This window comes from Lactuca sativa, chromosome 6, assembly GCF_002870075.4.
Source record: "Lactuca sativa cultivar Salinas chromosome 6, Lsat_Salinas_v11, whole genome shotgun sequence".
Classification (NCBI taxonomy): Eukaryota; Viridiplantae; Streptophyta; class Magnoliopsida; order Asterales; family Asteraceae; genus Lactuca; species Lactuca sativa.
In genome coordinates, this window is record NC_056628.2 from 187,851,722 (window position 1) to 187,923,810 (window position 72,089).

The 72,089-nt window shown below is 38.2% G+C and overlaps 3 protein-coding genes across 3 annotated transcripts; 2 read left to right on the forward strand and 1 right to left on the reverse strand.

Moving 5' to 3' along the window:
* The first annotated feature begins 4,141 nt into the window (after positions 1-4,141).
* On the forward strand, positions 4,142-8,118 carry LOC111898854 (serine hydroxymethyltransferase 2, mitochondrial). The gene is made up of 15 exons (XM_023894750.2): positions 4,142-4,390; positions 4,471-4,521; positions 4,635-4,721; positions 5,093-5,214; positions 5,304-5,380; positions 5,590-5,714; positions 5,813-5,905; positions 5,996-6,088; positions 6,210-6,407; positions 6,585-6,689; positions 6,787-6,852; positions 6,939-7,016; positions 7,216-7,327; positions 7,425-7,535; positions 7,730-8,118. Exons 1-15 carry the CDS (start codon positions 4,295-4,297, stop codon positions 7,876-7,878), a joined length of 1,563 nt encoding a protein of 520 aa, XP_023750518.1. The 5' UTR covers positions 4,142-4,294; the 3' UTR covers positions 7,879-8,118.
* Positions 8,119-10,022: 1,904 nt separating this feature from the next.
* Positions 10,023-12,623, forward strand: LOC111898855 (putative pentatricopeptide repeat-containing protein At5g52630). Its single transcript, XM_023894751.3, has 2 exons — positions 10,023-10,294; positions 10,450-12,623. Exons 1-2 carry the CDS (start codon positions 10,202-10,204, stop codon positions 12,538-12,540), a joined length of 2,184 nt encoding a protein of 727 aa, XP_023750519.1. The 5' UTR covers positions 10,023-10,201; the 3' UTR covers positions 12,541-12,623.
* Positions 12,624-13,319: 696 nt separating this feature from the next.
* LOC111898856 (uncharacterized) lies at positions 13,320-15,231 on the reverse strand. The gene has a single exon (XM_023894752.3). The coding sequence runs from the start codon at positions 14,927-14,929 to the stop codon at positions 13,517-13,519; it is 1,413 nt and encodes a 470-aa protein (XP_023750520.1). The 5' UTR covers positions 14,930-15,231; the 3' UTR covers positions 13,320-13,516.
* Positions 15,232-72,089: the final 56,858 nt, after the last annotated feature.

Consider the following 72,089-nt stretch of genomic DNA (forward strand, 5'->3'; position numbering starts at 1 on the left):
TTTCGATCCTATGTCGGGGCGGTACCCGATGAATGTTTGTATGTTTGATGTCTTTATGATTCTTGCATGTGTTTGTATCTGTATGTTTATGGACTACGGTCCGATACCGGTGCGGTTCCTGAGGAATGTTTGTATGATTTCTGAATCTCGGTCCGATGTCCGCCCGAGGAATGTTTATATGTCCATGATTAGGTGATTATGCTTATGTTTATGTGTATTAGTAGTTATGCTCATACGTATGCTGAGCTTTTCTCGATGTCGGGCGGGGCCTGATGTCGGATGCGGTCTGATGCTAGGCGGGGCCCGATGTAGTAGGGCGAGGCCCACGATATGTTTTTATGTGATTATATGATATGTGTATGGTATGTGATATTTTGGGGAGCTCACTAAGTTTTGTGCTTACGATTTTCAGTTTTGGTTTCAGGTACTTCTGGTAGCAAGGGGAAGAGCTCGGGATGACTACATGACACATACCATTTATGTTTAGCTTGTGATGTTTTACTCTTATTTATTTGACATGTGATTGATATGGATATACTATTTTGATACTAGGGATGTTATGGTTCATGTTTTGATAAATGATTTTTATTAATTCTAGTTTAATTAATGATTTAAAAATGAAATTTTTGGACCGTATTCTTGGGATGTTTCAGCAGGCTTTGGCCTTCCTGCTAGCCAACAACCTCACGCCTCGCAACTTCCATCCTCAATGTATACACATCAACCTCCAACCTTGGTCCCCTTCCTCGACAGTCACACATAATCCACTCCTCAACAGTTCATGGATTTGACTTATGTCTTTCAAGCTATGTCGGTTCAACCACCATCTGACAACAACTATCACATGGATTGCGGGGCTAGCTCGCACATTTCATTTAATTTAGGTAACATGCTTTCCCTAACTCCATGCAATTCTAAATCTATTATGGTTGGTAATGGTGTTATATTACCTGTCACTCATATTGGTCATACTTTTTTCTCCGCACTCACACAACCATCTTGCTTTAAATAATGTACCTGTCTAAAAAAAATTGTTAGAAACCTTGTTTCTGTGCGAAACTTCATTATTGATAACTCGGTCTCCATTACGTTTGACCATTTAGTTTTCACTGCGAAAGATTTTAAAACATGTGCGTTTATTTAGCGATGTGATAGTATTGGAGATCTTTACCCTATACTTCCCTTCACCAGTCAATCTCCATCTACTATTGTTTGTGTCGTAGTTACTCTTCCTACCTGGCATCGTCGTCTTGGTCATCCTGGCTCTTATGTTTTACATTTTTTACACTCTCTTCATTTTATAACTAGTTCCACTAATAAGTTTCCCATCTGTCATGCCTTTCAACTTGAGAAGCACGTCCAAACTTCAGATCCATGAATAAAATACTCTTAGGAGTCATGAAGTCTCCAACTTTATAACCTAGCATATCCAATAAGTTCTTAACACAATGTCTTATTCCTTTAAGACCTTCTGGAACCCGTTTTTATGACTTAAGACCCCTCCTAGGATCTAAAGGACAAATCAAGGTCAAGAACATACCATATTCAAGATCTAGCATTTTGGGACCAAAAAGCTCCATAAAGACATCCAAATCTAGATCTATATGCTAGAGGGATAAAATTTCAAGATTTATACCTTAGAATGGTTGCAAATGATGTAGAAATCCCAAATCTAAGTGTTCCACTCCTTCAAGATGAGCTTGACTTCCTTCCTTCTTCTTCTAAGGCACCAAAAGCATACTTCAAAGATTGAAAAGGCTCCTCAAGGTGAAACTATGGTTACACAAACATTTAAGAGAGATGGAGGCAGTTAAGGTGAATGAAATGAGGCCATACGAGTGTTTAAATATGAGACACACCCTAAAAATTAGGATTTCCTTAACTTGCAAGTACGCCCAGCATACTAGGGCGTGCTTTAGTACACTCCGCATACACCACGTACGCATGGCGTACTCCGAAGGCCAAATTACGCGAAAATGCCACTAGGGCTCCCTTAACACATTTTATTGAACTTAGGGACCAAAATGCAATACATCTTCAATATAAGGATCAATAATGGAAGTACTTCAAAACCAGATGTTACATAACCAATTATATGAAATATACTATGTTACATAAAAATATATTTTAAATAACAATTAAAATAAAAAGTCAAAAACTAAATGAAAAGGCATAACTAAAGCTAGTAAACCACATCGAAGTCCCCTAACTCTCCCGATCTATTATATTTTGACATAAAATATATTTAAAAAAATATAATTAAAAAGTATTCTTTTCAGATATCATATATCCGAAATATTAAAAAATTTAGAAATGTGGTATCTGTATTCGAATATGAAAAACCGGATATTCGATTTTACAATATCTGATATTTCAGAGGATTTCACATCGAATTTTCGGATACATATATTTTTGAACACCCCTAGTTTCAAGTAGTAATAAGATAAGAAAAATATTTATTTATCAAATCTATAGAGTTTGTGTGATTTAAGTAAAGGATAAAATCAAGATACTTGGATGCTAAAGGGGTCTGTAGGACATATGTCCTTCGGAGGTCGATGATTAAAGCGACCCACCTCCTTAAACATCTTATGGAGAAATATATATAGAAAAATATGGATCTACATATGGTGTTTATTGACCTGGAGAAGACTTATGTGATAGTTGAATTTGAGGAGATATAGAGGGCCTTGAAGGTTAGAACAATCCTTAGGACATATGCCAGGCCTATTCACGATTTGCACTGTCAATCTACGAATGGTGTTCGGATCCCATCATAGACATATATCCACTTCAGGATTGAAATCGGGTTTCATCAAGGTTTGCATCTTAGCCTATACATATTCTCCTTGATCTTGGACGAGATGTCTTATAAGATCCAGGGGAAGTGCTTTGGTGTATTATTTTTTCCACTAACATTGTGTTGGTAGTCGAGTCTAGGGTTGAGAATTATCGACTCAATACATGGAAGGCGAGTTTAAAAGATAAAAGGTTGTAAATCAATACTAGTAAAACACAATATATTTCGGGTAATTTTAGGGAGGGGGGGGGGGGGGGTACCAAAGGAGTATATGTTAGTTTAAGGGACCAAAATCTTAACTATAATGATAGTTTCAAGTATTTAGGGTCCATGATACATAAGGAATGCGGAGTGGAGGTAGATAGCCACCCAATACATAAAGACAACATAAAATGAAGAACGACACCGAGAATCTTATGTGATAAGAGGGAACCGTTGAAACTTAAAGGGAAATTTTATAGGGTAGTAGTTAGGTTTTCCATGTTGTATGCATTCAATTGTTGGTCGGCATAGAAGTACCACGATAGAAAGATGAAAATTGTAGAAACTAGGATGATGGGATGGACTTGCGATGAAACTTTACTCGTTAAGATTCTAAATATGGCTATAATAAACTCGTTAGGAGTAAGTACGACTATAAGAAACTCAATAAGAGTAGTGCAAAATCACAAAAAAATAAGGGAATAACTATTGAGGTGATATAGACATGTACCACAACGACTTCCATCGACGATGGTAACGAGGGTAGAATCAATGGTGATTAAGGGTAAGAGGTAGATATGACACTCTAGAAGAAAATGGAGGATAGTATGAGGCTAGACTTGGAGGAGCAGGGAGCTTGGTCTTTTTGATGACATGCCATCATATAGGAAGACGCAGAAACTACTCATCAGGATAGATGGATAACATTGCCTCTTCTATGTTTTGTTTGTTGTTATGTACCGTTAATACATACTTCTTGAACATATGTTTGTGACTTATCCATGTACTATTTCACAATTCACATAAACTTAATCTCCTTTGTTGTGCCTCATTTTGATAGGTTCTCGGATCTATATGCTCCAATTTGATTCGTTCATGTTTTTTTCTTTATTTTTACTTTCACTTGTTCTATTATTCCATAGTTACCGGTTGCACATGCTAGATATTTCTACTCCTTATGAAAACATAATGGTTGATATCTATCTCTCCTTCCCTCATTTCAATCTATCCACAATTGTCTGGTTGTTGCTGTTGTATAAAATTAAGATACTATTTAAAAAAAAAGTGCGAGTAAAAATTTATTTTAATTTGGATATATATGATCATTTTGATACTTATTAATGACGAATATGATAAAGGAGACGACAATCGCTTTCTTATTTTAGGTGAGGTTACCTCGTCATCCACCAACCCACTCACGAACTCACTATCTTCACCAAGTCCTCCAAAAGAAACCAATTGAGGGTAGATCCAATCCATTTATCCAATACCCATAATCACATCCAAGTGAAAATGGTCATGGCAATCGCACTTCGAAGGCTCTGTTCTTCACACATCAAGCGTCACTATCTCCGTCGTCCCTCCAATGGATCTTCCCTCGCTTGCATGGTCTGTTTCTCCACCCATTCTTGTAATTCATGGGGTTTTGGTTCTCTTTTCAATCTAATGTATTCATGTGTTTTGTCCAGTCTTCTTTGCCGAATCCAGCAGCTCATGATATCGAAGTATCACGTGTTAATGTCAGTACTCATCATTTACTCAATTGGATTCATTTTTGCGGTGTTACTAGATCTCGATTTTGTCATCTAGGGTTTGATATTCTTTTTGTGATGTTGTGAATTTCTATCGACAGTGGACGAAGCAATTGAATGCTCCACTTGAAGAAATTGATCCTGAAATTGCCGACATTATTGAGCTCGAAAAAGCTAGGCAATGGAAGGTAACTTTAAACTTCCATTAATCTTTTCTGTTTATTTGAGTTACAGTTGAAACGATTTCTTATTAATTCGCCTCCTTTTGACTTTGAGCGTCAAACTTTATATTTAAGAAAGAAAGCTTACCTTTTGTTTTTCAGTAATTCATCACCGATCTCTTATTGGATCTTCTGCTCAATCGATTGACAGTTAGTAATCATTAATCAAGTTGAATGTTAAGATCGAAAGTAATCTGTTTCACATCCAAAATGACATAAATTATATAGCTATTATGAGCAATAGTTTGATATGAAAACCACAATAAGCAGCATGGATAGCATAAAATCCGTGTTAAATTTCTTATATGGTTGAACTTGATTACTCTGTGTCTATATAGGGATTCGAACTCATACCTTCAGAGAATTTCACCTCATTGTCAGTAATGCAAGCTGTTGGATCAGTGATGACCAACAAATACAGTGAAGGTTATCCTGGTGCTAGATACTATGGAGGAAACGAGTATGAAAAGTCCACTTAAAATTCTTGATTTTTCCCTATAATTAAGTGGCATTTATATTCATTCTTGTGTTACACTTTATTTTTTAAAGGTACATTGATATGGCTGAAAGATTGTGTCAGAAGCGTGCATTAGAAGCTTTCAATTTGGATCCTTCAAAATGGGGAGGTAATACATTGAATCCCAAGCGATTGACTTTTTTGACCATTTAAATTTCTATAAAATTTGTCCAAAATTACTCAATCTTGCAAACTAAAAATGTTTCTGGCATCTTTACAAAGCCTGTAGTTAGGTTTTAGGGGTTTAGGGATGAATCAGAATAAGATCATTAGATAATTTTACATTTTGTGCTTAAAACGCTTCCATCTTTTTTGCAGTTAATGTGCAATCATTATCTGGATCACCTGCTAACTTTCAAGTTTATACTGCACTTTTGAAACCTCATGAGAGAATCATGGCCCTAGATCTCCCTCATGGTGGACATCTTTCACATGGTTATCAGGTGAAATGTAAAGTTCATAAATAAAATGAGCTAAATTTGGTCACATATTGTATGAGATATATTTAAAAAGCATCTCATTTTGATTTTTTTTTATGTAGACTGACACAAAGAAGATTTCAGCTGTCTCAATATTTTTTGAGACAATGCCATACAGATTGGATGAAAGCACAGGTTATATTGATTATGATCAAGTAAGTTAATAAGAGTTAGTATGATATTTTGTATTCCTGTGAAGATTATTTTTTTTTTTCCTTATGAAAAAAGTTTATTGTATGTTGTAGATGGAGAAAAGTGCTGTGCTTTTTAGGCCAAAATTAATCGTAGCTGGTGCAAGTGCCTATGCTCGAGTTTATGACTATGCCCGTATGCGAAAGGTAAATCTTTTCATGTAAAATGACCAATTTACCCTTAAAGATATCATATTTCCGTTTAGGCCCTCACAAGAACATAACAAAATAAAATAATATTTCAAATCCCTCTTTTTTATTTTGACAGGTTTGTGACAAACAAAAAGCTATTTTATTAGCTGACATGGCACATATCAGTGGATTGGTTGCTGCTGGTGTCTTGCCATCACCTTTTGAATATGCAGATATTGTGACAACCACAACACACAAGTCACTACGTGGGCCCCGTGGAGCAATGATCTTTTTCAGGAAGGGACTAAAAGAGATAAATAAAAAAGGCCAAGAAGTAAGTTTATTATAGCAATGTTAATCCAAATACAAAACAATTTTCATTGCTATAATTGGATAGATTTTTCAGAGTATAATGTTTTATAAGAAAAAAAATTAAAAAATACAATGCCTTAATAAGAAAAGTAATGAAAGTAGGTTGTTATTTAGCTTTTACATATGTGTCGATGTGTAGGTGATGTATGAGTTTGAAGATAAAATCAATCAAGCAGTGTTTCCAGGACTTCAAGGGGGTCCACACAATCATACAATTACTGGTTTAGCTGTTGCATTAAAACAGGTTTATTTTTATTCATTAATAATTGAACATTACTTGTCTCTTCTATTAACCCAATTGAATTTACTCTCATTTACTATATTTGTTGTTTAATTTATAGGCTACAACTCCAGAGTACAAAGCATATCAAGAACAAGTTCTTGCCAATTGCAAGAAATTTTCACAGGTTTTACTAAATACATTAACTTTTTCTTTCATTCCAATTTCCATCTAATTTATATTTTATAATAAGAAATTAAAATGTGATTGCAGAGTTTGATAGAGAAGGGATATGATCTTGTATCCGGTGGAACCGATAATCATTTGGTCTTGGTAAATTTAAGAAACAAGGTAATTTCACCTTAAAATTAAATTAAAAATTGCATTATTTCTACAAAAAAAGGTTATCATTCCAACAACACCTGACATGGCCCACACTGTCCTTGCCCCATAAAAAATCAGGTACACAGTGTGGCCCACTGTGATATTATCTATTTGCCCATATTTGTCATTCTTCATGGGCAATTTAGTAATTTCTTTGTGGATACAGGGTATTGACGGGTCAAGAGTTGAAAAGGTTATGGAGTTGGTGCATATTGCCGCCAACAAAAACACTGTTCCCGGTGACGTGTCAGCCATGGTACCTGGCGGCATTCGTATGGGTAAATAAATTTCACCATCTTCAAATCATGCTTTTATATCGTTAGATATTTACAAATTTTGAATCTTTTATTGAATTAGAAGAAATATTTTGTTCAGGAACTCCTGCTCTAACATCTAGAGGATTTCTTGAGGATGATTTTGTTAAAGTTGCAGAGTTATTTGATGCTTCTGTCAAATTGGCCTTGAAAATTAAGGCTGCTTCCACAGGTTTGACTTTTAGCCTAGGCCCCATTTGTTACACTAGACATCAGTGACAGTGACAGTGACAATGATAGAACATGACAGTTTTATACTGCATTTGACATTAAGACAGAGATCCCTCGTCTGTGCAAAAGACTTTATTTTTTTTTAATTTATATTAAGTGAACAAAAAGATTCTGAAAATATGAAATTGATACCAGGAACAAAGTTGAAGGACTTTGTTGCAACTATGAACGGGGATGAGAAATTTCAAACAGAAATTATAAAGATTCGGGGGGAGGTCGAGGAGTATGCTAAACAATTCCCAACAATTGGTTTTGAGAAGGAAACAATGAAGTACAAAAATTAACAAATCCAAACATAGTAAAAACCATCGGTTGGATTCTGGTTTTGGAGTATTTAAGGTTGTTTGTCAAACCTGTTTGTGGTTTAAAGTTGTGCACATGGAACCTCGGGAGATGCTAAGATTCGTTTTGGAGGTTTGGCCGTAATCGAAGTTCATGTTTTTGTTGTCGTCAGTTTGTGTAAAATGGATGGTGGTTCGGTTCTTTATTTTTATAAGAAATAGATTTTGTTTGTTATGAGTTTATTACAAGTTGTTATTGTTATTATCGATAATCACACGTATAGTAATAAGTGCACACTACAGAAAAATTGAAATTTATTAAACTATTGTAGTTCTTGCTAGGATTATTATTATATTTTGTTATTTGTTAACTTTGTGTTGTTTATAATCTAGGAAATGTACTAGGTTTTTTAGGTGACATACATTTTTATAGGAAAAATACATGGTTTTTGAATATACATTTTTATCCGATTCAAATATTGTTGAGGGGAATTCTGAATTCACCTAGGTATAGTGATAATGAAACTTGGATTTAGGTCGTTATCTTTCACCCTGCAGTTCTTCATGTCATGATCAAACTAAGCTTATACAAGTATACAATTTGCATCTTGTTATTTGTATTTAAGCATAGGTGGTGTCATTTTCGTAAATATTTTTGTGAACATCTGTATATTTTGACCAAATGTTTTTTATATAAAAATATTGAGTTTAAGGATATATAGGAAGAAAAGGTAGGAGGATATTTAATTTATATATATATATATATATATATATATATATATATATATATATATATATATATATATATATATATATATATATATATATATATATATATATATATATATATATATATAGCATTTTTATTGTCCATTTTTATCTCTTATAGAGCTTTATTTCCTAAAACCAAAATGGTTTTCATGAAATTAAGCAAGAACATTGGTTCACATTTACTCAATTTGTTTCTTGTTTGTTGAGCATTTTCTTGTGTACCTTTTTGTGTATTATCATTTTCACCAACATCAATATCATCATGGAACAATTTCTTGTTGCATGATGACGCTCCTCCCCTAGACATTGTCCCTCAAAGCCTCATTAATTCATGGCTGGCAATTGGCCGTATATCATCCCTCAACACTATGGTATATTGTCCTACTTGGTCCCTCTCCTCAACCACCATCTCATTGTCATCCTCTACTTCATGTGTCCCTTGAAGAGGCACTCACTCTCATCTAAGTCTCTAATGATCACATGATGAGAGTTATTAGGAGACATGAAATAGGTTAGTATGAAGATCCTCTGATGCTCTGTATACACTTTTATAAGCTTATTTGGAGCAACATAATTAGATAGGATACACACATCATCATCACTACCTAGTTCTCGCAAGTGGGATACTTGATAACCTAGTTCTTCCATTATATTGTCCATTTCATGGACAAAAAATTCATCGACGTCCAATATGTCAATGATGCGAATTCATCCTTCTTGTACCTTCTTTAAGGGAATCAAGTGAGCTTACCTTCGTGATGATGTTCCATGGAGAACATTGTGGATGATCCTCTATAAAAAAAATAAAAAGAAAATGGTTTCAAAAGCTTGTCATATATGTTACTTTCTAACCCTAGAAATCATGAATATAAACAAAAAACAACAGAGGCATTACCATATATGTTCTCAACCTCAATGTATGGATTTAGAGGTCTTAAATTCCACACTGTCACGACCATTATCCTTCCAAAAAGTTTGTTGGAAAGCTTCAATTCCAACTAGTTCGAAAAGTAGAAAACAGAAACTAGGGTTAAAAAATGAAAAAGATGAGGATGAAATTTTGAGTCCCAACTTGGGTGATAAATCCTAAGAGGTATGAGAGTGATGGTTTCCTAATAATGCTAATAGAGTAGAAGAGATATAAGATGTCATAAATATCCTCACATAAGTGACACATGTTTTAACTAACAACTGAAATTAAAAAGAAATTAATACAAAGACTCGTACAAATATTATATATAAATTTTAGATGACAGACCCTAAATTTTGACAAACAAATGGAACAAATTTAAAGTTTTCTCTGATTTTTTTTTTTAATTATCTAGTTGGTCGGTGGACCCCATGCAAAATAATGAGGATTGGGCATTTGGACTCGCTCATTCCCCTCTCCTTCTATCCCTCCCCTGTTTCCCGAAATCCATTTTCATCCAAACACACATAGATGAAGATAACGTGAAATTCGCACATCCAATTCAACATAACTCTGAATGTAAAAAAGATCGCACAAATAAAACCATGAAAATTCCTTCATAGATAAGTAGAATCTTTAGCTTTCATGGCATCTCTACCTTCAGTAGTAATCGGCAACACGATCAAACTCGAATCAGAGTTCAAGAGACGCACCGCCAACTTCCCTTCGATTGAAAAGGTAAAGCTTTCTTATAATTCATTTATCACAATTGTGGTTAATTTACATTTATAACAGTAGGTTAGTTCGTTAGCAGGACGATGAAAGTACAGTGGTTTGATTTTCGAATTGCATCAAACCATGTTTGCTAAGTTCATTATCTTTCTTGTTAGCAGAGGAATTTTAGCTCAAGCTATCCGGATAAAGCTTTTGACGCATTAACTTTGGACTTCAGAGAAGTCGAATCTTCAACTTACGTTCCACTTCTACAACAATGCGTCGAAAAGAACTCACTTCAAGAAACCCAGATGATTCATGCTCACATTATCAAATCCGGTACACAAGAAGATTTATTCGTGATGACATCGCTAGTGAACGTTTATGGAAAATGCGGTGCCATGGAAGCCGCACACAAGGTGTTCGATAAATTGTCTAAAAGAAACGTTGTAACTTGGACTTCTTTAATGTCAGGCTACGTTCACAACTCCCAACCCGAAACAGCCATCCGAGTGTTTTCACAGATGTTGGAAACCGGATCTTATCCCACAAATTATACACTCGGAGTTATCTTAAACGCTTGTTCTGCGTTATTAGATCTTAAATTGGGAAAACAAGTTCATGGGTATGTCATTAAATACGGCCTGGAAGATGAAACAAGCATCGGGAATACACTCTGTAACTTTTACTCCAAATGCATCGGAAACCTGGATTCCGCCATGACAGCATTTTGGAGGATCCGGGAACGGAATGTGATCTCATGGACAACAATCGTTTCCGCTTGTGGCGACAATCGGAATCCTGATTCCGGTTTGTATCTATTCGCTCGAATGCTTGAAGATGGAATTGAACCAAATGAGTTCATTTTAACAAGCGTCTTAAGCTTGTGTTCTACAATCCAAGCTAAAGATTTCGGTTTGCAAATCCATTCATTATCCATCAAGATCGGATATGAATCCAACACTCCTGTTACCAATTCCATCATGTATTTATACTTAAAAGCCGGATCATTTACCGAAGCCAAGAAGCTATTTGAAGGATTGGAAACCGTAAGCTTAGTAACATGGAACGCGATGATTGCGGGCCACGCCCAGATGATGGAAGTTTCCGAAAATACCCTTCTGGCAACCCGAAACGGGTTTGAAGCACTTGACACCTTCTTGAAACTACAAAAATCTGGATTAAAACCCGATCTTTTCACCTTTTCTAGCATCTTAACAGTTTGCAGCAATCTTTTAGCTCTAGAACAAGGTCAACAAGTCCATTGTCAAGCCATAAAAACTGGGTTTTTATCCGATGTGGTTGTGGGGACAGCTTTAGTCAACATGTATAACAAATGTGGGACAATTGAAGGTGCATGTAAAGCGTTTGTTGAAATGCCTACAAGAACTTTGATTTCATGGACTTCAATGATCACTGCATTTGCTCAACATGGTCTTTCACGACACGCGTTGGATCTTTTTAACGACATGCGAATCTCAGGTGACAGACCGAATAAAGTTACATTTGTTGGTGTTCTTGCAGCATGTAGTCATGCGGGAATGGTTGACCAGGGTTTGACTTTTTTTGAAATGATGAAACACGAATACAAAATTGACCCGATTATGGATCATTACGGGTGCATAATCGATATGTATGTGAGATTAGGGAAGTTAGATGAAGCTTTTGAGTTTGTTAACAAGATGGAATTTGAACCAAATGAGTTCATTTGGTCATTACTTGTTGCTGGTTGTAGAAGTCATGGGAATCTTGAAATGGGTTTTTATGCTGCTGAAAAGTTGCTTGATTTAAACCCTAAAGATCCCGAGTTGTATGTTATGCTTTTGAACATGTACGTTTCAGCGGGAAGATGGAAAGATGTATCGAGGTTAAGGAAGTTGATGAAAGATGAAAAAGTTATGAAATTGAAAGATTGGAGTTGGGTTAGCATTAAAGATAAGGTTTTTTCGTTTAGATGTGACGATAAATGTGAAGAGGTTCAAGATTTGTTGAAGGATTTGGTTGAGAAATCGAGAAATCTTGGATATGAATGGAAGGAAAATGAAGAGCATCATAGTGAAAAGTTTGCTGTGGTGTTTGGTTTGTTGAAGATGGAAAAAAGAGCAGTGATACGTGTGGTTAAGAGTACGAGTATGTGTAGAGAGTGTCATAATTTTGTTAAGATTGTTTCCATGTTGACTGAGAGGGAAATTGTAGTGAGAGATAGTAAAAGACTTCATAGATTTGTTAAGGGGAAGTGTTCATGTGGGGATTTTGGTAGTCTTTTGTGATTTGGGATTGTGGTGTATGGAATATAGAATGTTCACGATTTGTATGTTTGTTTAGTTCAATTTTAAGACACAAAATTAAGACATACCCACTAAAATCACCATATTTGTATGGCCATTATTTCATCTGGCTATCATACAACAACCAAAAACTTCGCTTTACCAATCCAATCAAGTGACTTCACTAAATTTTGTCATATTTTGTGATGAAGTTGCTATATGTCTAATCTGCTGATAAACTATCTATAAAACTGTATAAATTAGCTAAATGACATCATTCATGAATTTTTTGTAACAGTTGATTCTTTACTAGGTGGTGGATAAGTCTGTGTTTTCATTGTCTATTACGTGTTTCCACTGCATGTTTGTGTTTCAGACGCTTGTTTAGTTAGTTAATGTAACATTTTATTTTCTTATATATTTATGATATAACTTTAACAAAGGTACAAACTATCATAATAAAGAAATTTCAAAGTAATCATAATAGTAACCATTTTCTATCTTAATTTATACAACAAAACGCTATAAAATTTAATGTCTCAATCTTGCAGAAAAAGATGGAATAACGTTGGAACTACTCATACACATGTCTGTACAAAAGACAGCCTTAAAGCTCAAAAAAGGGGTCCAGGAAGAACTAGAAAAGCTCAAAAGGAAAATTACTGGACATGTCTTGCTTCTAAAAAGAACATCAATTTTCATATTAGAGTTGAATCTACAAACAAAGGACAACATTTATACAGTGGTTGTGCCTTTCTAAAAAGATGCATGCAATTAATTCATCGGGCAAAGAGTAAACTCTCAAAGTTAAATAGATAAAAAAAAAAGTATATACAACAAAGAAAGTGCAAAACAAAGAACATATAGGCACACCCAACAGGCACATACACCTATTATATATTAGTTATTAACCGTGAATCCATGATCATGATAAGATCAAGTAAATTAAAAACAAGGAATGAATCAGGTACTTCGGGTTCTAGGGAGCCTTATTAGGGTTCACAACCATCTTACCCTCTTGATTAACGGCCAAACCAGGGCCGGCAACCACCGGTTGGTAAGAGGTGGGCATTCCTCCCTGCGATGTTGTATAATAAACCTGCCGGCCGGTGGCGTCAATACCTACCTGACCATACCCCATCTCAGCCTGTGGTCTCACCATTCCGATTGCTTCTTGATATGTTCCGATCTTTTGTTGTTGAACTGGAGTTTGTGTCATTGTGCTGTACATCGGCTGTTCCCGGTAGAATTCAGGTTGATTAACCATCCTCTGCATCCCATAGTACGCCTGACCTTGATTCACCTGAACTGTTGCCGGTCGGAGTGTCTGACCCGCAGGCGCCGCCGGTGCCGGGGATGGAGCTTGAGACGAATAAACACCATTCGACGATGGAATTAGGTAAACTGGAGAGTCGGTTCCCGCCACCGACATAGTGTAACCACCTGTTGTCATATGTCGTTGTTCTTGCCAGTACCGCGGTTGACCTGTCGCCGGTGCCGGTTGAATTTTCTGAGTGTAATAGTCTCCGTAATAAGCCCTGGGGTCGATATTCATAGCTTGTTCGTGACTAGCGGCAATCTGCATCCTTTGAGATTCCTGAATCTGTCTCTGGATTTCTACCGTCGGTGACACAACCGGATCGGAGATCACGAGACGGTTGCTATTACTATCCTCGGAACCGCACTCCGATTCCGGACGAGCGCCTTCTGAAACGTTCGCCTGTGGCACGACAACGGCCGCGACATCCTGCACCTTTGACGGAGCCTGTACCGGCGCATTCCCTTTATCGAATCCAAACAGAAAATCAGGATTTTCCGACGCCGGAGATGAAGCCTGCGCAGACGAGATCTGCACGGCGTTCAACGCATCGACAAACCACTGCTGCTCCGTCTTACTTTCGCCGCCGCTACCGTAACTCGACGGAGATAAAGGAAATAAAAACAACCGAAGCCTCACCGGCTTAACAGAAGATCGGAATATCCTATCGTATTCGGTCATCATATGTTCCAAATCCTCATCGTTCGTAACCGAGATCAACGCATCAAGATCTTCCCCGGGCAATTGGTACTTAAAACAGATATCGGTTGAATCGGAAAGCGAACCAAGTTTTTGTAAAATCAAAGCGTACCTAATGTTACGATCCACGGTGAGGATTTTGGTATCTCCGCCGATATAAGTGAGTTGATTATCATGTGGCCGTGGCAGTATCTTACCTCCATAACTGCACATAAGCTTGACCTTGTAATTGGAAGCATTATTGTTAGGGTTAGGGTTAGGGTTGTTGTTGGCGAGCTGTTCGTCGTATGAGGCGGTTTCGCAATCGACTTCCCGGGAGCGAGGAGTGGAGGTGTTGGAGTCTGGATATGAAGAATATGAGTAATTATTCTCCATTTTTTGTATGATCTTGACGGAATCTTAATGGCGGAGGGTGGTGGTGGTCGCCTCCTAACGGTTATACGGAGAGAAATTAACGTAATTGGCTGCCATTGGAGGTGGAGGTGGTGGAGATCAGGAGGAGGATAGGATCAAGCCAAGGCGATAGGTGTATCTTTTTTCATAGTGCATAATTATAATTTATAATTATAGCTTTTATTGTGGAACCCACCTGCGGAAGTTCAGGGACTGAAAGTGTAACTTTTTCAATCTGTGGGCTTTTGCTATTTGATTACTTTAGCTGTTTAGGATAGGGATCTTTATAAGGATCGGCGTGTTGCATGTTCGGTGAGTAGCTTTTGAAAGATTTTGTTGGCTCTCACTTTTAGTTTTTAGAATTAGGCTCTTTGTCAGGATTTGAACTTTTAGGCTTTGAATTTTTAAAAGGTCTGAATTTTTAAGATGGTCTGAATTTTAAAGATCTGAATTTTTAATATGCTGTTTGGTTGGAACCTCTGAATTGCTATGCTAAATTACAAAAATGATCATTTTACATTTTCTATTATTTTTTGTTGAATTCAATGTTTATGTTTACAAAAATGACTATTTTTTCTTATATTTAACACCATACAAAATTCAAATTAAACACAAATCCAAAATACAACATAAATTCTTTCAAATCCATGAAAACATACAAATATCTTGGTGTGATCAACAAATCTATTAGAAAAAAAATGATCAGCAAAAACAACAACAACAAATGTTCAAGCTAAACAAATACATCCATACTTTTTCTCCAGCATTACAACAAATGTCCCAGCAGAATGTTGGACAAAAATACCCCTCTATTGTTTTTTCTTGATCTCTCTTTCCCCTATTCTTCTTTCAATTGATCAATAATTTCCAACCCCTAAATCGACCTATAATAGCAAATCAAGACTAGAGGGGCAACATGGGGGACAACTTTGTTGTTAAAATCACTACAAAAAACAAACATGATCCAACACATCAAATGCACAACTGATAGCATAACAATTTCAGTTTTTTATGTTCAAGTTTGAGGGCAAAGAAGGAAGAAATAAAAGAAGAAACAGTGTGCTATCAATTTCAGTTTTTTATGTTCAAGTATGAGGGCAAAGAAGGAAGAAATAGAAGAAGAAACAGTGAATTCGAGGGAAATAATGAAGAAACAAAAGAAGAAACTGAAGAAGACCTTTTTGTTGGCTGCTGCGGTTGGCAGAAGAACGACACGTAGATGGAGGCGGCGGAGGAAGGCGACGTTGCTGTAGCGTCGTCGGGGATTAGGGTGGGCGGCGTCTAGCATCGTCCGATGATGAGGAGAAATACGCGAAGCAAGCAGATGCAAGGGAAGAAAAGAAGAGGGGTCAATTGTTTAGGGCAAAAAAGGAATCCTTAAACGCGCGTCTCTTTTTTTTTTTTTTTTTTCAGACTTGGTTTACTCTCTGAAAAAATAAGAGGTATTATTAATTTTAAGAAGCGAAAAATAATACACAAACAAACGGTCTGAATCTGAAAGTTTAAGACATTACCTCTTAAATCTTAATTATGAAATTAAAAGATAAACAAACAGCCCTTAGTTCTATAAAACAGAAAAGTTTGGTTCCAAAAAATAAATTACTTTAGTTTATTTTAGATTTTAGCTTTTTTGATTTTTATCTAAATTTATATATTTAATAACAAACAATTATTTCTATCAAATGTTTTCTTACAAAAAAAAATTATAGCTTCTAACTATAGATTAATTTTACAAAACATATTCAAAAGGGAAATCTACATAAAAATCTTTATATTTTAGCTTTGTTAACAAAATATCACATTTGTTTTATTATTATTATTATTTTTTAATTTAACCATTGAAACCGATGAGCATTTGTAAAAGAATCCCTATACACGGCTAATGTTTGTTTTTAGGGTTAAAATGCAAAAGAAAAAAAATTATGGACGACTTTTTCATTAATAAAGTTAAAGTTTACGTATTTTTCAGGAGATTTTGTCTCTCTCTCTCTCTCTCTATATATATATATATATATATATATATGCTTAGGTTATTTTGTTTTTACTAACTATTATGTGCCAGAATGCACAGATCTAGACCAATGGATGAAGTTAATCAATGAACATAATTGTGGGTGTTGTTGGATTAGTGTCTAAGGCTGTAACTATATTTGGTAATTACTTGACCCGGTTGTGGATGGTCCTTTTGGGTTGCCTTCACCATAGCAACTTGACATGATGATTTGTTAAGAAAGAAGAGATATTATGTTTTATATATTATTAGAATAATATATTAAAGGAATAATATTGTTATTTGATTAATATAAGTCATATATTAATTAAGAATTAATTTGGTGACATAAAGAGGTTAATTGAATAAAGGGGCATAAACAGTCAAATGTGTGATAGTTGTGTTTTGGGCTATGTGTCCTTATGGATAAGAGGGTGGACGAAATTTAGGGTTTAGGAACCTTGAATTCGTCCAAGCCTAGTATCTAGGAGGATCTTGGATTGCTTAGGGCCTAAGTTATTCAATTAGGGTTAAAGGTGAAACCCTAGTAGCTCATAGTATAAATAGGACCCTAGGGTGAGGGAAATCGGCACTCATGCAAGGCAAGAAACTCTAGGGCCGATTTCTCACCCTCCTCCCTCTCTCTCAAATCATCTTCTTGCTAGTTGGTTTTTGTAAGCCATTAGAGGAGTGACAATTGTGACTCTAAGCTCCAAGAAGAAGAAGTATCAAGCAAGTAATCCAAGGTATTGTTCTAGATCCGATTTCATATGATTAGAATCACTTGTTTACATTAGATCTAGTATTGTAAGTCTTGGATTCAATGCATGTTCAATTAGAGAAACCTAGATCCAAGCAATTAGGGTTTGCATGTGCACATAGGAAAGTTCTTGTTGCTCAAACCCAACAGTGGTATCAGAGCTTTGATTGATTTCTATTGAATTGATGCATTGATTGATTGCTTGTTACTTGAAAAATTCGATTTTTGGTCCTCTGCCTAATGAACTCGACGAGTTCCACTGTGGACTTGGCGAGTAGCTCCAACTCGGCGAGTCCATAGTGGGAACTCGGCGAGTTCAAGCGTCAGAAAGAGGGAGTTTCGGGATTTCTTGCTGTTTTACTTGAGGAAACTTGCCTTAACTGTTTTGGGTCATTAAAATCCGATTTTAACCATATATATGAGTATATTCTTGACCAAACAAAAGATAATTACCAATTAGTTGAATAATAATTTCCTTATGTGATAATAATTGATTATTTGAATTGAATTGGTGAATTGTTTTGCAAGTAATATTGAATAAGATCAAATTGAGATAATCTAATTGTTGATTTACATTATTTGCTATTTGATCCTTATGTTTTGAAAAGTTTAAAACTTGTCCTCAAGTTTTGAAATTTAGATTTGTGATTAAAAGTTTAAATAATTTAAATTTCAAACCCTAGAATTTTACAAGTTTAAAATTCAACCTATACTAATATATTATTACAAGATTAATATATATATATATATATATATATATATATATATATATATATATATATATGATTAAAGATGCTAGTCTTACCGTTAGTAGGCCTCATTCACGAAGTCAGTCTATAAGGTGGGTATAAGGTTGCTGCCTATAAAATGACGCTTAAAGGGTGTACACTCACACCCACCGCTTGCTTGACTGGTGGAGGGTCGTTAGCCGAACGGGTAGGATAGGGCAAAACTCTTCTCATTAATAAGTATAATGAAACTATAAAGTAACTAAACTATTTTATAAAATTCCCAATCTTAGTTACTTTAGGAAAAGTGAATTGATGCAATCCCATGAAATTACACTTTGCACCCTTGTTTAGATATTAGTGGAACGTGTGTGGTTAACTGGCACACTAATTGGTTATAAGAAAAGGTGGCAAAGGGTGATTCATTGTTTGTCATAGTTTGATGGAGCGTGTGTGGTTTACCAGCACATCGAATAGGTGATTGTAACAATGAAGGCACCATGTAGATTTGCATGGTTATTCACACCCGCTCTATGATCCTCGGTATCCCAGTCACAAACTAGAGGGGCATATCGAGATTTAAACATGCCATTGAAAAGTTCAATAAATCTTAAAATCTAGGAATTCTCAATACATTTAAAACTTAAAGATTATGTTTTTCGTGGTGAAGAATTAGTGAATCGTCATTCACTTACCTCCAAAATTATTTGCATGTTGGATTACGATATCCCTTTTCTAATATGTAAATAATGTTGTTGGGTCCTAGCCCTAAATTTCCATTTTGGGTGTTAATTAGGGACTTAACTCTAATCAACTTTGTTCCTTTCTATTTGTATATGTCTAACGCAAACAACGCTGCTGCGAGCTCATTCACGCTAATGAGCCTTTGTCAAAAAGTGACTTTCGATGGATCGAACTTTAGCGAATGGATAATATACATTCGCATGATCGCTCGTTACGAGGACAAGGAGTATGTTCTTGATGAGAAGCTCGAAAAGATCAATCCTGAAACTGCTACTCCCGAAGAAATGGCTGTGTTTGAGACACATGAGCGTGATGCAACGAAATTCCATTGCATCATGACAGCCACTATGAACTCCGAATTCCAAAAGTCCTATGAGGACATGTATCCTTATGAGATGCATATAGACTTGATGGAGCGATACCACCAAAGCATGAGGCAAGAACGCTATGAGATCATAACGCATATGATAACTGCTAAAATGGGAAGTGGAGAATCTCTTACCGTGCACTTGCAAAAGATGCATAGGTATGTCAATCGTCTTCGCAAGTTGAATGTCAACTTTGGGGAAGATTTGGCTATCAACATTGTTCTTCACTCCTTGCCCTCATGCTACAATCAATTTAGGATGACCTACCACATGAACAAGGAAGAGGTCACCCTAAGCAAACTCCAAGGTCTCTTAAGGACAGCTGAGAGCAACCTTAAGGACAAGTCTGTTGCACCATCTCTCAATCTGTCTGCTGCTCCTGTTTTGGCTATTGGGCGGGGAAGGGGCAAGAAGAGGAAGGCTTCTTCAAAGAACCACCGCAAGGGAAAGTCCCAAGATGGTTCCTCTTCTAGTGGGACCTAGGTTGATCCTGCTAAGCCCAAACCTAACCCAAAAGAGGCAGAGTGTCATCATTGCCACAAAATAGGGCATTGGAAGAGAAGCTGTCTGGAATATCTGCAAGCCATCAAGGATGGAAAGATCAAGCCATCTTTTGCAGGTATATACACAATTAAATCTAATGATTCATCCCATGCTATTTCTTGGGTTCTTGATACAGGGTGTGGTTACCACATTTGTTATGATTTGTAGGGAATAGGAAGAAATAGGGATGTGGAGCTTAGAAGAATAAATCTAATCATGGGGAACAGAAGATCGTCGCCTGTTACCAAGATTGGAGTGTATTCTTTAGTGCTTAGTAATGGATTGAATTTAGATTTAAATAATTGTTGCTACTCGCCAGATATGGCAAGAAACATCATTTCTTTTCATGGTTTGTTTAAACAAGGATTTAGATATTCGTTTAATAATGAGAATGGTTTGATTTATGCTTATCTAAATAGTGTTTTATATTTTGAAGCAATGCCTTGTAATGGAATTTATGAAACTATTATGGTTGTAGATAACCTAGGAAATGATGTGTTGTGTATGGATTCTTCCAATAGTATGGATAAGGAATCCTTGTGGCATTGTCATCTTGGACATGTCAACAAGAAGCGCATATCCAAACTCCAAAAGGATGGAGTGTTGGAGTCATTCGACCTTAGGGAAGATGACATGTGCGAATCTTGTTTACTTGGAAAGATGACCAAGTCACCCTTCACTGGCACTTGTGAGAGGGGTGAGGGTTTATTGGATCTCATACATACCGATGTATGTGGGCCCTTTAGATCCACCACAAAGGATGGGAACCACTTCTATGTGACTTTCACCGATGATTATAGTAGATATGGGTATATATACTTAATCAAACACAAGTCAGAAACATTTGAAAAGTTCAAAGAATTCAAACATGAAGTGGAGAATCAATTGGGCAGGAAAATCAAGATGCTTCGATCCGATCGAGGAGGAGAGTACCTAAGTCTTGAATTCCACAACTATCTCAAGGAATGCAGAATAGTTTTGCAATTGACGCCACCTAGGACACCGCAGTTGAATGGTGTGGCAGAAAGGCGTAATCGAACCCTGTTAGACATGGTTCGTTCTATGATGAGTCGTGCTTCACTACCTATCTCATTCTGGGGGTATGCCTTAGAGACTGCCGCCCATATCCTTAATCGAGTCCCTACAAAGAAGGTTGCCAAAACACCTCACGAGATGTGGACAGGGAAAGCTCCCTCGTTATCACATATAAAGGTTTGGGGCTGTGAGGTTTTCGTAAGATGAGAAACTCACGACAAGCTCGAACCTCGTAATGAGCGATGTATTTTCATCGGCTACCCGCAGAAATCCTTTGGATATCTCTTCTATAGACCGAGTGACAATGTTGTCTTCGTTGCGAGGAGAGGGGTTTTCCGAGAGCGAGAACTCATAAGCCAAGGAGACAGTGGGAGGAAAATCGATCTTGAAGAGATTCAAGAATCAAGCGATAAAGGAACCTCTAACGCTGGCGCTCAACCCGAGGAGGAAACTCCGGTTGAACCAATTGACGAATCCTTACCTCTTAGACGTTCCGAAAGAATTAGAGTTCAACCCCAGTTTTATGGTTTTCATATTACTACCGAAGGGGATACGTATATTAGTGATGGTACACTAATAAATATGGATGAACCTAATAGCTATAAGGAAGCCATGGCAGGCCCAAAGTCTGTAAAATGGAAAGAGGCGACGGACAACGAGATTCAGTCCATGTATGACAACCAAGTTTGGAATTTGGTTTACAATGTACCCAGACGTAAGACGGTTGGGTGCAAATGGATCTTCAAGAAGAAGACCGACGTGGATGGGAATGTGCACACGTATAAAGCACGACTAGTGGCGAAGGGCTTTACTCAAACTCCCGGAGTTGACTATGATGAGACCTTCTCACTAGTTGCTAAGATAAAATCTATTAGAGTGATGCCAGCCATTGCTGCATTTCATGATTATGAGATATGGCAGATGGATGTCAAGACCGCTTTCCTTAATGGGAAGTTGGCTGAGGATGTTTACATGGCTCAACCAGAGGGTTTCGTCGATCCGAAGCATCCTAATAGAGTGTGCAAGCTTGAGAAGTCCATTTATGGACTTAAGCAAGCGTCTCGCAGATGGAATCTTTGCTTCGATGAGAAAGTCAAAGACTTTGGATTTGTACGAAGTGAAGATGAATCATGTGTATATGTCAAGGCTAGTGGGAGTATAGTTAGCTTCCTCGTTTTGTATGTCGATGACATACTGCTCATAGGAAACGACGTCCCGAATTTGCAGGAGGTTAAGTCCTGGCTTGGGAAGTGCTTCGCTATGAAGGATCTCGGAGAGGCTTCCTATATTTTGGGAATAAGGATAGTGAGAGAAAGAAGTAAGAGACTAATAGGACTTAGTCAGAATACTTATTTGGATAAGGTACTAAAACATTTTAGTATGGAAAACTCGAAGAAGGGAGAACTACCGATACAAAGTAATGCTAAGTTGAGTAAGACTCAAAGTCTGAGTACCGAAGCCGAGATAGCTGAGATGAGCCGAGTACCCTACGCTTCCGCAGTTGGCTCAATCATGTACGCTATGACTTGTACTCGCCCTGATGTAGCTTTTGCTTTGAGCATGGTCAGTAGATATCAAGGGAACCCGGGCAAAGCTCATTGGATTGCGGTCAAGAATATACTTAAGTACGTTCGGAGGACCAAAGAATGGTTCTTGGTCCTTGGAGGGAGTGATGACTTAAAGGTGTGAGGGTATAGTGACGCCAGCTTCCAGACCGACAGGGACAACTATCGTTCGCAGTCGGGCTGGGTCTTTACCCTGAATGGAGGAGCAGTGACATGGAAAAGTTCCAAACAAGAAACGGTAGCTGATTCAACATGTGAATCAGAGTACATTGTAGCGAGCTAAGCGTCAAAGGAGGCGATGTGGTTGAAGAACTTCATTGGTGACCTCGGAGTTGTGCCTGCTATAAAAGAGCCTTTGGAAATTTTATGTGACAATGAGGGAGCAGTTTCCTTGACCAACGAACCGAGGGATCATGGTAGATCTCGGCATATCGACAGAAAATATCACTTTATTAGACATCGAGTAGAAGAAGGACACCTCGTAGTGAAGAGGGTATCGTCAGAGGATAACCCAGCAGATCCAGTTACGGAGGGACTGAGTAGGGTTAAGCATTTGCAGCACACTAGGAGCATTGGGCTGAAAGACTATATTAGTTTAGATTAGATAGTTTTGAAACATGTAATAGATAAATGGAATTGACATTTGATGATTAAATAAAAGAGTATTATTTATGAGTAAAGATACTGTCTTATGTTAATTGTTTAACTATTGTTTCATTTTGCATGTTTTGACTTCCTGAATAATTAAGTTATTAAGAATAATTGAATTATTCGAATGGTCCACAATCGTTCATATGTTAGAAGTAGGTATGAATGAAGATTGTCATGAATTGGTGTGTAGATTGTCTAAAAGGGTATTAGATATAGCAAAGGTTTGCTACAACGTTCATGAGTGCTTATGAACAAGTTTTGAGCATTGGAATAAACCCGCGCTTGCTGGAATCACTTTTTGGAATGTGACACAAGTGATCGCAAGACGATAATATCATATTGTGCATTGATGATGCGTAACCGCATCAGTAAATTGATGTCATAAAACACATTGTTGTGTATAGGTTATTAGTAAATAATGAATGCATATAAGTCGAAGTTAATCTGTTACTTTTATTCTAAGAGAATAAAAGTGATATCACGGCCGCTCGATGATTTGATTTGACTTATGTGCCGGGCCCGGTCAGGACTGAATTGATGTGTTCAATAAAGTTCTATGTCAAATGAATCTGAGATCGAGAAACCAAAATGCTGGATAATAATTCCATAAGATTGTCCGCATAATATCTAAACAGAGGACTGTACGATCCCTTATCTAAAGGACAGAAGATTGATAAGATCAGAGTTGACAACGTCTTTGAGAGCTACGATTGCTAATCGGTTTGTATTTGCATATATAGTTACTAGACTTATCCAAGTGGGAGACTATTGGATTAGTGTCTAAGGCTGTAACTATATTTGGTAATTACTTGACCCGGTTGTGCATGGTCCTTTTGGGTTGCCTTCACCATAGCAACTTGACAGGATGATTTGTTAAGAAAGAAGAGATATTATGTTTTATATATTATTAGAATAATATATTAAAGGAATAATATTGTTATTTGATTAATATAAGTCATATATTAATTAAGAATTAATTTGGTGACATAAAGAGGTTAATTGAATAAAGGGGCATAAACAGTCAAATGTGTGATAGTTGTGTTTTGGGCTATGTGTCCTTATGGATAAGAGGGTGGACGAAATTTAGGGTTTAGGAACCTTGAATTCGTCCAAGCCTAGTATCTAGGAGGATATTGGATTGCTTAGGGCCTAAGTTATTCAATTAGGGTTAAAGGTGAAACCCTAGTAGCTCATAGTATAAATAGGACCCTAGGGTGAGGGAAATCGGCACTCATGCAAGGCAAGAAACCCTAGGGCCGATTTCTCACCCTCCTCCCTCTCTCTCAAATCATCTTCTTGCTAGTTGGTGTTTGTAAGCCATTAGAGGAGTGACAATTGTGACTCTAAGCTCCAAGAAGAAGAAGTATCAAGCAAGTAATCCAAGGGATCCGATTTCATATGATTAGAATCACTTGTTTACATTAGATCTAGTATTGTAAGTCTTGGATTCAATGCATGTTCAATTAGAGAAACCTAGATCCAAGCAATTAGGGTTTGCATGTGCACATAGGAAAGTTCTTGTTGCTCAAACCCAACAGGTGTATGATATTACAATGGCATAACATGTACCATATAATGACACAAATTTTAGCAAAAGAGTATTTTGGACAATTAATTACATTTATAAAATGAAATTTTCGGATTTTTTGGGATAATTAATTCTCCTAATTTTAAAAATCTACATTTTTTAATTAATTCAATTTTAATTCTAACGTAATTTGTATACATAACCGATTTTATTCTGTTAGAATATTTTTTGTTAGAATGATGTTCTTTCAGAATTTTATTTTATTAGAATATTATTGAAGAATAACAACATTATTGAATCCAAAGTTGAAAAATAACAACATTCTAATATATTCCTATACATCTGAACTTAAACACAAATTCATACATATTCTTACAGATTAAAAGTCTTATACATTTTAATATAATTATACATATTCTAAAAGAATATCAACAAAAATGAATAAAATTCTTAAAAAAATAACAACATTCTAAAATTGGGAGTATGATCAAACTTTAGTTATTCTTCAAGTTATTCCTATTAGGTCTTCAACGCATTCTTTAACCATTTCCTATCACAAATACAACAAAAACTAATAATGGTTAAAAATATGTTACTTGCAATTAACTATCATTTTATATATTCTAGCAGAATACATAGAATATGACATAATACATAGAATACATTATGACAAAATACATATATTTTATTCTTGCGGAATAATAGGCAATCCAAGAGAAATATCTATTACAAAAAAAAATATTAATAGGTAAACAAAGATTCTAAAAGAATCATTAAATATAAATCGTGAAGGTCCAGAAGCAATTCGAGTAATTCACACAAGTTGGGATGAAATATCAATGTTTTAATCATCCTCTTCTCTATTGTAGTTATATAAACATTATCACTAATATGGAAGGTGTTAGAAACACATCAAAATATTCTAAGCATGAAAAGATCTTCAAGCATAAGGTATTCATGGTGTCATTTAAAAACCTTTTGAATTTGCTATTTTATATTGCATTTATGTATTACCACTAAAGATGCATCACATAATAAAAAAGGAATAAGGAATGTATTTCCTAAGAAAAAATATTAATCAACCATTTGTATCACTATTTCTATGTCATTACATCTTTTTTAAACCAAAAATATTGTGATAAAAAATGAAATCCACCCACATCTTTTCTACTAGACATTTCGTCAAACACCTTTAGGACACACATAAATCATCACGCTTTGTAGAATATTACTAATGAAATGAACAGCTAAATGCACCAACATCAAATAAATTTAAAAATAAAGATGCCTTGAACACCATTACCTAATTAGATATGAAAATTTTGCTAAAAAGAAGATAAGAATATGATTACCTCTGATTAGAAGTAGAGAGGATGAGTGTATGATGTTTTAAGAATATGTTTATGAAACATCCCAAAAATACGGTCCAAAAATTTCGATTTAAATCATTGTAAAAAACCATAAATCATCCATCATCATAAAGAAAGTCAAGAATCATGTATCTCAAAACATCATGTCAAATACTATATCGAAATCATATGAGAAAATATCAGAGTCTAAAACAATCCCAAGCTGAAACTGTGGTGTGTGCCATGCAATCATCCCGAGCCCTTCCCTTTGCTAGTGGAAGTACCTGAAACCAAAACTGAAAACTATAAGCACGAAGCTTAGTGAGTCTCCCCAAACTATCACATACCATACACATATAACATGCAACTAAGAGATATGGCCCTGCCCACACTCATGGAGATACGGTCCCCGCCCACACTCCGCTAACTGGGAGATACGGGCCCCACCCATACTCTGCTGACTCTGGGATACGGGCCCTGCTCACACTCATCTACTTTGAGATACGAGCCCCGCCTACACTCAACGACTAAAAAAACATACAAGTATCACACAGACAACAAGTATAACTAAATCTATCAATCAGGAAGATATCCATAATTAAACTAAGCTATGAGATACGTGCCCCGCCCACACTCGATTACTATGAGATATGGGCCTCGCTCACACTCAGCTACTAACATATCATACTATGGGCCGACCTTGGTGCCTTAGACTCGTTCCTACTGAAGGAAACTCACCTTGAAAGACTGATTTCTGAAAAATCGAGTGAGAAATCCTTGTCAGCTGCTCCGACGACTCTCCGACTATCAATTCCATAATCATAATTAATCAAAATCTGATAATCCTTCTTAGGGTAAAATGACCATTTTACCCCTAGTCATAGTCAACGTCCTGGTCAAAGTCAAAGTCAAGTTCAACTCCTATTCAACCCAACTCGTCGAGTTATCTCCTAACTCAGCAAGTCCTGTAATGCTCAGACTCGTGGTCAACTGAGTCAACTCGTCGAGTCCCTTCACAGACTTGTCGAGTTCTTCCTGTTCTAATGATCGGGACAACCCGCTTCAACTCGTCGAGTCCTTCTCTGGACTCGCCAAGTTCCCATGTCTGATTGAGCCATCCCAATGGATTAAGCTCCTACCTTTCAGATCTATACTCCAAACTTCATCTACATACTGTAAATACACTCTTAAGGGTAAAGTTTCCAACTTTACCCATCCTTAGTCCATCTTAATGGGTTTAACCCAAACCCTAACTTCTCTAAAGCATAAATCTTGGTCCACAAGCCATAACACCCTAAACCAAGGCACAATATACTAGATCTAGGCTTTTAACATCTTTTGGACACATAAAGTCCGGAGCTTTCCTTCCATGCATGGTCTTTTAGGGATAAAAAGGCCATGAACTTGCTTATAAGCTTGCATGGTCATAAAGTTTGCACATTTATGCCATGGAACCCTTCCTAGATCCTAGATCTGAGATATATGTTACTTGGGACGTCCCAATCCCAAGGACCAAGGTTCTTGAACCAAAACCTTCATAACATGGAAACAAATAGATCTAAGAGAAGAATGATCAAGTTAGAGACTTGATTACTAGAAAATGTAGCAAATGGAGTGTAGTTTCTGGATCTACTTCTTCCCTCTTGATCCTTCTATCTTCTTCTTCTTCCACAAGCTTCAAAAGGCACAAATAACACTCAAAATGGCAAGAAATAACTCAAGATCACTCAAGGTGGATTAGGGTTTCAAGATTAGGGCCTGGAGGTGATAGAGGCTGGGGTGGAGGCCAGATATGATGCTTAAATAGGGTGAAAGCCCTAAAGATTAGGGTTTCATCCAGCCTGTCCTACTCGCTGAGTCAAGACCCTGACTCGTCGAGTAGCTTAATTAAAACCCGCGGATATATCTCCTTCTACTCGATGATTTAGGGCCACCAACTCATCGAGTAGCCCTTCTAAGATGCATAAATGATTAAGTTAAATACGTACCAGGAAACCGGGCGTTAAAATTCTCCCCCACTTGTCTTAGACTTCGTGCTCGAAGTCTGTTGTATCTGAAAACAACTCTAGGTAGTGCTCCCTTATCTCCTACTCGAGCTCCCAAGTCCACTCTGAACCCGTACGGTGTTGCCATTTCACCTTCACTAACTCAACCCTCTTCTTCCTCAGCTCCTTCGTATTGCAATCTAGAATCGCCACTAGTCTCTCAATGTAGCTCAGGCTGTCATCAACCTGAATATCCTCAAGGGGTACTACTGCTGAATCATCCACTAAGAACTTCCGCAACTGAGAAACATGGAAAGTGTTGTGAATCGAGCTGAGCTTAGCGGGAAGATCCAATCGATACGCTACCCTGCCCACCCGGTTAATGACTCTAAAAGGGCCAATATGTTGGATATAGTGTCTAAGTCCATAACTATATTTGGTATGTACTTGACCCGACCTGGCATGGTCCATTTGGGTTGCACTTCACCCGAACAATTTATGGATAATCTTTTGAGAATAGTATAAGTTATGATTTATTAATATATTATAAGTTCTAATATATTAATATAAAATCATATTATTTAACTAGTATTAATCTATAATTAATCTAGAATTAATTTAGAGATCAAAAGTATTACTAATTAAATATTGGCTCTTGTATTTATATAGTGTGGGCTAATGCTTATTTGGAATGGGCTAGGTTTGCATGGAAAGTCCATGGATACTCCATGGAGCTTTAACGCATGGATCTCATGGAAATGAAAAGACATGGGTATTAGGGTTTACATGGATGTAACCCTAATCCACCACACTATATAAAGGAGGCTTTGGTTCTTGAAATCACACTAGTTGTAGTGAGTATACTAAGAGGGCCGATTTCAATAAGGTTGTTACTATTCTCTCAAAGTTCCAAAGTTTGTGGTGATTTGTGATTTCCATTTGAGGTATCCATACTATAGGTGCTAGTCTCTCAAAGTCCAAGCAATCAACTACAACTACAAGGTAAGTAATTCTACTAGCTTTATTTGATTCAAGTTCCCCATGCCGTGCTAGATAGAATAAGAACCTTAGAAAATTAATTATTTGCATGTATCTTAGTTAAACATAGATCCAAGGTTTCTAGGGTTGCATGTACACCATAGGAGTGTTAGGAATGCTCCAAACCCGTCAGTGGTATCAGAGCCTAGGCTTGTTTACTTGATACTTGATGCAAATAGCTTAAAAAATCGAATTTTTTGTTCACTGCCGTATGAAATTGCCGAGTGCATGGGAGGACTTGACAAGTCCATGAAGAAATTCATGCTACTTGTCGAGTTTGTTCATGCACTCGACGAGTAGAGGCAGTGTCCAATTTTTCGAGTTTTGCTGCTGGAAATGGACTAGAAACATTACCCTAAACTGTTTTGGTGTTATAAAACTTGTTTTAGATGGTGTAGTGTTTATGTTAATCCATTTACAACGGCTATTATAAAAAATTACAAGTTTTATGAGTAATTTATGATTCTTGAAATGTTCATATTCATGTTCTTGAACTTATGAAGATTAGATGATCATAGGAATTGTTTGTAACCTACTTGGTAGTTTCAATTCATGATCATTATGTGTTTTAATGGAGTCCATAACTTGTCCTCAAGTTATAGAAATCCAAAGGTCACACTTTAATAAAAACCATTAAAAGAACACAAGAGTTAGAAAAATGAAGAGTCTTCATTTTTAGTACTCAATTAAATTCATAAGTTATAAGAAATGAAAAGTTTTGAAAGTTTACTATTGAGAGAAAAACTTCGAGACACACTTGAACAAACGTTAGAACAAGTATATTGAGAAATAGTTAATCTCGAAGGATCTAAAAGCTCAACAATAATATTTAGAGTTAGATGTTAGAGAGTTAGTTGCGGAAAAGTAAAGAAATGTAAATGACAACAATTGTTATATCAAGTATACACTTAATCTGATTCATAACAAGGAATGAATTCAAGCCAAGTTAATAAGTGAGATCAAACTTAGTGATTAAGTCACAAAAGACTTGCTCCGAAGAGAGGCTGTGATCAATTATGAGAGCAAGAAGAGTGAATAAGTAAGATAGGAAAGATAACTCCAGAGATGTATATTAGAATTAGATGTGATACTCTTTTTACTTACAAGAGAATGAACTCTATTTATAGAGACTCATAAAGATAACTAGATTACAACTCTAAGAGTAGCCATGCAAGGCATACTGGACAATAGAGTGTATTACAAAAAAGACAAAGTAACGTAATCTAGATAGAGACTGCGGTAGATAGAGACTGCGGTTGGTGACTGCTGATGAAGCCGCTTGACTGCGGTGGAGTGTAGACTACGGTAGCTGAAGTTCAAGAGGGTCACTTTTTATGATTCACCAATTTCCCCCTAAGTGACCTCTTTAACTTTTGATCAGCTATCATGTTTAAGAAACTTGATCAGGATCTACCAAAACTTCCTGATATTCTCCAACCAGTTGATTCTTCTTAATATTTCGAACTTGACTTCTGCAGTTGTGTGCATGGATTTTTCAACTGTGTTTCGGCAGATGTCAAGTTGCTTCCTGGTGAGACGATGCATGAAAGTCATAGGAATGAAGTATTTGACATTATCAGTCTTCCTTTTGAAAATGACTCCAAGTTCAGGATAGTTGCTTGCACCTAAGGATCTTTCTTCATAGCCTTCGGTAGGCATTGGTGCGGGGTCAAGAGGTGGCAGATTGACTTTCTTGGCAATGGTAGGGTGGATGTCTGCGTCGATCTTGGCAAAGTCATAGACTGTTTCCTTCAAAAAGGTATTAGCCCTTTCAAGTGCAATCTTCATCTTCAGATGCTTCTCAGACTTGTGTTGAAACTCCTTAGCGATGAGAAAGATTTCTTCCAGATTCATGCAAGGAAAATCAGCCTGGGTGCGGACATAATCGTGTTCCCTTCTGGTCTGAGTGTACTGGATGAAGTCAGCCTTCATAAACTTCTGGATCTTGTAGTTCTTGACTGCGGATGGTCTATCGTTATACCATATGTTATCAATGGGAGAGGCATGCTTAGCATAAAATTGGCTAAGTCTCTCAAACTCCATTGGCAGTCTTTTGGCGTTTGGAAGGCTGCGGTCGAACTGCTTAAATACATTGAAGTATCTGGCATTGGGAGAGATTGGGACATCCCAGTAGCCATCTGAAGGGGGTTCCGCATAGGTGAGGTGGGGAATTTAGTCATCATGAAGCAGTCTGTGGTGGGGATTGATCCAAGAATTTATCAAGGACCCATCCATGATAGTATCAAAACCGCATAGTCTCCAAACTTCTTCAGCTAGTTTGGCTGCCTTCCAATCTCTTTTTCTTTGAGTGGTGGCAGGGGAGTCATTTGAACTCGGAGAGGACATGTACTCCACAAGGTTTTTGAAATGAGGAGGAGTCTCTGGTTTGTCAGGAGTGTTTTCCTGTTGCACTGGAGAGTTATGAGGTGAAGTGTGATGAGATGGTTGCGGTGAAGGTTGTGGTGTAGGATTTTTTCCTGTAGAGATATGGGAGTTTGATGTTGTGGAGAGATGGAGTGATTGGAGTGATGTACTTCTTCTTCTTCTTCTTCTTCTTCTTCTTCTTCACTTCCCCCTCTTGAGGAGTTCAGACTTGGAGCCTCCTCAATCCATTGACGAAGGCCATCAACCTTGGCATACACCTCTTGGAATTGAGCTTTGAGGGCTTCGGCCAATTGTTGATTGTTTGGGATGGAGGGGTTGAAGAGTAGCTTGTGGATTTCCTTGGTAAGGTGAAGGATTTCGGGACCATGGAAATTTGCAGACAATGATCTCTGCAGACGGTTGATAGTAGTTTGAAGGACTGAAATTGCGGACTCATAGGCAGTGTGAGTTTCTGCAATCAGTTTTTCAGAGTGGGAGGCTTTATCCACAACGGCTGCTTAATGATCCCATTTGATTGCGGTTACCTCAGAGATGAGGCGTTCCGTAGCAGCCATAAATTCTTTGTGGTCAGGTTGACGATTGTTGTCAAGAGTCCGGATCCCCATTTCGACCTTAAGAGAGATACGCTCTGTAGCCATTCTCTTTCGTGTTTCCAGGCCTTCAATCCTTTCCATCAGGGACTGCGGTCCTAGTATATTTTCTGGTTGCGGTTGAGTTGGCTTAACCATAGCAAGGATTTGATCGACCTTGGCTTGAAGACTTAGAAACTCTTTTCTTGTAACAATATTTTTCTTTTTCTTCTTCTTCTTCTTCTTCTTCTTCTTCTTCTTCTTCTCATTGAGTTTAGAGGTTGAATGATGTGAGTCACTGGATTCTTTATCTTCATCGAACATCATGAGGTCGTCATCAGAAGGAGAATGTTTGTTTACCTCTTGTAATTCAGCATCATCAAAACCGAAGATGGGATCAGAACTCACTTTGATTTCGGGTCCTTCATCTTGTGATCCTTCAGCAGTGGGAGTGGGAGGAACTTTGGAGACATGTTGGTTAGCAGTGGCTTCCTGAGTCTTGTGGAAGTTTTCAACCATTTCTGTCATCGAGTCTTGAACTTTAAGGATGGTGGCTACGGTATTGGCATTATTAATGACATCTGCCCAATACTTATCCACTGCTTGTATTTCTTGCTCCTTCAATTGTTGTTTGATTTGTTGATCCTTGCGTGCTTGAAATCCCCTACGAAAAGCGACATACTTCTTTGCTTCAGCCTCGTTGGAGGGTTGGTACTTGCTCCATGAATCACTAGAGTTGTCCCCGTCAATTCCTTGAAATCGCATCGAGGTGTCCCTCGGGTTCACGAATCCTTGCACATTTGTGCTCACCGTGCCTAAACCACCTGTTACTACTATTAGAAGAGTAGGATTTCCTGAGCTTCCTTGGTCTCCTTGACCCGTGGTCAAGTTTGGCCTCGGCTCAGTTCTGGCATGGGCGGAAGAAGTGCCTTGCGGTTGGGAAGGTGTTTGTAGTGTTTGCATGACATTCAAGAGGATGAAGTTCAACTCCTCAGAAGAAAAGATATGCAGTCGGGAAGCCCTGGAGACTTTAGGGTGAGAACTAGTAATATCCCCTTGAGAATGAACTGAGGGGAGTCTCTTCTTTGATTTGAATCAGAATCACATTCTGAGTCTGAAAGGAAGAAGATGGTAGTTTCAAATGGATGTGCAGGCATCCCAAGGACTACCGGAGCCTGTAGAGAGGTTGAGGTGTTGGTCCGGTCATGCATTTGGCTAGAAGGATCAGTTTTGCGTTTCTTGAGGATTGATATAGGTTGATTATCCTCATCTGAGTCACTGCTGGATTCATGATGACTTGGTTCCACAGTTGTGATTACGGGTGGTGTTTTCCTTTTCTTGGAAGGTTTGGAGGGTTTAGAAGCATCCTTTTTTGGAGTTCCAGATTTCTTTGTGTTGTATGGGCCATGAAGGGTAGAAACTTTATGCTTACGTCTTTGGGAATGAGAAACATTAGAGAGAGTTATAGAGGAAGGGACATCGGTGCCTTCAGGGTTAATGACTGCGGATGGAAGAGGCGGGGTAGGAAGGTATGGGTCAATACCTTGCGTAGCCTCAATGTGGTCTGAGACATCACCAGTCTTAAGACCGAGGGTAGAAAGAATATGGATAGGAAGTCTGCGGATCGGGCCAAAGATTGTTTGATCAGAAGAAGGATTGTACCTTTTGAGATCCTTGGGGACGAGAAAGTTGATGTCACTACCCATGTCTATCCCTGCATCCACATGTAGGTCTGAAATGCAGAGAGACCAGAACTTAGAAAAGGTAAGTTCGGTTGGGTTCTGCCTTGGTCTCTCTTTGGGAATGTATTGTAGAAAATCATCCCAAAGAATCTGTTCGTAGTTCACATCATGGCCTGTGAAGATACTCCATACCAGTTCCAATAGCTTGAGTCCCATGTTATCCGTACCTCCGGTTCTGCCGGATAGACTGCGGATGAAAAAGTGGCACACGAACTGCCAGACCGTAGGAAATTGGTTCTTCTTGAATTCGCCAATTCCTTTGATCTTTTTCTGATAACCCATCTGATAGAGTGCCAAAGTGATGTCCGCCATTGATGGGGTGAAAATCTTAATGGAAGGATGAACATGGAGGTTAATGGTGGTGAGGAATTTTTCTTTGGACAGAATAACCAAAGAATCATTGATTAGGTTTAGATGAATTTCCTGGGGGTTATCAATTGGGCGATAGGCGGAGAAGGCACATTTAAAAAGGGTGGAAATTGGGACAACATCTGTGAAAGCATCGAATGGACCAAACAAAGGGTGATTTTTCAAGAACTTGATCATAAGTTTTGTGGGAGCATTGTAAGAAGGTTGTTCTTCGAAGATGGCTTTGAAATTGCTTGAAGCAATTGTGGGAGAGTCTGAACCAGTTGGGTTTACTAATCCAGAGGCCTTGGATTGTTTCTTTGAGACACCGGATTTCACCATTGTTATTAGTTTAAGAAAGCTTGAAGAATGCAGAAGAGAATTGAAGGTTTAAAGAGCGTAAACTTTTCTTTATGGAGAAGAAAGGGGTTTTATAGTGACTTAATGAAGCGGGAAACGTTTTTGACCTAAGTGAAATTGGGTAAAAATGTTTCGGTTTATCTTTTGAATTAGTGACTTTAATCTCAACCACATATTGACAAAAGGGGGATAAAATCTGAATTTGGGATTAACCAGAAAAAGGATCTGCATTTAATGAAATGTCAGGTTTTGTATCACGTCTGGTGAACGTGTGATGGGGGAGAGATTAATCCGTTAGATAAAGGGGAAGTTGTAACGGATGTGATGGTTTGGGGTAATAGGCAAAGACATATTAAAAATGATTTGATTTGGAAAAATCTTTATTTTGTCATCATACCTAAAATAAGTCTGACACAAGGTTTAGAAGAAAAGAATGTGACAGTTTCTCAAATGAATGTTTTTATTTAATGTTTTATTTAATGAGGGATCATTAAATAGCACATTATGTTTTTTTTTGTTTTTCAAAAGAATGAACAGTCTGAAAATCAATTAATGTGACTACGGATGGACACATCATTGCTGATGACTGCAGTGGGAGAAACTGAGAAGAGCACTTGTACAAAAAGTTAGTAATAACAAATAAGAAAGTCCTATGAAATATAAATATAATATATGGTTGCGGTACATAGACTGCGGTACACAGGATATGCCAAAACCATCTATTATAAATGACTTTCAGTTAGGACCGCAATGGAGACCAAGAATGGTCTGCGGTACCTATCAATTCAAGAAGAATTGAGGGTCCAGATTCATCATCCCTAACATCTGTAAGAACGCATTGAGTTTGGAAGAGTCAAGTGCTTTTGTAAATACATTAGCAATCTCTTCATGAGTAGGGACAAAGATGAGTTCAATGTTACCTTTCAGAATGTGATCTTTGATGAAGTGATACCGTAGTTCAATACGTTTTGTCTTGGAGTGCTGAATAGGATTATGAGAAATCACTATGGCACTTTCAGAGTCACAGTAGATTGGTATCCGCAACATTATGTATCCGTAGTCTAACAGTTTTGTCTTCATCCTTAGAAGTTGAGAACAACAGCTAGCTGCGGCCACATGTTCGGCTTCTGCGGTAGACAATGAAACACAACTTTGTTTTCTTGAGGACCAGCTGACGAGTCTACCTCCTAAAAATTGACATCCACCAGATGTACTTTTTCGATCAAGTTTGCATCCAACATGATCCGCATCAATAAATGCTTGCAGACTGAAATCATTGCCTGCGGGGTACCATAGACCAAGAGATTTGCTTCCTTTCAGGTATCGGAATTTTTTTTTGGCTGTGGTTATATGTGACACTTTTGGGTTAGCCTGATACCTGCACATACACTAGTTGCAAAGACAATGTCTGGTTGGCTTGCGGTGAGGTACATTAGAGAGCCAATTATACCTCTATAAGTCTTGTGATCCACAGATTCGCCAGAGGGATCAGCAGAGATCTTATAATCGAAGGCCATAAGGACCTTAGCCGAGGAGCAGTTGTCCATAGAGTATTTCTTCAACAGTTCAGTGGTGTATTTCTCTTGTTGAATGAATATCCCTTGCTGAATTTGTTTGACTTGAAGACCTAGAAAGAAATTAATCTCTCTATTCATGCTCATTTGGAATTTGTTTGTCATGAGCTTAGCAAATTCATCCACCGTTCCTTGATCAGTCGATCCGGAGATGATATCATCTACGTATATTTGTACAAGCATAAGGTGGTCACCATTTTCTTTTCTAAATAACGTGGGATCAATCATTCCTCTTTTGTAACCTGAAGAGACTAGAAATTCAGAAAGAGTCTCATACCAAGCTCTAGGGGCTTGCTTCAGACCGTAGACTGCCTTTTGAAGCTTGTAGCAGTGGTCAGGGAATTTGATACTTTCAAAGCCGGGAGGCTGCTGAAGATAAACCTCTTCTTTCAATTCCCCATTGAGAAAAGCAATCTTAACGTCCATTTGGTGTACCTTGATGTTTTTGTGGGCAGCATATGGTAAAAAGATTCGGATGGCTTCCATTCTTGCCACCGGAGCATATGTTTCATCGTAGTCAACACCTTCCAGTAGACCGTACCCCTTTGCAACCAATCTTGCCTTATTTCTGATAACCGCACCAGATTCATCTAACTTGTTCTTGAACATCCATCTTGTTCCAACAATAGTATGGCCTTGCGGTATGGGAACGAGTTTCCATACCTTGTTCCTTTTGAATTCTTTCAGTTCTTCTTGCAATGCAGAAATCCAATCAGGTTCTAATAAAGCTTCTTTGATTGATCGTGGCTCGACTGCGGACATAAATGCTACGTAGTGACAATGATCAGATAAGTCCTTGGCAGATCGAGTTTGGATACCTGCGGATGGGTTGCCAATAATTTGACCTGGTGGGTGATCCTTTGTCCATACTGTTGGAATAGTGTCTAAGGCTACAACTATATTAGACAAGTGTTTGACCCGGTTGTGCATGGTCCTTTTGGGTTGCCTTCACCATAGCAACTTGATAGGATGATTTATTAAGAGAGAGTAAATATTATTAATATATTATGAGAATAATATAATGAATAATATATTTGTTATTTGATTAATATAAGTCATATAATTAATTAGAATTAATTTGGTGACTTAAAGAGATTAATTAAATAAAGAGGTATAAACTGTCACTTGTTTGATAGTTAAGCTTTAGACTGTAAATCCATTGGGATATGCTTTGGACGAATTCTAAGAGTGTTAGGATAGCCAAAATCGTCCAAAGGCTTATCTATGGAATGGATTTGGATAGCCTTAAGAGAAGATTATCCAATTAGGGTTTAGGTTGTAACCCTTAAGGAGTCTACAAGTATAAATAGACCCCATGGCATAGGGAATTCGATACATCTCATAAAGTAAGAGAACCCTGGCCGAATTACTCCCCTCTCCTCTCTCCTAAATCATTCTTCTTGCTATTGGTGTTTGTAAGCCATTAGAGGAGTGACATTTGTGACTCTAGAAGCTCCAAGACCTCAAGATCAACAAGGAACTCAAAGGTATGATTCTAGATCTGTTTCAATGTTGTTATTTAACCTAATTAGTAATTAGAAGTCTTGGATTCAAAGCATGTTTATTAGAAAGCCTAGATCCGAGCATTAGGGTTTTGCATGCGCACATAGGAAAGTTCTTATGGTTAAAACCCATCAGTGGTATCAGAGCCTAGCTTGGTTTTCTTTAAATTGTTGCTTGATTAACTGAAACAAACCTGCAAAATTCAATTTTTAGGTTTCTGAGTCACTGACTCGGCGAGTCCCAAGGTGGACTTGGCGAGTAGGCCTGACTCGGCGAGTCCCCTTGTGCACTCGGCAAGTCCAGGCGTCAGGAATGACCAGATTCGGGATTTCTTTGTGATTATCTTATGGAAACTTACCTTAATCATAATAGATCAATCTAAATCCGATTTTTTGATATATATATATATATATATATATATATATATATATATATATATATATATATATATATATATATATATATATATATATATATATATATATATATATGACTATTATCTTGATCTAGTTAAAGGTATTTATCAACTAATAAAATATTTAATTTCCTTATATGATAATTAATTAATTATTTTAATTATTTTGGTAATTATCTTTCAAAGAAGTCTTGAATATAATCAAATATAGATAATTAGGATATTAATTGTTAATTGGAATTATTTGTTATTTGATCCTCCATGTTTTAAATGTTTAAAACCTACCCTCAAGTTTTGAAATTTATATTTGTGATTAAAAGCTTTAATTTAGACAACTTAAATTTCAAACCCTAGATTTTAAAAGTTTTAAAATACAACCCTATACTAATATGATATTACTAGAATAATATATATATGTATAACTAAATGCTAGTCTTACCGTTAGTAGGCCTCATTCACGAAGCCGATCTATAAGGTGGGTATAAGGTTGCGGCCTATAAAATGGCGCTTAATGGGTGTACACTCACACCCACCGCTTGCTTGATTGGTGGAGGGTCGTTAGCCGAACGGGTAGGATAGGGCAACCTCATCCTCTCATTAAAAGTATAATAAGAAATACAAAGTAACTACACATATTTTTAAAATTTCCCAATCCTAGTTACTTTAGGAAAAGTGAATTGATGCAATCCCATGAAATTACACTTTGCACCTTGCTAAGATGTTAGTGGAGCGTGTGTGGTTTACCGGCACACTAATTGGTTCTAAGCGAAGGTGGCAAAGGGTGATTCATTGTTTATCATAGTTCGATGGAGCGTGTGTGGTTTACCGGCACATCGAATAGGTGATCGTTACAATGAAGGCACCATGTGAATTTGCATGGTAATTCACACCCGCTTTGTGATCCTCGGCATCCCAGTCACAAACGAGAGGGGCATATCGAGATTTAAACATGCCATTGAATAGTTTCAATGAATCTCATCCGAACATAGGAATTCTCAAAAACACTTAGGGCTAATAATTTAAGTTTTATGATGGAGAATTAGTGAATCGTCATTCACTTACCTTCAATTTATTTGCATGTTAGATTACGACATCCCTTTTCTAATATGTAAATGTTATTGTTGGATCCTAGCCCTAATTTTCTTATTGGGTGATAATTAGGGATTCTTATTCTAATCTATCTTTGTCCTTTTCTAATTGTAGATGTCAAACGCTAACAACGCTGCTGCTAGTTCTTTCACGTTGATGAGCCTTTGCCAAAAGGTCACCTTCGATGGAACGAACTTTAGCGAATGGATAAGATACATTCGCACCATTGCTCGCTATGAGGACAAGGAGTATGTCCTTGATGAGAAGCTCGAGAAAATCAACCCCGAAATCGCTACTCCAGCCGAAATCACCGCCTTTGAAACTCATGAGCGAGATGCAACGAAGGTACATTGCATCATGATCGCCACCATGAAATCCGAATTCCAAAAGTCCTACGAGGACATGTACCCGTATGAGATGCCCTAAGACCTATTGGAGAGATACCATCAAAACGCGAGACAAGAGCGTTATGAGATTTTCACCAACATGATTTCCGCGAAGATGGGTCATGGAGAATCTCTTACCGTGTACCTGCAAAAGATGCAAAGGTATGTCGACCGCCTTCGCAAGTTAAATGTTGACTTCGGTGAGGACTTGGCGATCGACATGGTGCTTCACTCTTTGCCTCCGATGTACAACCAATTTAGGATGACCTACCACATGAACAAAGAAGAGGTCACCCTAAGCAAACTCCATGGTCTCTTGAGGGTCGCTGAGAGCAACTTCAAGGACAAGTCTGTTGCACCTACTCCCAATCCGTCCGCTGCTCCTGTCTTGGCTATTGGTCAAGGAAAGGGAAAGAAGAGGAAAGCTTCATCGAAGAACTATCGCAAGGTGAAAGCCCGAGATGGTGCCTCTTCTAGTGGGACCAAAGTTGATCCCGCTAAGCCCTGCTCTAACCCGAAGGAGGCAGAGTGTCACCACTGCCACAAGATAGGACATTGGAAGAGAAGCTGCCCGGATTACCTGCAAGCAATCAAAGAGGGAAAGATCAAGCCATCTTTCGCAGGTATATACACAATCAAATCTAACGATTCTAATCATGCTATTTCTTGGGTTCTTGATACCGGTTGTGGTTATCACATTTGTTCTAATGTGCAGGGACTAAGAAGAAGTAGGGATGTGGAGCAAGGAAGGATCAATCTAATCATGGGGAACAGAAGATCGTCGCCTGTGACCAAGATTGGAGTGTATTCTTTAGTGCTTAGGAATAGTTTGGTTTTAGATTTGAACAATTGTTGCTATTCGCCATAAATGGCTAGAAACATCATCTCATTTCATGGTTTATATAGACAAGGATTTAGATTTTCTTTTAATAATGAGAATGGTTCTATTTTGGCTTATCTAAATGGTGTCTTTTACTTTGAAGCTATACCATGTAATGGAATATATGAAACCGTTATGATTGTTGATAACTTAGGAAATGATGTTTTGAATATTGATTCTTCCACTAGTATGGATAAAGCATCCTTGTGGCATTGTCGTCTTGGACATGTTGACAAGAAGCGCATAGCCCAACTCCAAAAGGATGGAGTGTTGGAGTCATTCGACCTTAGGGAAGATGACACATGCGAGTCTTGTTTGCTTGGAAAGATGACTAAGTCACCCTTCACGAGTACATGTGAAAGGGGCGAGGGTCTATTGGACCTAATACATACCGATGTATGTGGACCATTTAGATCAACCACAAAGGATGGGAACCGCTTCTATGTGACTTTTACAGATGACTATAGTAGATATGGGTATATCTACTTAATCAAGCAAAAGTCAGACACCTTTTAAAAGTTCAAAGAATTCAAGAGTGAAGTGGAGAATCAATTGGGCAGGAAAATCAAGATGCTTCGATCCGATCGAGGAGGAGAGTACCTAAGTCTTGAATTCCACGATTATCTCAAGAAGTGTGGAATAGTTTCACAATTGACGCCTCCTAGGACACCGCATTTAAATGGTGTGGCAGAAAGGCGTAATCGAACCTTATTGGATATGGTTCGCTCTATGATGAGTCGTGCTTCACTACTAATCTCTTTTTGGGGGTATGCCTTAGAGACTGCCGCCCATATCCTTAACCGAGTCCCTACTAAGAAGGTTGCCAAAACACCTCACGAGATGTGGACAGGGAAAGCTCCCTCGTTGGCACATATCAAGGTTTGGGGTTGCGAGGCTTTTGTAAGACAAGATACTCACGACAAGCTTGAACCTTGAAGTGAGCGATGTATTTTCATCGGCTACCCGCAGACATCCTTTGGATATCTCTTCTATAGACCGAAGGACAATGTTGTCTTCGTTGCAAGGAGAGGAGTTTTCCGAGAGCGAGAACTCATAAGCCAAGGAGACAGTGGGAGGCAAATCGAACTTGAAGAGATTCAAGAGTCGATAGATGAAGGAACCTCTACCGCTGGCATTCAACCCGAGGAGGAAACTCCGGTTGAACCGATTGATGAATCCTTACCTCTTAGACGTTCCGATAGAGTTAGAGTTCATCCCCTGTTTTATGGATTTCATATTACTACCGAAGGGGACACGTATATTAGTGATGGTACACTAGTAAATCTTGATGAACCTAATAGCTATAAGGAAGCCATGGCAGGCCCGGAGTCTGTAAAGTGGAAAGAGGCAATGGATAGCGAGATCCAATCCATGTATGATAACCAAGTTTGGAATTTGGTTGATTACGTGCCCGGACGTAAGACCGTTGGGTGCAAATGGATCTTCAAGAAGAAGACCGACGTGGATGGAAACGTACACACATATAAAGCGCGATTGGTCGCGAAGGGCTTTACTCAAACTCCTGGAGTTGACTATGATGAGACCTTCTCACCAGTTGCGAAGATTAAATCTATTAGAGTGATGCTAGCAATTGCCGCATTTCATGATTATGAGATTTGGCAAATGGATGTCAAGACCGCTTTCCTTAACGGAAGGTTGGCTGAGGATGTTTACATGGCTCAGCCAGAGGGGTTTGTGGATCCGAAGCATCCGGATAGAGTGTGTAAGCTTGAGAAGTCCATTTATGGACTTAAGCAAGCGTCTCACAGATGGAATCTTTGCTTCGATGAGAAAGTCAAAGAGTTTGGATTTGTACGAAGCGAAGACGAATCTTGTGTATATGTCAAAGCCAGTGGGAGTATAGTAAGCTTCCTCGTTCTATATGTCGATGACATATTACTCATAGGAAACGACATCCCGACTCTGCAGGAGGTAAAGTCCTGGCTCGGGAAGTGCTTCGCTATGAAGGACCTCAGAGAGGCTTCTTACATTTTGGGAATAAGGATAGTAAGAGAAAGAAGTAAGAGACTAATTGGACTTAGTCAGAATACTTACTTAGAGAAGGTACTAAAACGTTTTAGTATGGAAAACTCAAAGAAGGGAGAACTACCGATACAAAGTAATGCCAAATTGAGTAAGACTCAAAGTCCGAGTACCGAAGCTGAGATAGCGGAGATGAGCCGAGTACCATACGCTTCCGCAATTGGCTCAATCATGTACGCTATGACTTGTACTCGCCCTGATGTAGCCTTCGCTTTGAGCATGGTTAGCAGATATCAAGGGAATCCTGGCAAAGCACATTGGATTGCGGTGAAAAACATCCTTAAGTACCTTTGGAGGACGAAGGAATGGTTCTTAGTCCTCGGAGGGAGTGATGACTTGAAGGTGCGAGGGTATAGTGACGCCAGTTTTCAGACCGACAGGGACAACTACCGTTCGCAGTCGGGCTGGGTCTTTACCCTAAATGGAGGAGCAGTGACATGGAAGAGTTCCAAACAGGAAACCATAGCTGATTCAACGTGCGAATCAGAGTACATTGCAGCGAGCGAAGCGTCGAAGGAGGCAATATGGATAAAGAACTTCATCGGTGATCTTGGAGTTGTACCTGCCATAAAGGAGCCAATGGACACTTTCTGTGATAACGAAGGCGCGGTTGCCTTGACTAAGGAACCGAGGGATCATGGTAGATCAAGACATATCAACAGAAAGTATCACTTCATTAGACATCGTGTAGAAGAAGGACAACTCGTAGTGAAGAGGATATCATCAGAAGATAACCCAGCAGATCCGCTTACGAAGGGACTGAGTAGGGTTAAGCACTTGCAGCATGCTAGGAGTATTGGGCTGAAGGATGATATTAGCATAGATTAGATAGTATTAGAAACGTGTAATAGATAAATGTAATTGACATTTGATGATTAAATAAAGGAGTTTTATTTATGAGTAATGTTACTATCTTATGTTAATTGTTTAGCTATTGTTTCACTTTGCATGTTTTGACTTCCAGAATAATTGAGTTTATTAGGAATAATCGAATTGTTCAAATGGTCCACAATCGTTCATATGTTGGGAGTAGATATGAATGAAGATTGTCATGAATTGGTGTGTAGAATGTCTAAATGGTGTTAGACATAGCAAAAGATTGCTGCAACGTTCATGAGTGCTTATGAACTAGTTTTGAGCATTGGAATAAACCCGCGCTTGCTGGAATCACCTTATGGAATACGATATAAAAGGTGATCGCAAGATGATAATATCATATAGTCTTAAAACCTAGATATATGGTTTATTATTTGTTAATTGATTGTACATTGATAATACGAAAACGCATCAGTAACTTGGTGTTATAAAACGTATTGTTGTGTATAGTTGGTTAATGAATAAGTAAATGCATATAAGTCGAAGTTTATCTGTAACTTTTATCTAAGAAGGTAAAAGCGATATCTCGACCACTCGATGATTTGATTTGACTTATGTGCCGGGCCCGGTCAGAACTAAATTGATGTGTTCGATTAAGTTCTATGTCAAATAAATCAGAGATCGAGAAACCTAAAATGCTTGACTAACCATTCCATAGGATTGTCAACATGATATCTAACAGAGGACTATAAGATCCCTTATCTAAAGGACAAGATTGATTAGATCAGAGTTGACAGCGTCTTTGAGAGCTACGATTGCAAACCAAATTGTACTTGTGAATATAGTTACTAGACTTATCCAAGTGGGAGACTGTTGGAATAGTGTCTAAGGCTACAACTATATTAGACAAGTGTTTGACCCGGTTGTCCATGGTCCTTTTGGGTTGCCTTCACCATAGCAACTTGATAGGATGATTTATTAAGAGAGAGTAAATATTATTAATATATTATGAGAATAATATAATGAATAATATATTTGTTATTTGATTAATATAAGTCATAGAATTAATTAGAATTAATTTGGTGACTTAAAGAGATTAATTAAATAAAGGGGTATAAACTGTCAATTGTTTGATAGTTAAGCTTTAGACTGTAAATCCATTGGGATATGCTTTGTACGAATTCTAAGAGTGTTAGGATAGCCAAAATCGTCCAATGGCTTATCTATGGAATGGATTTGGATAGCCTTAAGAGAAGATTATCCAATTAGGGTTTAGGTTGTAACCCTTAAGGAGTCTACAAGTATAAATAGACCCCATGGCATAGGGAATTCGATACATCTCATAAAGTAAGAGAACCCTGGCCGAATTCCTCCCCTCTCCTCTCTCCTAAATCATTCTTCTTGCTATTGGTGTTTGTAAGCCATTAGAGGAGTGACATTTGTGACTCTAGAAGCTCCAATACCTCAAGATCAACAAGGAACTCAAAGGTATGATTCTAGATCTGTTTCAATGTTGTTATTTAACCTAATTAGTAATTAGAAGTCTTGGATTCAAATCATGTTTATTAGAAAGCCTAGATCCGAGCATTAGGGTTTTGCATGCGCACATAGGAAAGTTCTTATGGTTAAAACCCATCACATACGTGTAGGCAAGGCATCAGATGATCAGCGGCTGCGGTAGAAGGAATGTCTTCAATATCATAAGTTTCTTCGGTTGGAGATGGCAGTTCCCCCTGGATTTGAGAACAGCCTATGGAATCATCTTGGCTTGTTGGAGCGAGAATGAAATTTTCTTGAGCAGTTTGGCGAGGTTCCCCCTGGATTGCTGATGGGAGTTCCTCTGGAACCTGAGAAGGTTCCCCTTGGACTGCTGATGGGAGAGTAATGATCCTTGAATCGGTTCTAGTGTCAATGTTCTCTATGAGTTCATCATGCGAATCCGAAGATACGTTTGATGGTAATGATTTTCTGAGGATAGGAACTTGAGCATCATTAAGTACTGGAACCTCGATGGTTGTTGCTTGATCCGGAGTAGAGCTTTCCCCTTCAACCGGAGAGGTGAAAGTATTGAGAGATGCTACTTCGGATAGAGATGGACCAGAAACATCAGCGTGTTGTTGTTGAGCAGCCGGTGACACAAGAAATTTTTTCGCCGTTTCAACAGGGTCGAAAAGATCATCATAATTGACTTCAACCAGATTTAAAGGACCTGAAGAAGCAAAAATGTCACTTTCCATGATTGCGGTGGTTTCAGTGGATAGAGGGGTGTTGCAGGTGTAAGAGTCATCGAATTTCACATCGAAACTTTCAATGATTAGCCTTGTACATATGATGAGAACCCGGTAAGCAACCTTGTTCGTAGAGTAGCCAAGAAAGATGCCTTCATCAGACTTTGGTGCAAGTTTGTTAAGCTGATCTCTGTTGTTGATCACAAAACATTTACACCCAAAGATGTGAAAGAAGTGAAAATTTGGTTTGAGATTTTTGAGGCCCTCATATGGTGTTTTATTGAGGCGTTTGCACACAATACTTCAGTTTTGAACAAATCATGTGGTTGCTACAGCTTCAGCCCAGAAGTAAAGAGGAAGGTGTGCGAAGTTGAGCATGGATCTGGCTGCTTCGACTAGAGTACGGTTCCTTCTCTCTAATACTTCATTTTGTTGTGGTGTATAAGGAGCTAAAAAGTTGTGAGTGATACCTTTAGACACCAAGAAGCTGTTGAGAGGATGAGTAGTGAATTCGGTTCCATTATCACGGCGGATGCATCTTACTGGCAGCTTGATCCGAAGTTCTATTTCTTTGATGAAGTTGATGAGAATTTGTGGTGTTTCGGATTTGTGTCTGAGGAAGAAAACCCATGTGGAGCGAGTGAAGTCATCTACTATAACCAGTATATACTTTTTGTGATGGAGACTGACTATGGTTGATGGACCGCAGAGATCAATGTGCAGAAGCTCAAATGGTTCAGATATAGAAGATTCAATCACCATGGGATGACTTGCTTTGGACTGCTTACCACATTCACAAGCAAGACATAGAGTGTCATTTCTAAAACTGAGAATAGGTAGTCCTTTGACCAGCTCTCCAATGACCAAAGTGTTGATGTATCTGAAGCTGAGATGAGCGAGCTTGCGGTGCCATAACCAGCTGACTTCGGATACGACTTTGGAAAGGAAACACAACTGCGGTTTTCCAATGATGAGAGAGACATCTAGAGGATACATTGTACCCTCGGATCTTGACTTGATCAAGCAGGTGCTCCTATCACTTGTCATTACGTAACAAAATTGATCATCAAACTCAACTCGATGGCCTGTCTTACATAGTTGGCCAACACTGATGAGATTGTGTTTAAAACTTTCTACATGAGCAACCTTTTAAATCGAGAAGTTCCCCGTAGTGAATACACTATAACCTCAGATGATTCCATTTGCATTGTTGCCAAATGTAACATTTCCACCATTGCAGATTGGCCTGAAATCCCGAAGGTATTCTAACCTTCTGGTCATGTGCAAGGAGCAGGCACTGTCAATTAACCATTCATCTTCTTGTTCCTCCTTGCACAAAGCCCGAGAATTACACGGTTAGTTTAGGCATCCAAACTAGTTTGGATCCTGGAACAACAAGTGAGTTTCTGAGTGATGCATGGACCGAGGTTGTAGGGACTGGTTTCATATCAACTTTTAAACCTAGTCCAGGGTGTTTGTGAAATTTTGGAGTGCTGTGTGTTTTTGTAAAGTTAAGAGGTTTCTGATTTTTGCAACTACACTGACACTCATAGGTTGAGATTTTGTCTTTTGTTCTGACACCACGTTTGGTCAGCGGTCTAAAGGAAGAGTTGTTTGGCTTTTGACTAGACCGAGGTTGAAAAGATTTGAAACGAGTGTTGTTAGTTTTCTGAAAAGTTTGTTTTGAAAAAGGTTTACCACGTGTATATCTTTGTGTCTTTTTTGTTGGATTTGGTAAGATACCCTTCCATCTGTTAAAATTTTGACGTGACTTTAAATGTGTTGGAGTGGGTAAAATACCTTTCCATTTCGGATCATCTGAGGAATAGATTTGAAAAACACTGTTTTGAAAAGACATTGCCCTCTTTTGAATTGTGTCAGATGAATTACTGTTGAAACTATACATTCCTTTTTGATGTTTTCTTGGTGGTAGGGTTCTTTGAAAAATAGTGAGAGAAAACAAATTTTTCTGGACTTTTGGATTTTTGAGATCTGACATGGCTTTTGTTTTTGGAAAACATTTGTCTATTTTGTGCCTCGGTAGAGAGTTTCTTCTTTGAAAGCCTTTTTAGCTAAGGATTTTGGTGAACCGCAGTCTCTGTTATTCAACTGCAGTTTCCTAGAATCCTTTGAAATTTTGTCAAAATGTGGGCTTAAGTCATCAGAACTTGAGGATTCTGGGATTTGGGAACATTGACCCACTTCAAAATTTTCTATGGGTAATTCATGATAAATCGTTTGAAGAGTGGCAGAAATTTTGTTCGAAGACTGCGGTAAGGATGACTTGACTACCGCAGAGTAAGTCTTAGTTGGGACTTTAGTGGGACTTATGTGGGACTTTTGACTGCAGTGAGGGACACTGCGGTCTGAGGAAAGAGATGGAAAGTATTTAGTGTCCTCAATGACAATTTCTTCATCAACTACGGATGAGTTTTGAGAATTTGGGAAAGTAGTTCCACTTATAGGAATTTGATCACATGTGTGAACTGAAACCTCAGGCACAATTTCCTCAATGACACAATTGTTGCTTAAATTGTACAGTCTACCGAAGTGAGTTTTGATATCTTCGGGAAAAGTCTTGTCATTGACTGGGAAATGAAATTCTGGGTCTGGAGGGACATATAGTCTGTCTTTGTTGAACCGGGGTGAGGAATCCATTGTGGTAGGATATCCATTTGACTAACCCCAATTGCATGTATTGTCCACGGTTCCATTATTTACCAAATTTTCAATAGCTTCACTTTCATTGAACAATTTTTCGATTAAAAGATTTAGACGTACAATTTCACTCTGAGCTAAATCTCTCTGGTTCAAAGCTATTTCTAATTGGGTTTCACTCAACATTCTTGCATCTTTTTCTAACTCTAAATCTCTTTCTAACATATCCATTTTGAGTCTTTTGTTATCCAGTCGTCCTCTCACATGGAACATTTCCTGGGACATAATGTTCTTTTCATCTATGGCTTTGTTATAGTCTATAAGGACGGCAACACATGTGCCATTAAAATTATCTATGTAAGGTTGACAATCATGCATGCTATAATTTAGAGTTTGGATCATGATTTTTACCTGTTCGACGATGCTTAGAGTTCCATCCTTTTCCATGTAGCAGTAGTTTTTGTTCATCATTATAGACCCATTATCATTCGCAGTTGCCAACATGCAGATTTTCCCTTTGCCATTGACACTGCTGATGGCTTCATCTTCATCTCCGAATGACCACACTTGATGGTCTCTTTTGACATGGGCTATGTATGCCCTTGCTTTCTCCTTTTCTGCCATCTCTTGAGCCATTCTAAGGTAGAATGCTCTGTTTTTAACTACATTGGCCTTACAATCTCTTGCAAAGTGATTCTCCTTGTTGCATTTGTGAAAAACTACAACATCAGTCTTGTTTTCTGAGGGAGTACCGAAGTCAGAGGTTTGAGTAGGTTGCGGTGCTTCCTTTGGTTGGGTATTGTGAGATTGTGGTGGTGGAAGAGAACTTTTAGGATAATGTGAGTGATTTGTTTGTGGGTTGAAGTTACGTTTGAATGGTTATTTGTTGAATTGTTGATTTTTGTGAAACGAGTGAGGTGGTAGTCGGTTCAATTGTTTGCTAACTAAAGCAATTGCTTTTTGAAATTCTTCTTCATCATCATACTATGAATCAGCTTCGTATGACTACAGTGGAGTGTCATACGAGGGAGCGTAAGGTTGATTAGGTGGAGTTTGTGCGATGAGAGCAAGAGGTCCTTCGAAGTCGGCACAGTCTTTGAGTACGGTGGATTCCTGTGCTTGTAGTTCCCCACACTACTAGAAAAACAGCATTTTACGACGCGCAAAATATGACACGCACGGATTTACGATACGCAAAAGTGTGCATCCTAAAAATAATGTCAGCTTTCACAAAATTTAAAGGATTTTAGACGCGCATTTTTGCGTGCCTAAAATAAGTGTTAAAAAAAGAAAAAAAGAAAACACGGAAGGCACCTAAAAAATATGTGTGTCGTACTGAGGTGTCGCTTTATAATTTTTTTTAGAAAAGGCGCGTCCATTATTTTTTTTCTAGCAAGCTAGGGCTTTTTTCATAGATAATATTTTTTTTTAGAAAAGGCGCGTCCATTATTTTCTTTCTAGCAAACTAGGGCTTTTTTCACAGATAACTTAATACCACCCCTTCCACAGTGCTTTGCAATAGAAGACCTGATTATCCTTTCCTCACCTCGTCGGCAAGCTCCGTCTCGCCTCATCTCATTGGGGACGTCGGGCTCACATCTCATCACCGGCCACTGCGACTCCTCAGAACCGACGATTGCATCCCAACTCCACTTCCACTCTACCTTACTCCACCTACTACGACCGCTCATGGGCTTGTCCTCTACCTTCGTTGCCATCAGTTCCATCAATTCTCTCATATCTCCCCTTATTCATCTCAACCTCCTCTTCTTGCCTCACAACCCTCACCGAACAACTTTAATTTGAAAAAATTGAAGGAGTTGGTAGCGGTTCAAGAACAAATTCTAGATGAAAGTTTTTTCCAGCTATCAGGTGTTGGCGTCAAGCTTGTTGGCAATATAGTGTGGAGTACCCTCTTTCATCAATTCTTGATAGTGATCTCACGTGAGAAATCATTTTCTTTTTTATTGTTGCTCTTCCTAGGGTTTTCTCTATTTATCGATCTCGTCGAGACCTAACACCAACACAGAGGTTCTCCGGGAAGGGGTAGAAGATGCGGTAGATATTCATAAAAATTAGAGAGAAGAAATATTGCAGAAGAGATATTCATAACACCAACATAGAGGTTCGCCACCCAAAAGAAGGTATTTAGGGTTTTCAATACATCTCATTTTTAGAATCATAACTCATCGTTGTAATATACAATTTTGAGTAGCGGGATTCAAATTACAGGGCCATGAGTTCTAAGAAAGATTGGCAAAAAATGTCACCCCCAATTCTATCTTTAGTTTTATCATTGGAAATGGGGTAGGTTCTCAGTATTTAGTCTCACACTGTTCTGGTTCGTTATACTCTTCTTCACCTCCCTCTGCTTTGATTGCACATTTGTTTGAATTTTTGGGAATTTGCATTAGATTATAGTTTTTCAGTTTCCGATCAAATTCAGGAAATTAGTTGATTTTGATGACAACTGGTTTACAAAATTTACACCAGCTTTGTGTGCAACACTTTACATCAGTCAAGGCTCTGTTTCAGGTTCTCACTCAAAGAAGGTACATCCAGTTACATATATACTCTCATTTTTAGAAATATATGTTATTTCTTACTGATTATATGTTCTTTTTGTGTCATATGGAGTGAGGTTGCATTTGTTGCTAATAGGAAAAATACATATCAACACATTATGCTATTTGCTTGGTCTTCAAATAAGAATAATAAAGCTAAAATGATAGAAACATTTTGTAGTTTATATGTTAAAGAATCCTAACTTATGTTTATGTTTGTGACTCAATCATAATTAAATAATGTATATAATATATTTAAATTAAATTTTCTGCAGGCTGGAACTCTTTCTGACTTCACAGCCTCCACAATCCAAAGTTCGTGTAGGGTTATGTTGGTAATTTACAGCAGGCTGTGACTCTTTATGCTAGAAATTTTCAGTTCCCTGTTCTTAGAGAGGTAACATTTTGGCAATTTACCATTTTGTTACTTTCACAGCCTCCACAATCCTTTCTCACCACCACAACTACTACCACTGATGCTTCAAAATTTAGATTTTTGATCCCTTGTTATAAAACTCCCAGAATTTACCGAAATTTTCCTTTTCATCACAGACGACAAAGAATATTTTCACTTTGTACTGCTAAAGATGATGCATACAACAGAGGTAGAAGAAGCTTTGATGCTGAAAACTATGGCAGAAGAAGTTGAAGTTCTGATAGAGAAAGGGATCAACATGCTTATGATGATGAAGGACATTATTCTTCAAGGTGTATGTGTATGTGTTTGTACAGAGGGTAATATGGTCTTTTTGATTAAAAAAGGATGTTTTTTGATGTTTTTAAACTTCAACAGGTAAAGTTACATCTACATCAGTAGCTCCAAGCCCTCGGAGTCCTAGAAGTCAAACACAAATCTTATAATTGGGAATTTGGGATTTTTAAAGACTTTTAGCTTCAATATATTTAAATTGGTAAAGTTGGCATGTTTGTTGTTAGACTCTATGGAAAGCTCAACATTGAAGAAGGAACGTGAGTTCACTTCACTTCATACACATCTTTTATCTTTTCTTTATAGTTTATATCTATTTATATTTATTTCCAATTGATAATGAATGATGTTTGAATTGACTAACACCTGACATATATGTTTTACTTAGAGCTGCCTCGTTTCTAGGAGGTTCAATGAGAATGACATTCTCACTTTGTGTTATTATGGTTGAAATTACAAATAATTTAAAGCTATTACCTCTTATCACGCTTGTTCTCCTCATATCAAAAGTACGTTTTTTCTTTTATTTTGCTTACAATTAGAATTAGATTGATGACTATAACAAGTTTCTGTTTTTATTTTTGAACCTTTACCTTCCTTAGGTTGTTGGTGATGCTTTCAATGAAGTTTTATATGAAGAACAGGCCAGATTAAGGGGTATACCTTTACTTGAATCTAGACCCAAAAATTTAATGAGAAAAATGAGAGCTAAAGAAGCTTGCGGGAATTAAAAGGTTTGTAACTCTGCTCTTTTTCTTTCATTTGAAAGGATCTCACTTGCAAAATTGTTTTTTGAAGGAATGATTGTCCTTCCATTTTCTTAACTTTTATTCTTTGGCTAAGGGGTGGAACAGAAACTTTCATTTATGTAACCTTTGCTGATACAAATCTCTTTTATTAAGAAAACAAAATCATAATTTTATTTCTAAAAGTAACTAGAAAGTTATCTTTTATATTAAAATCTTATTTGGGTTCTAATGAGTTGTAATATGTTTAATTTTGTGTATCTGTAAATAAAAGTTCTTTATTAAAAAAATTTCATTCTATCACTGTGAGATTCAGGTTCTTTGAGTAGTTGTACCTCTTTGTGTAGGTCGCATAGAGCTTTTATTTTGGTTTTCCTGGTCCTGTTCTCTCTCTCGCTTCCTATTTATGTTTGGTTTAGTCTTGTGATAATATTTTTCGTATTTTTTGGAGCCATTGACATATCAAAAAATTGATTGGGGTTTTTATGGTAATTTGCAGGAAACCTCACAAGTAGCATGTATTGTGCTTTGTCTCAATGGGTGGAATCTTGGCTGCATCGTTTGTGGAAACATCTCCTCTAGGACGTTTACGAGATTTAGGAAAATAGGGTGAAATGGCTATGGCCATGGCAAGCTTGCCGTACTTGAAAACTTCCTTCACCAGGTTAACACCAACATGCTTATATCGTTACATGTTATGATATAATATAGTAGCATGCATTGTGCATATTTTTAATGATTTAATAATTAGAAAGTGTTGGCATGTAATTTCTTCGACTTCTCTGTGAAATACTTGAATTTGAAATTCGTTTATTATAGTGTTTTTATTGAGACATCATAGTTCTTGACAATAAGATAGATTGGTTGAGATAAATCATGGGTTTTAGATAGGGATGGAAACAACTAGGAACCAGAAACCCATCTTGGAAACTTAATTCTCCTTGTATTATGTTAATTTTGGCTTAAATATTTTTATTTTTACAATGATTATTGTTTTAAATTTTAATTCCTTTTGTTTAAGAAGTTAGAGTCTGGTTACTGTTTTAGTCATTTTGTCAACATAATTATAATTATTTTTTTTAAATTGGTCCTTCTTTACATTCAGGTTTCATATTGAATTTGATATTTGAAATCTTTAAAATAAGGAGCAAGTTTGATATGTACAAGACTAATAACTGATGACGAAAACCAGAAAGTCCAGTCCTAATTTTTTTTCCTGGTAAATGTAAAAGCGGGGTTTCAAATTTGGTGAATATATGGTTTTTAGTGAAAGTATGCTCTTAAACATTTAATAAAATGGGTTTGAGTAATAATCTATTTATTTAAGTGAAAATGTGTTCATATTTAGTTGTACATTACATGTACAACTTAGTGATGCATCATTTTAAGGAAAAGGAAGCAAGAATATGATGCTGACTTAATTTTTTGTAATAAAAATTTGTGTCCCGCTGCATTGCACGGGTACACCACTAGTCCATTACAAAGTGTAGCTGTTATATATATCTTTCACAGTCAAAGGAAAGGAGTCATTCATTACATGAGGTAGGTATTTTCAAATATAGTAAATCTTTTTCTATAATATTTATTATTAAATGATACCTTATAATGGTTGGTGTTTAATAGGGAGACCAAGAAATTGAGTGACCCACCTCTATACACAAGTGGGACCACTGGGAATCCAAAAGGAGTAATGCTTACATATAGTAATCTTTTGCATCAGGTACTACAAATGTCTCTTTTGCCCCTTTCAGTTGATCAGATTTTCATGTTTTTTAAGATATTATTATGTTTTTATACTTTCTTAGGTTAATAATTTTTGGGACATTGTCCCTGCGGGGACCGGGGAAAGATTTTTAAGCATGCTTCCACCTTGGCATGCATATGAACGTGCTTGTGAGTATTTTATACGTTGTTTGGAAATTGTGAATATTCCTTTTATGTTACAAGGGGAAATTTGGTCAAAAAATTTGTCATTACCGACAATATTAATAGCAATATGTAACAAGGGGCAATTTGGTAAAACAAATTGTCCAATAAGTTGTTAAGACCAGGTACATCACCATCCACCAATCATAAACGATGAACATGACAACCACATTGAACTGTCAAGGCCTCACGGGCAAAATAGTAAAAAAAACTTTGTATAATTTGTTGTGTTGTACTGTACTACTCGTAGAAATAATGCATAAATCATTTTTTTTGGGTTAATAAATTATTCTATAAAATTCATGTAAAATATATTTTGTATATGATTTAAGAAACTTATTTAAGTTTGTTATGCTATGCACTTTCTTGATCTTACATATGGAACAAGGCATACATAAATGTTTTTAATTTTCTTTGAATTATTGATGTTATTGGTTTTTGTGTAATCTGAATGCTGAAGTTTCATGTTCGCGTCTTGAATTTCGTATTTTAGGTGTACGATACTGACAATGCCAATCAGAAGGAGAAGTTTGAAGCTGACTTGAAGGAGATTAAGAAACTTCAGAGGTACAGAGACCAGATTAAGACATGGATACAATCCAACAAGACCAGATTAAAACAAGTTGCTTACTTTCTTGTTGTGTTCTCTAGTTCACATACATATGCTATCTTCCATTTGTCATTATCTGTTGGCACTTACACTTTCTGTTATTGTTGCCACACTATCTCAAATTTAATCTGGTTTTAGCTTCTATGCTAAGAATTAGATGCCTATATCTTGTTTCATCTACTTCCTTGTTGACATTTGGCACTTACACTTTCATATTTTATTTCTATTATGAGAGATTAAATGCAAATTTTATTTATAAATTAATAAATATATAAATATATTTTTTTTAAAAAAAAATTTAAAATTACGATACGCAAAAATGTGTGTCGTCTTCATTTATGACATGGCCTTTCTTGACTGGGGCTTCCTTGATACGCATTGCGTGTCATAAACACGCGCGTCGTAAGGTTACGACACACAAATGCGTGTCGTCTTCCTTTATGACAGGGCCTTCCTTGATACGCATTGCGTGTCATAGCCGCGCGTCGTAAATGCGCGTCGTCTATAGACGACGCGCAAAAGCGCGTCATCTCTCTTTATGACAGGGCCTTCCTTGACACGCATTTGCGCGTCGTCTGAGCGTTTTACGACACGCAATGAGTGTCGTAAAAGGCCTTTTTTCTAGTAGTGCCATAGAGTTTGTAGAGTGACAAGGAATGAATCTTTCTATCGCCTTGGACTATCATTTTAGTCGTAGTCCAATGTCTTCCCAATCCATTGAGGAATTGAAGGTTTGTTTCATGATTACTTCGGATGGTTCCTGCATTGGATAACTTGGTGACAATCAGGTTGAACCTTTTGAAGGAGTCTTCCAAACTTTCGCCAGTGTGAGCTTTGAAGTTGTTGAACTCATTGAGTGCAATTGTAGGCTTCATGTCTTGAGCTTGCTCTGAGCCTTCATACAGATTCTTGAGAACATCCTAGATCTCTTTTGTTGATTTGCAATTTATGATAATATCGAAGTTGTCAGGAGCAACTCCACAGGAGATTTCATAAAAAGCAACAACATCATTTTCCATTTTATTGGGATCATCCTGGGTGGGATGGCTCATAGCTGGTTGACCTCCTCCTAGTCTTGTTTAGCTCCGTCAGTTTGGACTGGTGTTAGGACTGGAACATTTGGTCCTTCTTTTACGGATCTCCATACATCTCTACCAAGTCTTCTTAAGTATCTTTCCATTCTTTGTGACCAGTGATGATATTTAGTTGCAACTAGTATTGGGGCTCGATTAGAACCACCAACACTGTTGGAAACATTCAGAGATAACGATTGTGCCAGGTTTTGAAGTGTTTTTTTTGTTTTTAGAAATGAGCTTCAGTGGTATAGAAGGCTCTTCGAAAAATCAGAGTTCCGATTTTCAAAAGCAACCACTTTGGCTCTGATACCAATTTTTGAGAGAAAAACTTTGAGACACACTTGAACAAACGTTAGAACAAGTATATTGCGGAATAGTTAATCTCGAAGGATCTAAAAGTTCAACAATCATATTTAGAATTAGATGTTAGAGAGTTAGTTGCGGAAAAGTAAAGAAATATAAATGACAACAATTGTTATATCAAGTATACACTTAAGTTGATTCATAACGAGGAATGCATTCAAACCAAGTTAATAAGTGAGATCAAACTTAGTGATTGAGTCACAAAATACTTGCTCCGAAGAGAGGTTGTGATCGGTTATGAGATTAAGAAGAGTGAATAAGTAAGATAGGAAAGATAACTCCACAGATGTGTATTATAATTAGATGCAATACTCTTTTTACTTACAAGAGAATGACCTCTATTTATAAAGACTCATAAAGATCACTAGATTACAACTCAAAGAGTAGCCATGCAAGGCATACTGGAAAATAGAGTGTATTACAGAATAGACAAAGTAACTTAATCTAGATAGAGACTGCGGTTGGTGACTGCTGATGAAGCGGCTTGACTGCGGTGGAATGTAGACTGCGGTAGCTGAAGTTCAAGAGGGTCACTTTTTATGATTCAACAATTTCCCCCTAAGTGACCCCTTTAACTTTTGATCAGCTATCAAGTTTAAGAAACTTGATCAGGATCCACCAAAACTTCCTGCTATTCTCCTACAAGTTGATTCTTCTTAATATTTCGAACTTGACTTCTGCAGTTGTGTGCTTGGATTTTTCCACTACGTTTCGGCAAATGTAAAGTTGCTTCCTAGTGAGACGATGCATGACAGTCATAGGAATGAAGTATTTGACATTATCAGTCTTCCTTTTGAAAATGACTCCAAGTTCAGGATAGTTGCTTGCACCTAAGGATCTTTCTTCATAGCCTTCGGTAGGCATTGGTGCGTGGTCAAGAGGTGGCAGATTGACTTTCTTGGTAATGGTAGGGTGGATGTCTGAGTCGATCTTGGCAAAGTCACAGACTGTTTCCTTCAAAAAGGTATTAGCCCTTTCAAGTGCAATCTTCATCTTCAGATGCTTCTCAGACTTGTGTTGAAACTCCTTAGCAATGAGAAAGATTTCTTCCAGATTCATGGAAGGAAAATCAGCCTGGGTGTGGATATAATCGTGTTCCCTTCTGGTCAGAGTGTACTGGATGAAGTCAGCCTTCATAAACTTCTGGATCTTGTAGTGCTTGACTACGGATGGTTTATCGTTATACCATATGTTATCAATGGGAGGGGCATGCTTAGCATAAAATTGGCTAAGTATCTCAAACTCCATTGGCAGTCTTTTGGCATCTGGAAGGCTGCAGTCGAACTGCTCAAATACACTGAAGTATCTGGCATTGGGAGAGATTGGGACATCCCAGTAGCCATCTGAAGGGGGTTCCGCATAGGTGAGGTGGGGAATGTAGTCATCATCAAGCAGTCTGCGGTGGGGATTGATCCAAGAATTTATCAAGGACTCATCCATGATAGTATCAAAACCGCATAGTCTCCAAACTTCTTCAGCTAGTTTGGCTCCCTTCCAATCTCTTTTTCTTTGAGTGGTGGCAGGGGAGTCATTTGAACTCGGAGAGGACATGTACTCCACAAGGTTTTTGAAATGAGGAGGAGTCTCTGGTTTCTGATGAATGTTTTCCTGTTGCACTGGAGAGTTATGAGGTGAAGTGTGATGAGATGGTTGCGGTGAAGGTTGTGGTGTAGGAATTTTTCCTGTAGAGATAAGGGGAGTTTGATGTTGTGGAGAGATGGAGTGATTGGAGTGATCGACTTCTTCTTCTTCACTTCCCCCTCTTGAGGAGTTCAGACCCGGAGCCTCCTCAAGCCATTGACGAAGGCCATCAACCTTGGCATAGACCTCTTGGAATTGAGCTTTGAGGGCTTCGGCCAATTGTTGATTGTTTGGGATGGAGGGGTTGAAGAGTAGCCTATGGATTTCCTTGGTAAAGTGAAGGATTTCGGGACCATGGAAATTTGCAGACGGTTGATAGTAGTTTGATGGACTAAAATTGCAGACTCATAGGCAGTGTGAGTTGCCGCAATCAGTTTTTCAGAGTGGGAGGCTTGATCTGCAACAACTGCTTAAAGATCCCATTTGATTGCGGTTACCTCAGAGATGACGCGTTCCGCAGCAGCCATAAATTCTTTGTGGTCAGCTTGACGATTGTTGTCAAGAGACCAGATCCCCATTTCGACCTTAAGAGAGATACGCTCTATAGCCACTCTCTCTCGTGTTTCCAGGCCTTCAATCCTTTCCGTCAGGGACTGCGGTCCAGGTATATCTTCTGGTTGCGGTTGAGTTGGCTTAACCGCAGCAAGGATTTGATCGACCTTGGCTTGAAGACTTAGAAACTCTTTTCTTGTAACAATATTCTTCTTCTTCTTCTTCTTCTTTTTCTCTTTGGGTTTAGAGGTTGAATGATGTGAGTCACTGGATTCTTTATCTTCATCGAACATCATGAGGTGGTCATCAGAAGGAGAAGGTTTGTTTACCTCTTGTAATTCAGCATCATCAAAACCGAAGATGGGATCAGAACTCACTTCGATTTCGGGTCCTTCATCTTATGATCCTTCAGCAGTGGGAGTGGGAGGAACTTTGGAGACATGTTGGTTAGCAGTGGCTTCCTGAGTCTTGTGGAAGCTTTCAACCATTTCTGTCATCGAGTCTTGAACTTTAAGGATGGTGGCTACGGTATTGGCATTATTAATGGCATCTGCCCAATACTTATCCACTGCTTGTATTTCTTGCTCCTTCAATTGTTGTTTGATTTGTTGATCCTTGCGTGCTTGAAATCCCCTACAAAAAGCGACATACTTCTTTGCTTCAACCTCGTTGGAGGGTTGGTACTTGCTCCATGAATCACTAGAGTTGTCACCGTCAATTCCTTGAAATCGCACCGAGGTGTCCATCGGGTTCACGGATCCTTGCACATTTGTGCTCACCGTGCCTAAACCACCTGTTACTAATGTTAGCAGAGTAGGATTTCCTGAGCTTCCTTGGTCTCCTTGACTCGTGGTCAAGTTTGGCCTCGGCTCAATTCTAGCATGGGCAGAAGAAGTGCCCTGCAGTTGGGAAGGTGTTTGTAGTGTTTGCGTGACATTCAAGAGGATGAAGTTCAACTCCTCAGAAGAAAAGATATGCAGTCGGGAAACCATGGAGGCTTTAGGGCGAGAACCAGTAATATCCCCTTGGTAATGAACTGAGGGGAGTCTCCTCTTTGATTTGAATCAGAATCACATTCTGAGTCTGAAAGGAAGAAGGTGGTAGTTTCAAATGGATGTGCAGGCATCCCAAGGACTACCAGAGCCTGTAGAGAGGCTGAGGTATCGGTCCGGTCATGCATTTGGCTAGAAGGATCAGTTTTACGTTTCTTGAGGATTGATATAGGTTGATTATTTCTCATCTGAGTCACTCCTGGAGTCATGATGACTTGGTTCCACAGTTGTGATTACGGGTGGTGTTTTCCTTTTCTTGGAAGGTTTGGAGGGTTTAGAAGCATCCTTTTTTGGAGTTCCATATTTCTTTGTGTTGCGGGGGCCATGAAGGGTAGAAACTTTGTGCTTACGTCTTTGGGAATGAGAAACATTAGAGAGAGTTGTAGAGGAAGGGACTGCGGTGCCTTCATGGTTAACTTAACACTTTGTTTAAGTCATTAGTGGAGCGTGTGTGGTTAACCGACACACTAACTTGAACTTAACAAGGTAGGTAAAGGGTGACTTAATGTTTATCATAGTATCGATGGAGTGTGTGTCTTTAACCGGAACATTGATTGAGGGTTAATACATTAAGGGTACCAAGTAATTTGCATGGTTACTTCACACTTTGTTTTGTGATCCTCGGCATCCCAGTCACAAAACTTGAAGGGCACACTCGAGATTGAAACATGCCATTGAAGAAAGTTCAATGAATCTCAAAGAATCTAGGAGTTTCTAAACCAATTAAAACCTAATTAAATATTTTGTTTTTCATGGTGGAAATTGGTAAATCTTCATTCAACTACCTTCAAATATCTTATAGCTTAGATTACGACATCCCTCTTCTAAGTTATAAAATATTGTGTTGGATCCTAGCCTTAATATTACATTTGGGTGTTTTATTAAGGACTATCTTTATATCTAATCCAATCTATTCCCTCTTCTTTTCAGATGTCTTCCAATCACAATGCTTCTGGCTCAAACCCTACTAGCTCCTTCTCTCATATGAATCTTTGTGGGAGAGTCATCTTTGATGGGTCCAACTTTACAGATTAGATCAGAAACATCAGGATGATCACTCGGTATGAGAACAAAGAATATGTTCTCGACAAGGAGATGAAGGTACCCGAGCCAACTGCTACTCCAGAAGAGCTTGCTGAATATGAGGTACATGAAAGAGATGCTACAAAAGTGGCATGCATCATGATGGCCACCATGACAGCCAAGCTCCAAAAGTCATATGAGGACTATTATCCTTTTGAGATGCACCAGGACTTGATGGACCGCTACCATCAAAGTGCTCGTCAAGAGCGATATGAAATAATCTCCTCCATGATAACAACTCGATTGAAGGTTGGTGAACCCATCACGGGCCACATGCAGAAAATGCAAAGGTATGTGGACCGTTTACTGAAGCTAAATGTGAAATTCCCCGAGGAGTTAGCAATAGACATCATTTTGCACTCCTTACCAACGTGTTATGATCAATTCCGCATGACATATCATATGAACAAGGAAGAAGTCACCCTCAGCAAACTTCAAGGACTCTTGAAGACCGCCGAAAGTGGTCTAAAGGGTAAGTCGGTTGTTACTGCTCCTACTCCTCCTCCAACTACAGTCAATGTCTTGGCAATCGGGAATGGAAAAGGGAAAAAGAGAAAGAACCCTTCTAAGGGTACCAAGGGTAAGACCCTTGAAGGCTCCTCTTCAAGCAAAACCAAGAAAGGTTTTGTCACTCCTTCTGCTAACCCTAATGAGGCTGAATGCTTCTATTGCCATGAAAAGTCACACTGGAAGCGAAACTGCCCAAAGTACCAGCAAGATTTGAAGGATGGGAAAATAAAACCCATCCATGCAGATATATACACTATATTGTCTAATAACTCACCTCATTCTAAGTCTTAGGTCCTTGATACAGGTTGTGGTATTCACATATGTTGTGATTTGCAGGGACTAAGAAGAAGCGAGAATGTGGAGCAGGGAAAGATAAACTTGATCATGGGAAACAGGAAAGCTTCACCTATCACAAAGATATGAGTTTATTCCTTAGTGCTAAATAGTGGGTTTACATTATCTTTGAATAAATGTTATTATTCGCCAGAAATGGCAAGAAATGTTATTTCCTTTCATGCATTATATAAACAAGGCTTTACCTTTTATTTTGATAATAATAATGGTAGTATTGATGCTTTCTTTAATAATGTTCTTTATTTTAAAGCATTACCTTGTGATGGAGTGTATGAAATTGTATCTGTTGTAGATAATCTAGGAAATAATGTATTGTGTATTGACTCTTCCACTAGCTTAGATAAAGCATCTTTATGGCATTGTCGTCTTGGACATGTAAGCAAGAAACGCATAGGCCAACTCCAAAAGGATGGAGTCTTGGAGTCATTTGACCTAAAGTCAGATGATAGTTGTGAATCTTGTTTGCTTGGTAAAATGACAAAGTCACCTTTTACTGGAACTTGTGCTAGGGGTGAAGGTTTGTTGGATCTCATACACACGGATGTGTGTGAACCCTTCAGAACTGCCACAAGAGATGCTAATCGCTTCTATGTCACTTTTACTGATGATTTTAGTAGATATGAATATGTCTACTTAATCAAGCATAAGTCAGAAACCTTTGAGAAATTCAAAGAGTTTAAGCAAGAAGTGGAGAATCAGTTGGGAAGGAACATTAATATGCTTCGATCCAATCGTGGTGGTGAGTATCTTAGTACTGAGCTCCTTGACTATCTTAAGGAATGTGGGATTGTCTCACAATTGACACCTCCTAGGACACCACACTTGAATGGTGTAGCTGAGAGGCATAATCGGACCTTGTGGAACATGGTTCGTTCCATGATGAGTCGAGCTTCACTACCAAACTCATTTTGGGGGTATGCGTTAGAGACTGCCACCCATATCCTTAATTTAGTCCCTACAAAGAAGGTTGCCAAAACACCTCACGAGGCGTGGACTGGAAAAGTTCCCAATCTAGACCACATCAAGATTTGGGGTTGCGAGGCTTTCGTGAGACGCGAGACTCACGATAAGCTCGAACCCCGAAGCGAAAGGTGTATTTTCATCGGCTACCCACATAAATCCTTTGGCTACATCTTCTACAGACCCAGTGATAATGTGGTCTTTGTAGCAAGAAGAGGATTCTTTCGAGAGAGAGAATTCATGAGCCAAGGAGACAGTGGGAGGCAAATTGACGTTGAGGAAATTCAAGAGTCAAGTGGTGAAGGAACCTCAAACCCTAGCCCTCAACCTGAGGAGGAAACTCCTATTGAGCAGACTGAAGAATCTATACCTCTGAGGCGTTCCACCAGAGTTAGGAATGCACCTGAGCATTATTATGGTTTCCATATTACTACAAAAGGTGAAACACTTATCAATGATAACACACTGGTAAATCTGGATGAGCCTAACAGCTACACAGAAGCCATGGTAGGCCCTGAGGCTGCTAAATGGAAAGAGGCTATGGATAGCGAGATACAGTCCATGTATGACAATCAAGTTTGGAACTTGGTTGACAATGTACCTGATCGTAAGATAGTTGGGTGTAAATGGATTTTCAAAAAGAAGACCGACATGGATGGTAATGTACACACTTATAAGGCACAACTGGTTGAAAAGGGTTATTCTCAAACTCCAGGAGTTGATTATGATGAGACCTTCTCACCAATGGCCAAGATTAAGTCTATTAGGGTTCAGTTAGCCATCGCTGCATTTCATGACTATGAAATATGGAAAATGGATGTTAAAACCGCTTTCCTTAATGGAAAGTTGGCTGAAGATGTTTACATGGTTCAGACAGAGGGTTTTGTCAGTACAGAGTACCCCAATAGAGTGTGTAAGCTCGATAAATCCATTTATGGATTGAAACAGGCACCTCGCAGATGGAATCTTTCCTTCGATGAGAAAGTGAAAGAATTTGGCTTTTCAAAGAGTGAAGATGAATCTTGTGTCTATATCAAGGCTAGTGGGAGTATAGTTAGCTTATTGGTATTGTATGTGGATGACATACTACTCATAGGAAATGACATCCCAACTCTGCAGGAAGTAAAGTCCTAGCTTGGGAAGTGTTTCGCTATGAAGGACCTTGGAGAAGCTGCCTATATTCTAGGGATAAGGATTTTGAGAAACAGGAGTAAAAGACTAATTGGACTTAGTCAAAACACCTATGTAGACAAAGTGTTGAAAAGGTTCAACATGCATAACTCCAAGAATGGTGAGTTACCTATCTAGTGTAATGCCAGACTGAGTAAAACTCAGAGTCCGAGTACAAAGGCTGAGATAGCTGAAATGAGTCGAGTACCATACGCTTCAGCTGTAGGCTCGATCATGTATGCTATGACTTGTACTCGCCCCGATGTTGCCTTTGATTTGAGCATGGTCGGTAGATATCAGGGGAATCTTGGCAAGGCTCACTGGATAGCGGTAAAGAATATTCTCAAGTACCTGTGAAGGACTAAGGACTGGGTTCTTATCCTTGGTGGGAGTGATGACTTGAGAGTTGTAGGGTATAGTGATGCTAGCTTTTAGATTGACAGGGATAATTTCCGCTCTTAGTTGGGCTGGATCTTTACCCTAAACGGAGGGGAAGTTACTTGGAAAAGTTCCAAGCAGGACACAGTGGATGATTCCACTTGTGAATCAGAGTACATAGCAGCAAGCGAGGCAGCAAAGGAGGCTATATGGCTAAAGAATTTCATCGGAGACCTTGGAGTTGTACCAGCAATAAAGGAGCCGATGGAGATTTTCTGTGACAACAATAGTGCGGTTGCCTTAGCCAAGGAACCAAGAGATCATGGGAGATCCAGACACTTTAACAGAAAATATCACTTCATCAGACATCGAATAGAAGAAGGAATCCTTGTGACAAAGAGGGTATCATTGGATGAGAACCCAACAGATCCCCTCATGAAGGGACTGACTCGGGTTAAGTATCTCCAACATGCTCGGAGCATAGGGCTGAAGGATGTTATTAGTTTTAATAGTTAGATAATCTTGAAATTTGTAAAATGTAATTGACATTTGATGATAAATAAAAGTTGTTATTTATGAGTAAAGTGTTGCTATCTCTTGTCAATCTTTTACTGTTATTTCTTTTTGCATGTTTTGACTTCCAGAATAATTATGTTATGGTTTATATCATATTATTCAAACTCTCCACAGTCGTTCATATGTTGGAAGTAGATATGAATCAAGACTGTCATGGGTTGGCTTGTAGAGGTCTAAGATGTTAGACAAAGTGGGGCTACAACACTCATGAGTGCTCATAAGTTATGAGTATTAGATTCAACCCACGCTCACTTGTATCACTTCATGGAATTTATCTCGAGTGATCGTGAGACAGTAATATCATATAAGTCTTCAAACCTAGAGATATGATTTGTTGCCTATGAGTTGGTTATGCATTGATTGCACGAAAACGCATTGGTAACTCAATGTTATAAACCGTGTTTTTTTTGTGTAATTTAACAAGTAGTAGAGCAAACATATGAGTCGAAGTTTATTTGTTCCTTCTAGGATTAGAAGCGATATCTGGGCCCCTCGATGATTTTGTTTTGACCTATGTACCGGGCCTGGTCAAAACTAAATTGATGTGTTCAGTTAAGTTCTATGTCAAACAAATCGGAAATCAGGAAACAAATGTTGGACAATAAGCAAGACCATGTTCCATGTATTTGTCTGGCTGATATCTAGAACAGAGGATTATATGATCACTTATCTAAAATGGCGCTTCATAGTTCAACAAAGTTTAAAGAGCTATGTTTGCTGATCGGTTCCTGAAGTCATACTTGCAACTATAGTTATTAGACTTATCCAAGTGGGAGACTATTGGATATAGTGTCTAAGTCCATAACTATATTTGGTATGTACTTGACCCGACCCGGCATGGTCCATTTGGGTTGCATTTCACCCGAATAATTTATGGATAATCTTTTGAGAATAGTATAAGTTATGATTTATTAATATATTATAAGTTCTAATATATTAATATAAAATCATATTATTTAATTAGTATTGATCTATAATTAATCTAGAATTAATTTAGAGATCAAAAGTATTACTAATTAAATATGGGATCTTGTATTTATATAGTGTGGGCTAATGATTATTTGGAATGGGCTAGGCTTGCATGGAAAGTCCACGGATACTCCATGGAGGTTTAACCCATGGATCTCATGGAAATGAAAAGACATGGGTATTAGGGTTTACATGGATGTAACCCTAATCCACCACACTATATAAAGGAGGCTTTGGTTCTTGAAATCACACTAGTTATAGTGAGTATACTAAGAGGGCCAATTTCAAGAAGGTTGTTACTATTCTCTCAAAGTTCCAAAGTTTGTGGTGATTTGTGATTTCCATTTAAGGCATCCACACTATTGGTGCTAGGCTCTCAAACTCCAAGCAATCAACTACAACTACAAGATAAGTAATTCTACTAGCTTTATTTGAATAAAGTTCCCCATGTCATGCTAGATAGAATAAGAACCTTGGAAAATTAATTATTTGCATGTATCTTAGTCAAACATAGATCCAAGGTTTCTAGGGTTGCATGTACACCATAGGAGTGTTAGGAATGCTCAAAACCCATCACAATAAACCTGGGGCCCAGCTTGCCCCACTTCTGAAACCTGATAACACCTTTCCAGGGTGACACCTTCAGGAGGACCATATCGCCCACCTGAAATTCTAAGTCTGAACGCCGCTTGTCGGCGTAACTCTTTTTCCGACTCTGAGCAGTCTGGAGCCTGCTCCGGACCTACTGGATCCGTTCTGTGGTCTTGAGTACTACCTCCGTACTCCCCATGACCCTATGACCGACCTCACCCCAACAGATTAGGGTCAAACACTTCCCCCATAGAGCATCTCGAAGGGAGGCTGTAACGCCCGTGTTTCTGGGCCTGACATTAATGATGATATAATAGTCTAGGTTAACCTTTGTAACCCGTATTGAAATAATAAAGATGTATTATTTGAGTATTATGTGTTTTGTGCTTAATTGTGTGACTTAAATAAATTAAGCATAAAAAAAAGTGTGAAAATGAAATGTTAGATAAACCCAATATTGATACATGAAGACGTAGTGATCGTGACGAGGTTTCCGAATATTTAAAGAATGCCGAAATTCGCGTTATAACGAAGGAGTTATGACCTGTGGAAGTTTCGCGACAGAACCAGCACGACACTGTATGATGTAAAATACTAATTTAAGATAGAGTGATATATAGCCTTAGTGATCTAAATGAAAGTCGTAGAATACGTTAATTCGAGAGCATGCATAAAGAGAACGTCTAAATCTGACTTCATATGAGGAAGTTATGATTTTTCTAAGTTTCGACTTAACAGTATTTAGCCAGAAGTTCGGATTTGAGATCGAGGGATTTCTAGCTGAAACAATCTAAACGAGAATCGAAGATCTCGTCGATAGTAGTCCAACGGAAGAAAGACAGACAAAAACGGACGTCAGATGAAGAAGTTATGAATTTCTAACGGAGTTTTCCTGTCCTGACCTACTAAAAATAATATAATAAAGACATAATAAAAAATAAAGTCAAAATTAGCCGAAAAAGTCTAAACAAAAGTTGTAGAACATAATCTCACCTACGCGTGGAAATAAAGAACGTCGAAAACGGAGATCGTATACGAAAGTTATGAATTTCTGAAGTTCGAGGCACACATCCCAAAGTGGGAACGCCCCGCGTTCATTACTTTGCTCCGGATTGGCCACGTCGATGCTGACTCAGCGGATAAGGGATAGGGTCGGAACCCCGCTTCTATGCGCCGCGTTCGTGTGGAACGCGCTGCGTTCTGGGAACGCCCTGCGTTCCCAGAAGGAACGCACTGCGTTTGAGGCTGACTTCAACCCTACAATTAGATCGCAAAGGGCAGCCATTTGTGGTTGCCAAATCTCTTCTCTCTCACCCTTATTTCATCGATCTACGTGCAAATTATACCCCTGAAGCCCCGGTATCATCCCGAGACCCGAAGCGAGTCCCAAAGCCTCGAAGATCTCGAGAAACAATGTTCCCGAGCCGAAACTCTGCCCGCGAGAAGCCCGGTTTTTGTGAAGATCTCTCAGTTTCACCGAAGAAATACTAATCTTAGAGGCGTAGTGCTGTTCGATCATCTTCTGATCATGTGAGTGTGTAGTTACTTTCTTCTAACAGATAAATACAAAGTATTCTCTATAAAATACGTGCTACGTGTTTATATGTTATGTGTTATTTGAAATGAGTATTGATTGAATGTTTTATACATGTTTTATGTTGTATATATATATATATATATATATATATATATATATATATATATATATATATATATATATATATATCTACAAAGATTTTGGGTAGAACATGGGTAGATAGTGGATGTATGATGAAATAAAATGATGAGAGGCCTCGATGTTGATATTATTAATCTAGTCATCTAGTGGAGTATGGATGACAACCACAGACTCTTTCTAGACTGTCCTGTGGAACTCTGGCAGGTTCATAACCTGTAGGTGTTGTGGGCTTGATATTCACCGGTGTACTCTATCCCCCTCATGGTTTCCTTTAGGACATCTATTATTGAGGAAACGCCTTGCAGTAGTGTCCGTCCCGATGAAAAATCCTAGATTAGGTCCCTTGAGATAGATGTTGTTTTAGGGACGTAAAGTGAGGATTATGGGAATGGGTAATCGGTTTATTGTTGGTTGGTGAAATTAAATATAATTATTTATTGTGGGTTGAAAACCCTATATGCTCACCAGGTTCCCAAGCCTGACCTACTCAGTTTATTTGCATAAGATGGATGAATTATCAAGTTATTTTGTTTATAAGCCTGTAGTTGTATATAACTGTTGTATGGCTTGTAATTTGTCGTTTATGTTTTGTGGTATGTATCGGAACATGACATCCCGAGTTTTGATATCTAATGAAAATGCTTTCCTTTATGAAATGCTTTGGTAAATATTATTTTATCACATTTTGTTTTGGGGAACAAATTCTGCAACTCTTTTAAATCAATGGATTTACTCTGAAATTATTTTAAAAGCATAAATTAAAACGGTCTTTTTTGGCCGTGATTTTGGGGATGTCATAGAGGCCGGTCTATACTGTCGTGGTAACTGTTGTTATAAGAAAATTTCTCTAACGGAATATACATATCCCAACTACCACCGAAATCCAAAACACACACTCGAAGCATGTCCTCGAGAGTCTGTATCATCCTCTCACTCTGTTCGTCTATCTAAGGGTGGAAAGCGGTGCTGAAGTGGAGACGAGTACCCATCTCCTCGTGAAACAACTTCCAGAATCTGGAAGTGAAACGGACATCTCGGCCTGGTACCACTGAGACAGGCACTCCATGTCACACCACTACCTCTCGCATATAAATCTCGGCCAAATTCTCGGCCGGTATTCTCTCCTAGATCGGGATAAAGTGAGTACTCTTGGTCAACCGATCCACGATGAACCATATCGAATCAACCCCACGTGCAGTCCTGGGAAGCTTAAGGATGAAATCCATAGTAATGTCCTCCCACTTCCACACGGGGATGTCTAACGGCTGCATCTTATTTTGAGGCCTGTGGTGCTCGGCTTTAACCTTCCTGTAGGTCAAGCACCTCTCCATATATTACGCAACGTCCCGCTTCATGCAGAGCCACCAATAATCGGGTCGAAGATCTCTGTACAACTTCTTCGCCCTAGGATGGATAGGGAACCTCGACTTATGGGCCTCATCCATCAGAACCTGCCGTACTCCACCCGAGTACAGAACCCAAACCCTCCTATGCAGGGTCAAAAACCCTCGACTGTCATAATCAAATAAGGCCACTCGGCCCATAATCCTCACACACTTCTGGCGCTCTTCCTTCAGGCCCTTAACCTGCGCCTCTCTAATATGCTCCAACAGTGGAGTGATCACCGTCATCCTCAAGCATAAATCTCTAATCGGAGCCACTACTGCCTTGCAACTCAGAGCGTCGGCCACCATATTGGCCTTGCCCAAGTTGTAAAGGATCTCACAGTTATAATCCTTTACCACATCTAACCACCGACGCTGCCTCATGTTCAGATTCGGCTGATCCATAAGGTACCTCAAACTCTTGTGGTCCGTGTAAATGGTACAACGGACCCCATAGAGATAATGCCGCCAAATCTTGAGGGCAAACACTAATTATGCGTCGGATAGTTAGCCTCATAAGGCTTCAGCTGCCTCGATGTGTAGTCTATCACATGACCCCTCTGCATCAGCACTGCACCCATGACCATAATCAACGCATCACAATACACCACAAAGTCATCTACTCCCTCGGGCAGAGTCAAAACCGGTGCCTCTCACAACCGCTGTCTCAGATTCTCGAAGGTTGCCTGCTACTCAGGCCCCCAGCAGAAAACTACCGACTTCTTGGTTAGTCGGGTCAAAGGAACTGCAATCTTAGAGAAGTCCTAAATAAATCTCCGGTAATAACCCGCTAGACCCAGGAAACTCCAAATATCAGTTGGAGACCTCGGAATATCCCACTGCATCATGGCCTCTATTTTGGCAGGATCGACCAGAATACCCTTCTAGTTGACGAGATGTCCAAGGAACTGCACCTCGCACAACCAGAAATCACACTTGGAGAACTTCGCAAAAAGTCTCTCTCTCCTCAGTGTCTCCAGCACCTCTCTTAGGTGCTCCTCATGCTGCTCCTAAGTCTTAGAGTAAACCAAGATGCCATCAATGAAGACTATTACAAACTGATCCATCATCAGTCTGCACACGCGGTTCATGAGGTCCATGAATGCGGCTGGAGCATTAGTGAGCCCAAACGGCATCAACATACACTTAGAATGACCATAGCGAGTCCTAAAGGCGGTCTTCTGCACATCATCATCCCTGACTCGAATCTGGTGATACCCTAACCGTAAATCAATCTTGGAGAACCAAGATGCTCCTTGAAGTTGGTCAAACAAATCATATATCCTCGGAAGTGGGTAACGGTTCTTCACCTTTACCTTTTTCAACTCCCGGTAGTTTATGCACATGCGATGTGACCTGTCAAGATCGGGGCTGCCCATGGTGAGCTGCTCGACCAGATAACCCTTGTGTAAGTCCCCAAATCTGCTTGTGTATCAATAAGATCCAATTGATGGTGCGGAATCCCAATCAATTAGATGATGTTAGATCAAATAGAAGAGAAGGAGAAGAAGAAGATGATGAATCTATGATGTATTAAATGAATATGATTGATGCTCCTTCCAATAGATTCACACACACACACACACCCACACTCTTCTTCTCTCTAGTTTCTCTCTCTAGAATATGCTCTCCTTCTCTAGCCCTTCTATCCGTTTCCCCCTCCTCACCCTTACTTCTATATATATATATATATATATATATATATATATATATATATATATATATATATATATATATATATATATATATATGGGTTGCAAACTCAAGGCCAAAACCCAATGCTAGACCGAAAACACATGGGTTTTCGGTCCAAGCTACAAATAATCCAATACTATTTTCGGCCAAAATAATAAAAGCAATAAATGCTTAGAAAAGCAAAGTATAAACCATATTTATAGACCAAACAATCTCCCCCTTGGTTTATAGATTTCTTTTCTAATTGACCCAACAAGCTGCCCCTAAAAAGTAGCTGGCTTTTCTTGTTAGTCTTCAGTTGGAGGTTGGCTTCAGCGTTTATCTTCGACTTCTTCACAGCATCAGGAGGAACATATGAATCTTCCATGAATGACTTCATCTTGAGCAGTTGGGCATTTCTTCAATATTTGACTCTAAACGCACCTTGGGTGAGGAGTCTTGATGAAAAGATTCTTCAAAGATAGCACTTTCAGCTTGAGAATCTTCAGAGAGAACAACGGAGAGAAATAATCTTTTATATCACTTCTGTAGGTACAAGATAACAGCAGACTGATTGAGGAGGCTTCAATGCAATCCATCACATAATCTTGAAGTCAACTTCACCTTGCTTCTGGGGTTGAAGGATTGAATGTTGAAAGAATAATCTTCATTTCTTGCTCATTTGAATGAGAATTCTTTGATGATCACAGATGAAGCTTTGGCTAAAAAATCTTCGATTCAGTCTCCATGAGTCTTATCTATATCTGAAATCACTTTTCAAGACAAAACAAAACTAAAAGAAAACATAGCACACAATATGTATTTTTTTTTATATATTATTTGAAAAAATAAAACAGAAACAAAAAATATTTTTTGGATTTTCTATTTTTTTTTAATTTTTTAATTTTTTTATACTCCCCATAAATTTGTGCATAGAGGAAAACTATGAATAAATTTAACAAAAAAATATATTTGGGATCAAAGTTGTTAGACAGTCTTAATCCGTTTGTCAGTACCTTCCCCTTCATGAATAGATCTGCTTGATCGCCGGTATTGTGGTCCACTTAAGCATGAAAAATTATGACAAATTTTGGACATGCTATAAGTGACAAGACAAGTTGATCCAATGTTCCTAGATAAAACTTACTAAGGACCATTCATCTAACGACGACCAAGGTTGTTGTTGTCCACCTAAGTTAAGCAGCGAGATCTACAGATAACCTATAAATCGTTCAATTTTAGTTGTACTTGAACGTGTTTCGCGCTTCCTGATATACCCCAATAATCAAAGACTTCCGAGATGATCCTTACTTTAGGTGAGCAGACAATTATTATAAGAGAGGATAGATTTAGAA

What these genes read in the sequence shown, in the direction of transcription:
- LOC111898854 (XM_023894750.2), top strand. Translation starts at nt 4,295, where the DNA reads ATGGTCATGGCAATCGCACTTCGAAGGCTCTGTTCTTCACACATCAAG. An exon ending in AAAAAGCTAGGCAATGGAAG is followed by an intron (nt 4,722 to 5,092) that starts GTAACTTTAAAC and finishes GTGTCTATATAG; the next exon opens with GGATTCGAACTCATACCTTC. An exon ending in AGATACTATGGAGGAAACGA is followed by an intron (nt 5,215 to 5,303) that starts GTATGAAAAGTC and finishes TATTTTTTAAAG; the next exon opens with GTACATTGATATGGCTGAAA.
- LOC111898855 (XM_023894751.3), top strand. Translation starts at nt 10,202, where the DNA reads ATGGCATCTCTACCTTCAGTAGTAATCGGCAACACGATCAAACTCGAA. An exon ending in ACTTCCCTTCGATTGAAAAG is followed by an intron (nt 10,295 to 10,449) that starts GTAAAGCTTTCT and finishes TCTTGTTAGCAG; the next exon opens with AGGAATTTTAGCTCAAGCTA.
- LOC111898856 (XM_023894752.3), bottom strand. Translation starts at nt 14,929, where the DNA reads ATGGAGAATAATTACTCATATTCTTCATATCCAGACTCCAACACCTCC.